Below are 72,089 nucleotides of genomic sequence, written 5' to 3'. Positions count from 1 at the left end.
CGGGCGTAGTCACACTCGGTTCAACTAAAGTGAGAGAGACAGACACCCGCCAGTCACCTTTAAGCAACGAGTGCTCGCAACGGTGAAACCAGTCTCGCATAAGCGTACGCGTAATGTCGGTCCGGGCCGCTTCATCTCACAATACCGCCGAACCAAAATATGACATGCTGGTAAGCAGTATGACTTATATCGCCCACAACTCACTTGTGTTCTACTCGTGCATATAACATCAACGCATAAAACCATGCTCGGATGCCACTGTTGGGAAACGTAGTAATTTCAAAAAAATTCCTACGCACACGCAAGATCATGTTGATGCATAGCAACGAGAGGGGAGAGTGTTGTCCACGTACCCTCGTAGACCGAAAGCGGAAGCGTTGACACAACGCGGTTGATGTAGTCGTACGTCTTCACGATTCGACCGATCAAGTATCGAACGCACGGCACCTCCGAGTTCAGCACACGTTCAGCTCGATGACGTCCCTCGAACTCCGATCCAGCCGAGTGTTGAGGGAGAGTTTCGTCAGCACGACGGCGTGGTGACGATGATGATGTTCTACCGACGCAGGGCTTCGCCTAAGCACCGCTACGATATTATCGAGGTGTAATATGGTGGAGGGGGGCACCGCACACGCTAAAAGATCGTTGATCAATTGTGTGTGTAGAGGTGCCCCCCTGCCCCCGTATATAAAGGAGCAAGGGGGGGGTTCGGCCGGCCTAGAGGAGAGGCGCGCCAGGAGGAGTCCTACTCCTACCGGGAGTAGGACTCCCCCCCTTTTCCATGTTGGACTAGGAGAGAAAGGGGGAAGAGGTGGAGGGGAGGAAGGAAGGGGGGGCGCCGCCCCCTTCTCCTTGTCCTATTTGGACTGGGGGGGAGGGGCGCGCGGCCCTGCCCTGGCCTCCTCTCCTCTCTTCCACCTAGGCCCACTAAGGCCCATTAAGTTACCGGGGGGTTCCGGTAACCTCCTGGTACTCCGGAAAAATCCCGATTTCACCCGGAACACTTCCGATGTCCAAACATAGGCTTCCAATATATCAATCTTTATGTATCGACCATTTCGAGACTCCTCGTCATGTCCGTGATCACATCCGGGACTCCAAACAACCTTCGGTACATCAAAACATATAAACTCATAATATAACTGTCATCGTAACGTTAAGCGTGCGGACCCTACGGGTTCGAGAACTATGTAGACATGACCGAGACACCTCTCCGGTCAATAACCAATAGCGGAACCTGGATGCTCATATTGGTTCCCACATATTCTACGAAGATCTTTATCGGTCAGACCGCATAACAACATACGTTGTTCCCTTTGTCATCGGTATGTTACTTGCCCGAGATTCGATCGTCGGTATCTCGATACCTAGTTCAATCTCGTTACTGGCAAGTCTCTTTACTCGTTCCGTAATACATCATCCCGCAACTAACTCATTAGTCACAATGCTGGCAAGGCTTATAGTGATGTGTATTACTGAGTGGGCCCAGAGTTACCTCTCCGACAATCGGAGTGACAAATCCTAATCTCGAAATACGCCAACCCAACAAGTACCTTTGGAGACACCTGTAGAGCACCTTTATAATCACCCAGTTACGTTGTGACGTTTGGTAGCACCCAAAGTGTTCCTCTGGTAAACGGGAGTTGCATAATCTCATAGTCATAGGAACATGTATAAGTCATGAAGAAAGCAATAGCAACATACTAAACGATCGAGTGCTAAGCTAACGGAATGGGTCAAGTCAATCACATCATTCTCCTAATGATGTAATCCCGTTAATCAAATGATAACTCATGTCTATGGCCAGGAAACACAACCATTTTTTATCAACGAGCTAGTCAAGTACAGGCATACTAGTGACACTCTGTTTGTCTATGTATTCACACATGTATTATGTTTCCGGTTAATACAATTCTAGCATGAATAATAAACATTTATCATGATATAAGGAAATAAATAATAACTTTATTATTGCCTCTAGGGCATATTTCCTTCAGGGATGGAGTGGCAGACCTAGGATCAAATTACTGGGGTTGCCAAACATCAATACATACATAAAAGTTTTAGTGAAATTACACTAAACTAATATGATTGTGCCTAAACGCCATAGTAAATCCAACGAATAGTAAAAAAAAGGTTAATATACTTATATAAATTATTTTTTAGTTTTTATAGGGGGTGCCATGACCCACGGCACCCCTAGATCCGACCCCAAAGGGAGGAATCAATTCTCTCCATATACACCACTTATTCAGCGTTCATCTCAATGGATTTGTCCACAAAACATTCAAGAGGACCACAAAGGAGAAATGGATCAGAGCTAGAAGCACATCATCAATCACCAAGCGACCAACCAGCCGGATGTTTCTCATAATTGAACAAATCATTAATAAAAGGGAGATGGAAGGGGATAAATCGACACGCATTTGACATTGATTGGTCACTAGCATGCCCTCAGGCCTCACATCCCAACTAACATAAACCCTGGCGTTAGTGTCATGTAAGCTACATAACCAATAGATCGATTGGTTGGTTACCTCCTCCAATCTCATGAATAAACCTCGTGATATATAGATCACCACTTCTGCGTACACATGCCAAACGACTTCCGCGGCGGCGTGGACTGCATGAACGCCATCTAGATTGGTTGGTATGTTTTCCCCCTTAAAGATGCCTCATGGGGTCGCTCGTTTTAGACATTCCATGAATAGATAAATCATAGAAAATGAGATAAAATGTATGTTTTAGACACCCAAAAGGACACGGACAAAACATACATCAAATATGTTTCCCCATTTTTTCGACATTTATATAAAATTATTTATACCAGTACTATATCCTCTTGGGAGTCGTTCTGCATTTCCTGAAACACTTACAAATATTTGAAAAGGCATTAAAAGAAACAGGGAATAAGAGCTAGTCCAGTCTCTTCCAAAAGTTTGTGAGAAAAGAATGATTCACGTCACCAAAAGTTTGTGACGAGCAAATTTTCCTTCACAACATAGTGCAAAAACTAGGCGAATAGAGATGCCATAACAGAAAACAAGTAAAACACAAATAATGAAGCAAGCCTACTGTGAGGACATGCGCGGCCCACATATTTCTCATACTAAAAAACATGATGCATAATTGTTGCCCCACATCATCGAGTAAATGACACATATCCACCACAACTGGGGCAAGGTTATGAGAAACCAACACCGATCGCTAAAACCATAAGGCCACCTTTGGTTCATAGGAATAGAAAGATCATATGAAACGAGATAACATGTATCTCAATCCCTGTAGAGAAAGAGATGTCATTTGATGCATAGGATATGATTTTTTTTTTCATTGGGTCTAAGCTTTTTTTTTTTGAAATGAGAAGGATTGATTCCTATAAACCAAAGGGCTTCAAAGAAAGTTTTCCTTTGAAAATCCTTTCCCATAGAATTCCTACAAATCAAAGAAGGCCTAAAAAGCCACCAAAATTGGAGCAGGCATGTGCCACATAACATTGATCTCGCGTTTTGCTCAATTTAGCATCGTTTTGACCGATGGGACCAGTTGTCCAGATGACATGCCATGTCGATGCGGATAACTTGCTTAGGTGGACAAGGTGGGGAGTGAGAAGGAGAAGAGATGGGAATAAGATGGTGGGCTGACAGGTGGTCCTCATCCTCTTTTACCTTTTGGACCCTCTTAACTGGCGAACTGTTCGCTGGGAGGGGTTGGCATTTGCGAACATTTAGATAACGGTTTTAGGTGTATAAGGGTTGGCAGTTTCTTCATAACAGCATGGCAGCTTCTCCCGAGAAAGACACGTTCCTTCTAAACTTGCCACCGTTTGATCCCGCGTCGCAACTAAAACTAGCAGGAAAATGCGTCCGTTCGTCACCCCCTTCCCCGCTGACTTTCGCCAAATAACATTACCGTTGTGTTTTTGGTCTTTATCGAAATCTTTACTGCATGTATAGCAGATTATCGCTACAGCGTTTCAGTGGCAATCTCTGTCCTTCAGCACAGGGACGGACGCACTTACTTCTTCTCAGTACCTACCTACCAAAGTTGCAGCAGAAATGAAAGAACAGTACTTGCGTCGCATCGCATGGACATTTGGATTTGGGTTTCTCCCTTTCTCTTCTCCTGGACAGATCATCCACCCATCCACGTGCTCATCACACCAACCAATCATGCTTCTGACTTCCGACATCATGGAGCAAGATGCTGTTCTTCGTTTTTGGTTGGCTTCATTCATTTCACCAAAAAGGAATTGCTGCAAATGCAAGAACAATCCAAATGCATGCCTCCATTTCGAGCTGCCGAACTCCAAGACTCTGGCACCAATGATTGATTCATTCATTTTTCTCAACGAGTTTGTTCACAAAGAATTTGGCCCAATGGGTGGGAGAGCAAAATTAACAGAGGAAAATCGCAGCTAGCAGCAACCAGAGCATCAAAACGGGGATAAATTAACAACGAATCTCTTGCGCATATTGATTCAATTGACTGTAATGTAGTAACATGGAGCTAGCTGGCTATCATGCATCTAGCCGCGCTGCTGTTGATCGGAGGCGGAGGGGGAGCCCGGCGACGGCGCGGCGTCCCAGGGCGTCATGTCCATGGGGTAGCTGCCGAGCACCCTGAGGAAGGAGGTGAACTCCTGGATCTCGGCGAGCGCGTTCTGGGCGCGCACGTCGGCCATGGACGCCTGGAAGTCGATGTAGAACATGTACTCGAAGTGCTTGGCGGTGCCGATGTTGGCGTCGTCCACCAGCCGGATGGGCCGGTGCCGGTGCGGCCGGCTCTCGATCTTGGTCAGGCTGATGTCCCGGAACGCGAACGCCGACAGCACCTTGAACAGCACCGAGGTGCCCTCCAGGTCGTGCGCCAGCACGATGCTCGTCTTGAACGGCCGGTCCGTCCGCGGGATGATGGGCTCCCGCGCCAGCATCACGAACCGGGTCACGTTCCCGGCGTCGTCCTGCACGCCGTCCGCCAGCACCTGGAGCCCGTACAGCTCCGCGGCGCGCGCCGAGGCGATGGCGGCCGTGTCGCGGAGCGCGTGCGCCGCGATGTGCTCCGCCGCGCCCGCCGTGTCGTCGAAGGCCTCGCGGGCCACGTTGAGGCCCATGCGCGTCAGCGTGTGCTCGCACTGCGCCAGCGCCTGCGGGTGCGAGATCACCCGGGCCAGCAGCTCCCGCCGGACCCCCGGGAGCGCCAGCAGGCAGTGGTGGACGGGGAGCTGCACCTCGCCCACGATGTGGAGCCGGTGCCGGAGGAGCAGGTCGTAGTTGCGGTGGATGCTGCCGCCCAGGGAGTTCTCCACGGGGAGCACCGCGCGGTCGGCGATCCACAGCTCCACCGCCTGGAACGCCACCTCGAACTGGTCGCACGGGATGGCCTCGCACCCCGGGTACGCCTTCCCGGCCGCCGCCTCGCTGTAGGCGCCCGGCACGCCCTGGTACGCCACCCGGAGCTGCGCGCCGTGCAGCGGCGCCGGGGACAGGTCGCTGATGCTGAGCGGGCGCGGCAGGTTCCCCGCGCCCGCGGCCGGCACCAGATCCAGGCCGGAGACGGCGTCCTCGGAGCCGGGGACGGCCGGCGCGGCTAGCTTGTTGTTGTTGTTCTGGCCGTTCACCTTCGGCGCCGGCGGGGCGGGGGTGTCGTTGGTGCTGGAGAGGATGGCGCAGGCCGTCTGCCAGTCGCTGCGGCTGGCCGGGATCGCGCGCGCCGCCGCGGTGCCGGATCCCCTGCTGCTCCTCCCCGCGAGGCGCATCCGCGGCGCGGCCGTGCCCCGGATGGCCGCGGCGGCCTCCATGGCCGGTAGCCTGGTACCTACCTACCGAGCTCGCCGCCGGCCGTCGATCTGCTTTCTCTGGGCGGTGGCGGTGGAGGGTGGGTGGTTGGTGGCGCTCGTGGGTGGGGCAGGCGGTGATGCTGGCCTCCAAGCTGACCGGCTGGCTGGTGAGAGAGAAAAAAGGCGCCGTTTTTATGGGGAAGGAGGGGTTGGTGGGGGCTCGCCGTCCGTCGTGGAGGGAGCCGTGCCCCGTTTCCATTTCCCGGGGTGAAAAAACACATGCGTTTTTCTTTTTTTTTTGGAACGTGTTTTTCTTCTTTTTGGTAAGAAAATAAGTATCATAAATATCTCTCCTGGATAACAATGCCTTATCTATACGTATCTAGACCCACATGTGACTAAATTCAAGGATAAGAAAAGGATGACAACATAGGAAAACCATTAACCAAAATTTCAAAATACTCAAACATAGGCCTTTTTCTACTTACTATATATGTCACGTTGTCATTCCAGGCCTTTTTGCATTTACATTTGTCATGTTGGCATTCTACGCCCCTTGGTTACGGCTGAGATGGTATTAGAATCGGGGTCAATTCAATCGTAGATGCTTACGTACGCGCACATAAAAATATCAGGGTCAGTTTGAGTTGAACCCAATTAACAAAATACTTGGTTAGCACCGTTCATTAGTGGAAGGCAATAATCTTTTGTAGCTTTGTTCATGATTTCAAGGATCTCGTGAATTAAAAAGCCTCTAAATCAAATGGCATCTGGTTCTGAAACGTCGGGTCATCTCATTTAGTGCCGAATCATTTAGACAACTCTAGGGCCTCGATAAAAGCTGGGAAGATCTTTAATTATATGGCTTATACTGTAGGATGATTGTCGGTGTGGAGCCGGCGATCTATGGGGCAGGGTTGCCCCTTTACTGGTTCGGCTAGGGTCATTGGCACGAAGAGCAAGCACAACAGGAGGTGCTATACGGTTTTACCCAGGATCGGGCCACTGAGAAGCGTAAAACCCTACTCCAGGGCCGATCCTGAGATTTCGGGGGCCCGAGGCGAAACTAAAACTCGGGGCCCTGACGTTTCAGAACCAGATGCCATTTGATTTAGAGGCTTTTTAATTCACGAGATCCTTGAAATCAGGAACAAAGCTACAGAAGATTACTGCTTTCCACCAAGAACGGTGCTAACCAAATATTTAGTGTCGAATCATTTAGACAACTCTAGGGTCTTGATAAAAAATGGAAAGATCTTAATTATATGGCTTACACTGTAGGATGATCCCTCAATTTCTGTTGATAACCACATACCATGTTAGTTTCATAACGGTAAAGTCACTTACGTTGAAGTAGCCCTTAACTTCTCAAGGAATTCTTAGAGTTTTGGGTGGAATGAGGATTGCTATTCTTTCTACTTCTCGAGGGATAATGACAGGTCGAGAAGCTCGACTAAACAGAATTGGGGGAGAAGTTTTATGTTATATATGGTAATCGTCCCGCCTATAGTGCTCGAATTCTATCTCGCCCTTCCTATTTTGAAAATAAAAATTCCTCTCATAAGGACTCCGAAAATACTAGGTCCCCGCCTACACAAGCAAATTGTTGATAAAACTCCAAAATAGCTTTTTCTTTTGACTCAATCCTCTTCTTCTCCTTAGCATTTCAGGGTAGGAAATATTACGACTCAAAAGAAATTGTCATGGAATGTTGGCCCATCTCATGTTTCGTACCAAATGTTGGCCCATCTCATGTTTCGTACCAAACGCTTACGTAGCTCTATGCCTCAAATAGAAAGAGAGAAAATGTTATAAGGATGATCTCATACTTTTTTCCCTTGACAACAACCCCATGCACTACTAGCTAGGTAACTGGATACTATTATTTTTTAACAATTGGATAATACTATGATATTGATGTCAACGATGAGTATTGGGCACCTGCGACGTGAAGTAAGAGAAAAACAACGACCACCATTCACTCAACCAATGTGCAATGTGCAAGAGTAAAATGCTTGTTAATTTACCATGTTAGACCTTGTATTATTCCTCTCGGATTCTTTCGTCTCTTAGGATAAATTTTTCCTTGTGCGCCCTCCACCTTGAATTCATTGTCAATATGTTAATTGAGAGGAATAGACGAATTAATCATTATGCTCATGCACATCATTTCTGGCCTTTTGGATGAAACTAATTGAAAGTCAAAACCAACATCTCCTTGTCTAAGATGCTTATCTGCAAGCACAAACATGAATAGATCATTGTATGAATGGAGTCGAGGTCGGTTGTTTCACCTTGGCCCAACCAATCATAGGTGTTCAGCCTGACCATGGGCAGTGGGTTCAGCCCGAAAGCCCGTTGTTCTGGCCTGGCTCGGGCCTCACTTTTAAGCCCACATATAGCTTGGATGAAAGCCCTCAGGGGCATATTTTGAGGATTTTATATGAAAATAGGTATAGTATCACCTGATTTAATTTCAAAAATAATTTATCTATTTTGTTCTAATAGGGAAGTAGTCATTTATTTTGAACCTGACTTCTTACATACTCCCTCCGTATAAAGTTGAGTCACTTATTTTGGGATGGATGGAGTATATTATGCAAGAATAAGGTTGTCTAGAAATTCCCTTCCCCATACCACACCTTCTTCTCTAGAAGCTTTTAGCACTGAGCACACCCACGTACTCCCTCTGTCCTTAAAAGAGTGTACTTTCAACTTTGTTGAAAAGTCAATTTTTTTATGTTTCATCATATTTATACAATAACACGTCAACAATTATGCCATCAAATTAGTAACATTAGATTCATGATAAAATATATTTTCATCATATGCATGTTTGGTTTCACAAACACTGGAATATTTTTGCACAAACTCGGTCAAACTTTGAGATAGTTTTACCCTCTAACAAAGTTGAAAGTGCATTCTTTCAAAGACGAAGGGAGTAAGTAGCCATTTATTTCGGGCCTCGGGCCAGGCCAGGGTTGGCATTTTGCAAGCCCGGCCATGACGACAATGTCAAGGTTTAGTGTGTGACGTGTGTAATTGTCTGTCTACGTTTCTCTTCTCCGTTGCAAATTTTTGCTAGGTAACGTGACGCAAGAACACAGGGTGGTACAAACAAAGTTGCAGTCAACTGCCACATGCACAACCGTTGCTCGTTTTCAGACACAACAACTGTATCTAATCTAATCTAAACTACTAATAAAAAAGCAAACATAAATTCCCCTAAAACCACACAGCAAACATAAACTCTTATCGAACGACTTCCATGCTTCCCCTTTCGATGGATGTACCGTTTTTTTGGATTGTACCTTATACCTTCCTTGTGCCACTTCATCATTTTGGCAGACTCCTTCGTGATGAAAAGGCGCTGCAGACTTTTTATAAAATCAAGATACCGAAGAACCTTAACGGGGATGGTTAGCTGCTTTTTCTCACCATCCTCACCGACCACCTCAATGTACCGAGACGAACCGTACTGCCTACAGTACTTGTCATCCGCATACTCGTGCCTAAACAAAAGGCAATTCTTCGGGCAAACATCTATTTTCTCATAATCCATAGAGAGTGCCTTCATTATTTTCTTTGTATCGTACATGCTTTTCGGCAGTTCATGACCCTCAGGGAGGCTGTTAGCCCATACTCCCAAGAATGCTTCGAAGCATTTCTGGCTACAATCGTACTCAGCCTTGACTGCAATCAGTTGCGAGATGGCATCCAGCTAAGATATTTTCGCACCCGCATAAAGAGGTTTCTTCGACGAGACCAAGACCTCCAAGAAGGCCTTTGCGGTTGCCTCCGGCTCCTCCGGTTCATTCTTTGAAGGTGTCGCATTCGCCATTTCTGCAACAATGACATCATCTAGCATGTCCCTGACCCCGTCGTCCTCATATCCATCGATGCGTTGTCGCATCACCTCCTCTCTACCACGGTCCTGCTCGACTATGTTTATCAGCGGCATGTCAAAGTTTGGCATATATCCGTGCGTGCGAAGGTGCTCACTCATGTCCGTCTGATTTCTACGGTGACGTCTGGCACATCTCGCACAGGGGCATGGTGGGATAATTCTCATTGGACGACGGAATATCTCCTTCAAATACACATCGGTTTTCGCGATCCACTCTGATGTTACTCGATTCCGACGGATAAAACCACTGTACATCCACTGATTATCTGCCATCATCTGCTTTTTTGCAAGCCACACAACATAATTAAGGATTCACTTAAATTAATCACATCAAATTTTCAGTTTCTACCGCGTTGAATCCACCTACATCTCTAATAGGTAAAGATGGGTCCTAATCCCACCCGAGGATGTGTAGATTGAGTACGTTCTCCATTCTACCCCGTTCCGAGACAAAATTTCGGCAGCACCTCCCCGCTGTTCTCCAGATACACGTCTCGGCAAATAGCCGAGAGAATGTGCTCCAGAGAACAATGGGGAGGCGCCGCCGAAATCCTGTCTCGGAACAGGGTAGAACATGGAGAACATAACCAATCTACACATCCTCGGGCTGTCCGTGGAAAACGCTGGACAATCCGAAAGAGCTGCGATGATAAATATGCAATTGAATTCATATTTATCGATGCAACCCTTTCGGACGGGAGATGCCTAGGTTACGCCAGGTGACTTGAGAATGAAATCTAGTGATATGAAAAAAGGGAGGAGATGGACTTGTAGCTCACCCTCGGCTGTAGAGGAAGTAGTCTAACAGCAGAGGGATGCTCAGGGGGACCAACGCGTCGGACAACGGTCACTCCGATGAAATGCGACACCACAAAGCCTGCAAATTCCATCGCGACAAAAAATTAGAACATCACAACTAATAGAACATCACAATATCATCATCATCGTCTAACAATCATCGAATCATAAAAAAACATCATCATCATCCAAAAATTATCGAAGCATAAAAAAACATCATCATCTATCATCAACATCATCATCTACCATCTGTCATCTATCATCATCATCATCATCTCAAAATCATCGAAGCATAAAAAATCATCATTATCACTTCTCATCTAACAATCATCATCATCATCATCTAAAAAAAATCTGTATGAACAAGTTATCTATCTAACTACCATCTATGTGTCTAACTATGCCCTCTTATCCTCTGCAAAATCATGAAAAAAACAGAAAAAGTGTTCTTGGGAGGGAAGGGGGCCGGACCTAACAGAGAGGAGGTCGAGGCGGCGGCTGCTCCGGGGAGGGAGCGCGGCGACTCCGGGCAGGAGGCCCTCGCCTCACCACCGAGCGGTGGCGGTGTTGGGTGGGGATGAGGTCGACTCGGGGCGGGGTGGCGGCGTTGGGCGGGGACGAGGTCGGGGCGGGGCGGCGGCCAGGGCGGGGACGAGGTCGAGCCGGGGCGACGGTGTTGGGCGGCGACGAGTTCGGGGCGGGGACGAGGTCGGGGCGGGGAGGGGCGTCGGCCGGGGCGTGGACGAGGTCGGGGCGGGGCGTCGGCCGGGGCGGGGACGAGGTCGGGGCGGGGCGGCGGCGTTGGGTGGCGGCGGCTATCGGGGTCGAGAGAGAGGTTGGGGTCGGGGTGAGACAGAGAGGGAATGGGTGGAGGAGGATGAATAGCGAGTGGATAAGGTCACCCCTATGCCGACGGCCTGGCCGTCGGCATAGGCTGGGTCCACAAGTCAGTGGAGTGGGAGGAGTGGATAAGGTGGCCCTATGCCGACAGCCAGGCCGTCGGCATAGGAGTGGTCCCACCTGACAGCGAGAGGGCCATCGAGTGGATAAGGGTGGCTCTATGCCGACGGCCAGGCCGTCGGCATAGATAGGAGGCCTATGCCGACGGCTATTGTTGGAAATATGCCCTAGAGGCAATAATAAATAGGTTATTATTATATTTCCTTGTTCATGATAATCTTTTATTATCCATGCTAGAATTGTATTGATAGGAAACTCAGATGCATGTGTGGATACATAGACAACACCATGTCCCTAGTAAGCCTCTAGGAGACTAGCTCGTTGATCAATAGATGGTTACGGTTTCCTGACCATGGACATTGGATGTCGTTGATAACGGGATCACATCATTAGGAGAATGATGTGATGGACAAGACCCAATCCTAAGCCTAGCACAAGATCGTGTAGTTCGTTTGCTCAGAGCTTTTCTAATGTCAAGTATCATTTCCTTAGACCATGAGATTGTGCAACTCCCGGATACCGTAGGAATGCTTTGGGTGTGCCAAACGTCACAACGTAACTGGGTGGCTATAAAGGTGCACTACGGGTATCTCCAAAAGTGTCTGTTGGGTTGGCACGAATCGAGACTGGGATTTGTCACTCCGTGTAAACGGAGAGGTATCTCTGGGCCCACTCGGTAGGACATCATCATAATGTGCACAATGTGACCAAGGAGTTGATCACGGGATGATGTGAGTTACGGAACGAGTAAAGAGACTTGCCGGTAACGAGATTGAACAAGGTATAGGGATACCGACGATCGAATCTCGGGCAAGTAACATACCGTTAGACAAAGGGAATTGCATACGGGATTGATTGAATCCCCGACATCGTGGTTCATCCGATGAGATCATCGTGGAACATGTGGAAGCCAACATGGGTATCCAGATCCCGCTGTTGGTTATTGACCGGAGAACGTCTCGGTCATGTCTGCATGGTTCCCGAACCCGTAGGGTCTACACGCTTAAGGTTCGATGACGCTAGGGTTATAGGGAAAGTATGTACGTGGTTACCGAATGTTGTTCGGAGTCCCGGATGAGATCCCGGACGTCACGAGGAGTTCCGGAATGGTCCGGAGGTAAAGATTTATATATGGGAAGTCCTGTTTTGGTCACCGGAAAAGTTTCGGGTGAAATCGGTAATGTACCGGGACCACCGGGAGGGTCCCGGGGGTCCACCAAGTGGGGCCACCAGCCCCAGAAGGCTGCGTGGGCCAAGTGTGGGAGGGGACCAGCCCCAGGTGGGCTGGTGCGCCCCCCCACCAAGGCCCAAGGCGCATGGGAGAGTGGGAGGGGGCAAACCCTAGGTCCAGATGGGCCTTAGGGCCCATCTAGTGGGGCGCCCCCCCTCTCCTCCCCTTGGCCGCCCCCCCTTGATGGGATCTAGGGCTGGCCGCCTCCTCTTGGGGGTGGAAACCCTAAAGGGGGCGCAGCCCCCTCCCCCCCTATATATAGTTGATGTTTGGGCTGCCCAAGACACACGAGAACGTCTCTCTTTCGGCGCAGCCCTTCCCCTCTCCCTCCTCCTCCTCTCCCGCGGTGCTTGGCGAAGCCCTGCGGGATTGCCACGCTCCTCCACCACCACCACGCCGTCGTGCTGCTGCTGGATGGAGTCTTCCCAACCTCTCCCTCTCTCCTTGCTGGATCAAGGCGTGGGAGACGTCACCGGGCTGCACGTGTGTTGAACACGGAGGCACCGTTCTTTCGGTGCTTAGATCGGAATCAACCGCGATCTGAATCGCTACGAGTACGACTCCCTCATCCGCGTTCTTGCAATGCTTCCGCATCACGATCTACAAGGGTATGTAGATGCACTCCCCTTCCCCTCGTTGCTAGATTACTCCATAGATTGATCTTGGTGATGCGTAGAAAATTTTGAATTTCTGCTACGTTCCCCAACAGTGGCATCATGAGCTAGGTCTATGCGTAGTTTCTATGCACGAGTAGAACACAAAGTAGTTGTGGGCGTCGATGTTGTCAATTTACTTGCCGTTACTAGTCTTATCTTGTTTCGGCGGCATTGTGGGATGAAGCGGCCCGGACCAACCTTACACGTACGCTTACGTGAGACAGGTTCCACCGACTGACATGCACTAGTTGCATAAGGTGGCTAGCGGGTGTCTGTCTCTCCCACTTTAGTCGGAACGGATTCGATGAAAAGGGTCCTTATGAAGGGTAAATAGAAATTGGCATATCACGTTGTGGTTTTACGTAGGTAAGAAACGTTCTTGCTAGAAACCTATACAAGCCACGTAAAAACTTGCAACAACAATTAGAGGACGTCTAACTTGTTTTTGCAGCATGTGCTATGTGATGTGATATGGCCAGAAGATATGATGAATGATATATGTGATGTATGAGATTGATCATATTCTTGTAATAGGGATCACGACTTGCATGTCGATGAGTATGACAACCGGCAGGAGCCATAGGAGTTGTCTTTATTTTTGTATGACCTGCGTGTCATTGAATAACGCCATGTAAGTTACTTTACTTTATTGCTAAGCGCGTTAGCCATAGAAGTAGAAGTAACCGTTGGCGTGACAACTTCAAGAAGACACAATGATGGAGATCATGGTGTCATGCCGGTGACAAAGATGATCATGGTGCCCCGAAGATGGAGATCAAAGGAGCAAAATGATATTGGCCATATCATGTCACTATTTGATTGCATGTGATGTTTATCATGTTATGCATCTTATTTGCTTAGAACGACGGTAGTAAGTAAGATGATCCCTTATAAAATTTCAAGAGAAGTGTTCCCCCTAACTGTGCACCGTTGCGAAGGTTCGTTGTTTCGAAGCACCACGTGATGATCGGGTGTGATAGATTCTAACGTTCGAATACAACGGGTGTTGACGAGCCTAGCATGTACAGACATGGCCTCGGAACACATGCAAAACACTTAGGTTGACTTGACGAGCCTAGCATGTACAGACATGGCCTCGGAACACGGAGGACCGAAAGGTCGAACATGAGTCTTATAGCAGATACGATCAACATGGAGATGTTCACCGATGATGACTAGTCCGTCTCACGTGATGATCGGACACGGCCTAGTTTGACTCGGATCATGTATCACTTAGATGACTAGAGGGATGTTTATCTGAGTGGGAGTTCAATAATCAGATGAACTTCATTATCATGAACATAGTCAAAAAGTCTTTGCAAATTATGTCATATCTTGCGCTTTAGTTCTACTGTTTAAGATATGTTCCTAGAGAAAATTTAGTTGAGAGTTGGTAGTGGCAATTATGCGGACTGGGTACGTAAACTGAGGATTGTCCTCATTGCTGCACAGAAGGCATATGTCCTTAATGCACCGCTCGGTGTGCTGAACCTCAACGTCGTCTGTAGATGTTGCGAAACATCTGACATACACGTTTTTGATGACTACGTGATAGTTTAGTGCGTAATGCTAACGGTTTAGAATTGTGGCACAAGAGACGTTTTTTGAAACGTCGCAGAACATATGAGATGTTCCGAAGACTGAAAGTGGGATTTCAGACTAGTGCCCACGTCAAGAGGTATGAGACCTCTGACAAGTTTCTTAAGCCAGCAAACTAAGGGAGAAAAGCTCAATCGTTGAGCATGTGCTCAGATTGTCTGAGTACTACAATCACTTGAATCGAGTGGGAGTTAATCTCCCAGATGAGATAGTGATAGTTCTCCATAGTCACTGCCACCAAGCTAGTAGAGCTTCGTGATGAACTATAACATATCAGGGATAGATATGATGATCCTTGAGCTATTCGCGATGTTTGACACCGCGAAAGTAGAAATCAAGAAGGAGCATCAATTGTTGATGGTTAGTAAAACCACTAGTTTCTAGAAGGGCAAGGGCAAAAGGGATACTTCATGAAACGGCAAATCAGTTGCTGCTCTAGTGAAGAAACCCAAGGTTGAACCCAAACTCGAGACCAAGTGCTTCTGTAATGAGGGGAACGGTCACTGAAGCGGAACTACCCTAGATACTTGGTAGATGAGAAGGCAGGCAAGGTCGACAGAAGTGTATTGGATATACATTATATGAATGTGTACTTTACTAGTACTCCTAGCAGCACCAGGGTATTAGATACCGGTTCGGTTGCTAAAGTGTTAGTAACTCGAAATAAAAGCTGCGGAATAAACGGAGACTAACTAAAGGTGAGATGACGATATGTGTTGGAAGTGTTTCCAAGGTTGATGTGATCAAGCATCGCATTCTCCCTCTACTATCGAGATTTGGTGTTTGCGTTGAACATGATTGGATTATGTTTATCGCAATACGGTTATTCATTTAAGGAGAATAATGGTTACTCTGTTTATTTGAATAATACCTTCAATGGTCTTGCGCCTAAAATGAATCTCGATCGTAGTGATACACATGTTCATGCCAAAAGATATAAAATAGTAATGATAGTACCACATAATTGTGGCACTGCCATTTGAGTCATATTGGTATAGAACGCATGAAGAAGCTCCATGTAGATGGATCTTTGGACTCACTCGTTTTTGAAAAGATTGAGACATGCGAACCATGTCTATTGGTATATATGCATGAAGAAACTCCATGCAGATGGATCGTTTGGACTCACTTGATTTTGAATCACTTGAGACATGCAAATCATACCACATGGGCAAGATGACTGAAAGTCCTCGTTTTCAATAAGATGGAACAAGAGAGCAACTTATTGGAAGTAATACATTTTGATGTATGCAGTCCAATGAGTGCTGAGGCATGCAGTGGATATCGTTATGTTCTTACTTCATAGATGATTTGAGTAGATGCTGAGTGTATTTACTTGATGAAACACAAGTCTGAATTATTGAAAGGTTCAAGTAATTTCAGAGTGAAGTTGAAGGTCGTCATGACAAGAGGATAAAATGTCTATGATATGATCATAGAGATATCTGAGTTACGAGTTTGGCACACAATTAAGACGTTGTGGAAAGTGTTTCACAATTAATACCGCCTGGAACACCATATTGTGATGGTGTGTCCGAACATCATAACTGCACCCTATTGGATATGGTGCATACCATGATGTTTCTTATCAAATTACCACTATCGTTTATGGGTTAGGCATTAGAGATAACCGCATTCACTTTAAAAGGGGCACCACGCAATTCCGTTGAGACGACACCGTTTAGAGAAACCTAAGTTGTCGTTTCTTAAAAGTTTGGGGCTGCGATGCTTATGTGAAAAAGTTTCAGGCTGATAAGCTCGAACCCAAAGCGGATATATGCATCTTCATAGAATACCCAAAACAGTTGGGTGTACCTCCTATTTCAGATCTGGAAGCAAAAGTAATTGCTTCTAGAGACGGGTCCTTTCTCGAGGAAAAGTTTCTCTCGAAAGAATTGAGTGGGAGGATTGTGGAGACTTGATAAGGTTATTGAACCGTCGCTTCAACTAGCGTGTAGCAGGGCACAGGAAGTTGTTCCTGTGGCACCTACACCAATTGAAGTGAAAGCTTATGATAGTAATCATGAAACTTCAGATCAAGTCACTACCAAACCTCGTAGGACGACGAGGATGCGTAATACTTCAGAGTAGTACGTAATCCTGTCTTGGAAGTCATGTTGTTGGACAACGATGAACCTATGAGCTATGGAGAAGCGATGGTGGGCCCATATTCCGACAAATGGTTAGTAGCCATGAAATCCGAGATAAATGGAGAAGAAGACGGACGTGGACGGTAATGTTACCGTCTATGAAGCTCGACTTGTGGCAAAGAGTATTTCCACAAGTTCAAGGAGTTGACTACGATGAGATTTTCTCATCCGTAGCGATGCTTAAGTTCGTCGGAATCGTGTTAGCATTAGCTGCATTTATGAAATCTGGTAGATGGATGTCAAAACAAGTTTCCTTACCAGTTTTCGTAAGGAAAGGTTGTATGTGATACAATCAGAAAGGTTTTGTCGATCCTAAGGATGCTAAAAGGTTTCTAGCTCCAGCGATCCTTCTAAGGACTGGAGTAAGCATCTCGGAGTTGGAATGTACGCTTTGATGAGATGATCAAAGATTTTGGATTTATACAAAGTTTATGAGAAACTTGTATTTCCAATAAAGTGAGTGGGAGCGCTACAACATTTCTGATAAGTATATGTGAATGACATATTGTTGATCCGAAATGATGTAAAATTTCTGGAAAGAATAAAGGGTTGTTTGAAAGAAGTTTTTCAAAGGAAGACCTGGATAAAGCTGCTTACATATTGGGCATCAAGATCTATAGAGATAGATCAAGACGCCTGATGATACTTTCAAAGAACGCACACCTTGACATGATTTTGAAAGAGTTCAAAATAGATCAGCAAAGAAGGAGTTCTTGGTTGTGTTACAAGATGTGAGTATTGAGTAAGACTCAAGACCTGACCACAGTAGAAGAGAGAGAAAGGACGAAGGTCGTCCCCTATGCTTTAGACGTAGGCTCTACAGTATGCTATGCTGTGTACCGCACATGAAGTGTGCCTTGCCATGAGTTGGTCAAGGGGTACAATAGTGATCCGGGAATGGATCACATGACAGCGGTCGAACTTATCCTTAGTATCTAGTGGACTAAGGAATTTTCTCGATTATGGAGGTGAAAAGAAGTTCGTCGTAAAGGGTTACGTCGATGCGAACTTTGACACTAATCCGGAAGACTCTGAGTAGTAAACCGGATTCGTATAGTAGAGCAATCATTTGAAATGGCTCCAAATAGCGCGTGGTAGCATCCACAAGATGACATAGATATTCATAAAGCACACACAGATCTGAAAGGTTCAGACCCGTTGAATAATAACCTCTCTCACAAGCATAACATGATCAAACCAGAACTCATTGAGTGTTGATCACATAGTGATGTGAACTAGATTGTTGACTCTTGTAAACTTTTTGGATGTTGGTCACATGGTGATGTGACCTATCAGTGTTAATCACATGGTGATGTGAACTAGATTATTGACTCTAGTGCAAGTGGGAGACTGTTGGAAATATGCCCTAGAGGCAATAATAAATAGGTTATTATTATATTTCCTTGTTCATGATAATCTTTTATTATCCAGGCTAGAATTGTATTGATAGGAAACTCAGATGCATGTGTGGATACATAGACAACACCATGTCCCTAGTAAGCCTCTAGGAGACTAGCTCGTTGATCAATAGATGGTTACGGTTTCCTGACCATGGACATTGGATGTCGTTGATAACGGGATCACATCATTAGGAGAATGATGTGATGGACAAGACCCAATCCTAAGCCTAGCACAAGATCGTGTAGTTCGTTTGCTCAGAGCTTTTCTAATGTCAAGTATCATTTCCTTAGACCATGAGATTGTGCAACTCCCGGATACCGTAGGAGTGCTTTGGGTGTGCCAAACGTCACAACGTAACTGGGTGGCTATAAAGGTGCACTACAGGTATCTCCAAAAGTGTCTGTTGGGTTGGCACGAATCGAGACTGGGATTTGTCACTCCGTGTAAACGGAGAGGTATCTCTGGGCCCACTCGGTAGGACATCATCATAATGTGCACAATGTGACCAAGGAGTTGATCACGGGATGATGTGAGTTACGGAACGAGTAAAGAGACTTGCCGGTAACGAGATTGAACAAGGTATAGGGATACCGACGATCGAATCTCGGGCAAGTAACATACCGTTAGACAAAGGGAATTGCATACGGGATTGATTGAATCCCCGACATCGTGGTTCATCCGATGAGATCATCGTGGAACATGTGGGAGCCAACATGGGTATCCAGATCCCGCTGTTGGTTATTGACCGGAGAACGTCTCGGTCATGTCTGCATGGTTCCCGAACCCGTAGGGTCTACACGCTTAAGGTTCGATGACGCTAGGGTTATAGGCAAAGTATGTACGTGGTTACCGAATGTTGTTCGGAGTCCCGGATGAGATCCCGGACGTCACGAGGAGTTCCGGAATGGTCCGGAGGTAAAGATTTATATATGGGAAGTCCTGTTTTGGTCACCGGAAAAGTTTCGGGTGAAATCGGTAATGTACCGGGACCACCGGGAGGGTCCCGGGGGTCCACCAAGTGGGGCCACCAGCCCCAGAAGGCTGCGTGGGCCAAGTGTGGGAGGGGACCAGCCCCAGGTGGGCTGGTGCGCCCCCCCACCAAGGCCCAAGGCGCATGGGAGAGTGGGAGGGGGCAAACCCTAGGTCCAGATGGGCCTTAGGGCCCATCTAGTGGGGCGCCCCCCCTCTCCTCCCCTTGGCCGCCCCCCCTTGATGGGATCTAGGGCTGGCCGCCTCCTCTTGGGGGTGGAAACCCTAAAGGGGGCGCAGCCCCCTCCCCCCCTATATATAGTTGAGGTTTGGGCTGCCCAAGACACACGAGAACGTCTCTCTTTCGGCGCAGCCCTTCCCCTCTCCCTCCTCCTCCTCTCCCGCGGTGCTTGGCGAAGCCCTGCGGGATTGCCACGCTCCTCCACCACCACCACGCCGTCGTGCTGCTGCTGGATGGAGTCTTCCCAACCTCTCCCTCTCTCCTTGCTGGATCAAGGCGTGGGAGACGTCACCGGGCTGCACGTGTGTTGAACGCGGAGGCACCGTTCTTTCGGTGCTTAGATCGGAATCAACCGCGATCTGAATCGCTACGAGTACGACTCCCTCATCCGCGTTCTTGCAACGCTTCCGCATCGCGATCTACAAGGGTATGTAGATGCACTCCCCTTCCCCTCGTTGCTAGATTACTCCATAGATTGATCTTGGTGATGCGTAGAAAATTTTGAATTTCTGCTACGTTCTAGCTGCTACCCTCTCTCTCCCCTCAGGCCCACTAAGGCCCAATACTTCCCCGGGGGGTTCCGGTAACCCCTCCGGCACTCCGGTTTTATCCGAAACTTCTCCGGAACACTTCCGGTGTCCGAATATAGTCGTCCAATATATCAATCTTTATGTCTCGACCATTTCGAGACTCCTCGTCATGCCCGTGATCACATCCGGGACTCCGAACAACCTTCGGTACATCAAAACATATAAACTCATAATATAACTGTCATCGTAACTTTAAGCGTGCGGACCCTACGGGTTCGAGAACTATGTAGACATGACCGAGACACCTCTCCGGTCAATAACCAATAGCGGAACCTGGATGCTCATATTGGTTCCTACATATTCTACAAAGATCTTTATCGGTCAGACCGCATAACAACATACGTTGTTCCCTTTGTCATCGGTATGTTACTTGCCCGAGATTCGATCGTCGGTATCTCGATACCTAGTTCAATCTCGTTACCGTCAAGTCTCTTTACTCGTTCCGTAATACATCATCCTGCAACTAACTCATTAGTCACAATGCTTGCAAGGCTTATAGTGATGTGCATTACCAAGTGGGCCCAGAGATACCTCTCCGACAATCGGAGTGACAAATCGTAATCTCGAAATAGGCCAACCCAACAAGTACCTTTGGAGACACCTGTAGAGCACCTTTATAATCACCCAGTTACGTTGTGACGTTTGGTAGCACACAAAGTGTTCCTCCGGTAAACGGGAGTTGCATAATCTCATAGTCATAGGAACATGTATAAGTCATGAAGAAAGCAATAGCAACATACTAAACGATCGAGTGCTAAGCTAACGGAATGGGTCAAGTCAATCACGTCATTCTCCTAATGAGGTGATCCCGTTAATCAAATGACAACTCATGTCTATGGCTAGGAAACATAACCATCTTTGATTAACGAGCTAGTCAAGTAGAGGCATACTAGTGACACTCTGTTTGTCTATGTATTCACACATGTATTATGTTTCCGGTTAATACAATTCTAGCATGAATAATAAACATTTATCATGATATAAGGAAATAAATAATACTTTATTATTGCCTCTAGGGCATATTTCCTTCAGTCTCCCACTTGCACTAGAGTCAATAATCTAGATTACACAGTAATGATTCTTACACCCATGGAGTCTTGGTGCTGATCATGTTTTGCTCGTGGAAGAGGCTTAGTCAACGGGTCTGCAACATTCAGATCCGTATGTATCTTGCAAATTTCTATGTCTCCCACCTGGACTAAATCCCGGATGGAATTGAAGCGTCTTTTGATGTGCTTGGTTCTCTTGTGAAATCTGGATTCCTTTGCTAAGGCAATTGCACCAGTATTGTCACAAAAGATTTTCATTGGTCCCGATGCACTAGGTATGACACCTAGATCGGATATGAACTCCTTCATCCAGACTCCATCATTTGCTGCTTCCGAAGCAGCTATGTACTCCGCTTCACACATAGATCCCGCCACGACACTTTGCTTAGAACTGCACCAACTGACGGCTCCACCGTTTAATGTAAATACGTATCCGGTTTGCGATTTAGAATCGTCCGGATCAGTGTCAAAGCTTGCATCAACGTAACCACTTACGATGAGCTCTTTGTCACCTCCATAAACGAGAAACATATCCTTAGTCCTTTTCAGGTATTTCAGGATGTTCTTGACCGCTGTCCAGTGATCCACTCCTGGATTACTTTGGTACCTCCCTGCTAAACTTATAGCAAGGCACACATCAGGTCTGGTACACAGCATTGCATACATGATAGAGCCTATGGCTGAAGCATAGGGAACATCTTTCATCTTCTCTCTATCTTCTGCAGTGGTCGGGCATTGAGTCTTACTCAATCTCACACCTTGTAGTACAGGCAAGAACCCTTTCTTTGCTTGATCCATTTTGAACTTCTTCAAAACTTTGTCAAGGTATGTGCTTTGTGAAAGTCCAATTAAGCGTCTTGATCTATCTCTATAGATCTTAATGCCTAATATATATGCAGCTTCACCGAGGTCTTTCATTGAAAAACTCTTATTCAAGTATCCCTTTATGCTATCCAGAAATTCTATATCATTTCCAATCAGCAATATGTCATCCACATATAATATCAGAAATGCTACTGAGCTCCCACTCACTTTCTTGTAAATACAGGCTTCTCCAGAAGTCTGTATAAAACCAAATGCTTTGATCACACTATCAAAGCGTTTATTCCAACTCCGAGAGGCTTGCACCAGTCCATAAATGGATCGGCTGAGCTTGCACACTTTGTTAGCTCCCTTTGGATCGACAAAACCTTCCGGTTGCATCATATACAACTCTTCTTCCAGAAAACCATTCAGGAATGCAGTTTTGACATCCATTTGCCAAATTTCATAATCATAAAATGCGGCAATTGCTAACATGATTCGGACAGACTTAAGCATCGCTACGGGTGGGAAGGTCTCATCGTAGTCAATCCCTTGAACTTGTCGAAAACCTTTCGCAACAAGTCGAGCTTTATAGACAGTAACATTACCATCAGCGTCAGTCTTCTTCTTGAAGATCCATTTATTTTCAATGGCTTGCCGACCATCGGGCAAGTCAATCAAAGTCCATACTTTGTTCTCATACATGGATCCCATCTCGGATTTCATGGCCCAAGCCATTTTGCGGAATCTGGGCTTACCATCGCTTCTTCATAGTTCGTAGGTTCGTCATAGTCTAGTAACATAACCTCCAGAACAGGATTACCGTACCACTCTGGTGCGGATCTTGATCTAGTTGACCTACGAGGTTCAGTAATAAGTTGATCTGAAGTTTCATGATCATTATCATTAACTTCCTCACTAATTGGTGTAGGTGTCGCAGAAACATAGCTCGATGCAGTCTACCTTATTCCTCAAGGCTTGAAGCTAAGCAACGTGAGCATTGCGCCTCTTCTTCATCGTCTCTGCACTCAGGGCTTATAAACCGCTCCTAGTGCCTCTCAGCTAGCGAGGTGGGACTAAAAAACTGCTTAGTAAGAAACTCTAGTACCGGTTCGTGCCACGAACAGGTACTAAAGGTGCTCGTGGGGCCACAGCCTCATTAGTACCCGTTCGTGGCACCAACAGGGACCAAAGGGTGGAATTGGTCCCGGTTCGTGCCACCAACCGGGACCAATGGCCTTGCACAGCGGCGTGGTGGTGAGTTTAGTCCCACCTCGCTAGCTAAGAGAGAGCCGCACCTGTTTATAAGGTGCGGTGCGCCTGAGCTGTCGAGCTCCTCTCTAAAGCAGGCTTACGGGCCTAACCTCTCTGTACATGCCTGTGGGCCTACTGGGCCTTCTGCGGGCCTGAATCCTGGCCCATGGATGGGTTTCTAATCGTATTCAGGCCGTGGTGGCCCAGTAGGTGGCATAATTTTTAATTTTTGGCCTGTTATTTTTCATGCATTTACTAATTATTTTGAGCTATAAGACCCTAAAATTGAAAAGCATTTCAAATGAACTCTGAAAAGGTTGAAAGTTGGCATGGTATCATCATTTCATCCACATAGCATGTGCAAGAAAGTTGAGAGGGTTATGGCAAAAACTAGATGCACTTCTTGTACAAAACGGACAATGGTATCATACTCGTCTATTACAAAGTTGGCATGGTATCATCATAATTGTTGCGGGAGAAAGTCTTCACTTTTTCTTCGCTTGTGTCATTTGCTTATTGCGCCGTAACCATGGATAATCCTCATCGTTTATCAGGATGCTTGGGTCAGCCTTGACTTTGAAGGGAGGAATTTCATGAAACTTTTCATAATCTTCAGACATGTCTGTCTTGCCCTCCACTCCCACAATGTCCCTTTTTCCTGAAAGAACTATGTGGCGCTTTGGCTCATCGTATGATGTATTCGCTTCCTTATCTTTTCTTTTCCTCGGTCTGGTAGACATGTCCTTCACATAGATAACCTGTGCCACATCATTGGCTAGGACGAACGGTTCGTCAGTGTACCCAAGATTGTTCAGATCCACTGTTGTCATTCCGTACTATGGGTCTACCTGTACCCCGCCTCCTGACAGATTGACCCATTTGCACTTAAACAAAGGGACCTTAAAATCATGTCCGTAGTCAAGTTCCATATGTCCATTATGGTAACATAATATGTGTCCTTTCCCCTCTCGGTTGCTGCATCAAAACGGACACCGCTGTTTTGGTTGGTGCTCTTTTGATCTTGGGCGATCGTGTAAAATATATTCCCATTTATCTCGTATCCTTTGTAAGTCAATACAGTCGAAGATGGTCCCCTGGACAACGAGTACAACTCATCACAAACAGTGGTGTCACCTCTGTGACGTGTTTCCAACCAACTGCTGAAAGTCCTGATGTGTTCACATGTAATCCAGTCGTCACACTGCTTCGAGTGTTTGGAGCGCAGACTGTTCTTGTGTTCATCGACATACGGGGTCACCAAGGTAGAGTTCTGTAGAACTGTGTAGTGTGCTTGAGACCAAGAATATCCGTCCCTGCATATTATTGAGTCCCCCTCCAAGCGTGCCTTTTCCAGTCAGTCTCCCCTCATACCGTGATTTAGGGAGACCTATCTTCTTAAGGCCAGGAATGAAGTCAACACAAAACCCAATGACATCCTCTGTTTGATGGCCCATGGAGATGCTTCCTTCTGGCATAGCGCGGTTACGGACATATTTCTTTAGGACTCCCATGAACCTCTCAAAGGGGAACATATTGTGTAGAAATACGGGCCCTAGAATGACAATCTCGTCGACTAGATGAACTAGGACGTGCGTCATGATATTAAAGAAGGATGGTGGGAACACCAGCTCGAAACTGACAAGACATTGCGCCACATCACTCCTTAGCCTTGGTATGATTTCTGGATCGATCACCTTCTGAGAGATTGCATTGAGGAATGCACATAGCTTCACAATGGCTAATCGGACGTTTTCCGGTAGAAGCCCCCTCAATGCAACCGGAAGCAGTTGCGTCATAATCACGTGGCAGTCATGAGACTTTAGGTTCTGGAACTTTTTCTCTGGCATATTTATTATTCCCTTTATATTCGACGAGAAGCCAGTCGGGACCTTCATACTGAGCAGGCATTCAAAGAAGATTTCTTTCTCTTCTTTCGTAAGAGCGTAGCTGGCAGGACCTTCATACTGCTTCGGAGGCATGCCGTCTTTTTCGTGCAAACGTTGCAGGTCCTCCCGTGCCTCAGGTGTATCTTTTGTCTTCCCATACACGCCCAAGAAGCCTAGCAGGTTCACGCAAAGGTTCTTCGTCACGTGCATCACGTCGATTGAAGAGCGGACCTCTAGCTCTTTCCAGTAGGGTAGGTCCCAAAATATAGATTTCTTCTTCCACATGGGTGCGTGTCCCTCAGCGTCATTCGGAACAGCTAGTCCGCCGGGACCCTTTCCAAAGATTACGTGTAAATCATTGACCATAGCAAGTACGTGATCACCGGTACGCATGGCGGGCTTCTTCCGGTGATCTGCCTCGCCTTTGAAATGCTTGCCTTTCTTTCGACATTGATGGTTGGTCGGAAGAAATCGACGATGGCCCAGGTACACATTCTTCCTGCTTTTGTCCAGGTATATACTTTCAGTGTCATCTAAACAGTGCGTGCATGCGTGGTATCCCTTGTTTGTCTGTCCTGAAAGGTTACTGAGAGCGGGCCAATCGTTGATGGTTACAAACAGCAACGCGTGCAGGTTAAATTCCTCCTGTTTGTGCTCATCCCACGTACGTACACCGTTTCCATTCCACAGCTGTAAAAGTTCTTCAACTAATGGCCTTAGGTACACATCAATGTCGTTGCCGGGTTGCTTAGGGCCTTGGATGAGAACTGGCATCATAATGAACTTCCGCTTCATGCACATCCAAGGAGGAAGGTTATACATACATAGAGTCACGGGCCAGGTGCTGTGATTGCTGCTCTGCTCCCCGAAAGGATTAATGCCATCCGCGCTTAAACCAAACCATACGTTCCTTGGGTCAGCTGCAAACTCAGCCCAGTACTTTCTCTCGATTTTTCTCCACTGCGACCCGTCAGCGGGTGCTCTCAACTTCCCGTCTTTCTTACGGTCCTCACTGTGCCATCGCATCAACTTGGCATGCTCTTCGTTTCTGAACAGACGTTTCAACCGTGGTATTATAGGAGCATACCACATCACCTTCGCAGGAACCCTCTTCCTGGGGGGCTCGCCGTCAACATCACCAGGGTCATCTCGTCTGATCTTATACCGCAATGCACCGCATACCGGGCATGCGTTCAGATCCTTGTACGCACCGCGGTAGAGGATGCAGTCATTAGGGCATGCATGTATCTTCTGCACCTCCAATCCTAGAGGGCATACGACCTTCTTTGCTGCGTATGTACTGTCGGGCAATTCGTTATCCTTTGGAAGCTTCTTCTTCAATATTTTCAATAGCTTCTCAAATCCTTTGTCAGGCACAGCATTCTCTGCCTTCCACTGCAGCAATTCCAGTACGGTACCGAGCTTTGTGTTGCCATCTTCGCAATTGGGGTACAACCCTTTTTTGTGATCCTCTAACATGCGATCGAACTTCAGCTTCTCCTTTTGACTTTCGCATTGCGTCCTTGCATCGACTATGACCCGGCGGAGATCATCATCATCGGGCACTGGTTCCTCTTGATCTTCAGCAGCTTCCCCCCTTGCAGCATCATTGGGCACATCGTCTGGTTCCTCTTGATCTTCAGCAGCTTCCCCCGTTGCAGCATCACCGTATTCAGGGGGCACATAGTTGTCATCGTCCTCTTCTTCTTCGCCGTCTTCCATCATAACCCCTATTTCTCCGTGCCTCGTCCAAACATTATAGTGTGGCATGAAACCCTTGTAAAGCAGGTGGGTGTGAAGGATTTTCCGGTCAGAGTAAGACTTCGTATTCCCACATATAGGGCATGGACAACACATAAAACCATTCTGCTTGTTTGCCTCAGCCACTTCGAGAAAATCATGCACGCCCTTAATGTACTCGGAGGTGTGTCTGTCACCGTACATCCATTGCCGGTTCATCTGCGTGCATTATATATAATTAAGTGTGTCAAAAACCATTACAGAACATCATGAATAGATAATTAAGTGACCAAATTAATAGAAGTTCATCATCACATTAGAACCAAAGTACATACATAGTTCTCATCTAACAACATATATATAGCTCTCCAGAGCATCTAATTAATTAAACCATACATTGAAACTATGTAAAACATTTCAATGCGAAAACAAATGCGATCATAATCGCAACCAAGGTAACAATTGATCCAACGGCATAATGATACCAAGCCTCGGTATGAATGGCATATTTTCTAATCTTTCTAATCTTCAAGCGCATTGCATCCATCTTGATCTTGTGATCATCGACGACATCCGCAACATGCAACTCCAATATCATCTTCTCCTCCTCAATTTTTTTATTTTTTCCTTCAAGTAATTGTTTTCTTCTTCAACTAAATTTAACCTCTCGACAATAGGGTCGGTTAGAATTTCCGGTTCAACCACCTCCTAGATAAATAAAATCTATGTCACGTTGGTCGGTATATTTGTCATAAACAATAAATGAACCAAATAGTTATAAAAAGATAATATATACCACATCCGAATCATAGACAGGACGAGGGCCGACGGGGGCGGATACCAAAACCATCGCACTATGTAATAAGAAGGAATAATAAAAGTAACAAAATTAGACAAGTAACTATCTAAAGTAAGAATTTTTTTCCTTTCAGAAAGAAGATAAGAACAAGAGGCTCACCACGGTGGTGCTGGCGACGAGATCGGCGCGGGCGATCGACGGCGGTGAAGACGGGGACGGGACGTGACGGACCGCTAAACCTAGACAAATCTCGGGGAAAATGGAGCTCGGAGGTCGAGTTTCGAGAGGACAAAGATTAACTAGTGTGGCTCAGACATTTCATCGAACACCTCATGTGCATAGGAGGTGAGCTAGAGCACCCAAATGCCCTCCCCTCGCCGGCCAGAAAAAACAGAGCACTCTGGAGTGCTCTGCTGTGGCGATGGGGTATATATAGGGAACTCATTGGTCCCGGTTGGTGGCACCAACCGGGACTAAAGGCCTTTGGTCCCGGTTGGTGCCACGAACCGGGACCAATGCCCCCTTTAGTCCCGGTTGGTGGCACCAACCGGGACCAAAGGCCTTGTGCTGCCCCGCGTCAAAAGTTTAGTCCCACCTCGCTAGTTGAGAGAGCTCGAGAGTGGTTTATAAGCGCTGCTGCGCCCACCCTCTCGAACTCCTCTCAACTGCAGGCTTTCGGGCCTAACTGTTCTCTTTGCCTGTGGGGCCTACTGGGCCTTCTGCGGGCCTGAATCCTGGCCCATGGATGGGTTTCTAGTCGTATTCAGGCCGTGGTGGCCCAGTAGGTGGCATAATTTTTTTCCTCTGTTTTTTTCTCTTTTGCTTTATTTGTTTTGTTTTGTTTCTACTTACAACAAAAAACTTATTTATTTTATTTCTAATTACTTATGTATTTTACTTTAATTATTTTATTTTTATTTATTTTACTGCTGCTATTTTTATTTATTTTACTGCTGCTATTTTTACTTAATTTATTAAGGTTTATTTATTGTAGTTACTATAGTTTATTTTATTTTATTTTATTAAGGTTTACGAGCTGTGGGAGGGACGAGGGGTGGCGACGTGCTGTGGGACACGATGCAGGGGCCGAGGAGGGAATTTAGGGTTAAGTTTTTATACGGGAACGGTTAGACGGGCTTTAGCGGGCTTTCACCGGGCTTGTGGGGTTTTACCAGGTCATCGATGAGAGTTTCCAAAAATGTCATTAGAAATCCGTCATGGATTAACAGGTTTCTTGTAGTGATATGTCGAGCACAATGAGTGGTGATCCTCCGGCCTCCCACTCGCACGCAGCCGCCGCCACCCTCCCGCTCGCTCGCCGCCGCCGTCGTCACCAGTCCCGGCCATGGCGCCGCCGCTGCCGTCGTGCCCCTGAAGACCTATTCATCTTGCCTGAAGGTGATCCTGTGTCAGATCCTGCACGATACCTCATCACTACAACACGTCGGCGGCGGTGTATGAGGCGTCCATGGCCCTGGTGGCGCCTTCAAGGGAGGACGCATGATCTTCAAGGGAGGACAGGCCATCAGATTCATCCACTTGGTAGCGTCTTTGTTCATCCAGGTTTGACGATTCATCTTTTCATTATCTAGTCTCTCAGGGATGTCAAACGTACCCTCAACAACTAACGTCAGCATTTATTTTGTTCTGTAGTGAACCCCCTCGATGAATGCATGTCTGTTGCCGTGGCTAGAGAAAATTCTACATATCCACATCCTGATAACCAACAAGATAAGTAGCAGCTTTGATATGGAGGTATTTTCCTTCACTGCGTGCTTTTTCTTTGTGCCCTTTACTGTACTGTAGTAGCATTTGCTAAATTGCATTGAGAGAATAGGACGGCACAACAAGCTAGGGCTTCAAGAAAACCAACCAAATTCCTTTTTTTTGGGATCAACCAACCAAATTGCTGTAATAGCACGATCCGCAAGACCTAGAAGGGATCTACACATGACATCGGTGGCTTCTCCTCCGCCTGCTATTTGCCGCTTTGACACTGTTGACAGATCCGAGTTCCACCTGCTAGGCTCGAATGGTAGATGTTACGGGCAACTGTATGTGAATCCCACTCCAAGGGATCGCCCTTCTCTATCCCAGATATGGCGGTTATGGAGTTGATGGCTCGTGTTTTTTTTCTCTTTTGCTTTATTTGTTTTGTTTTGTTTCTACTTACAACAAAAAACTTATTTATTTTATTTCTAATTACTTATGTATTTTACTTTAATTATTTTATTTTTATTTATTTTACTGCTGCTATTTTTATTTATTTTACTGCTGCTATTTTTACTTAATTTATTAAGGTTTATTTATTGTAGTTACTATAGTTTATTTTATTTTATTTTATTAAGGTTTATTTAGTTTTATTTATTTTATTAAGGTTTATTTATTTTATAAATATAAAAAAATGAACATAGATGCGCTTATAGAGAAAATTAAACCTAAATTCACAGTAAATTTCAATTTACTGTGAATTTAGGTGAAATTCCCTGTATAAGGGCATCTATTTTCATTTTAAGAGAAGCTCAACAAGGCATAGAGGGACGGGCTTATAAACTGGTGTGAGCGCCCTTCGGTTGGCGAGGTGGGACTAAACATTGGCCGCAACTAGGACCAGCCCTTTAGTCCCGGTTAAAGGGTGGTGGGGCAGGAGCGTGGCCCATTGGTCCCGGTTTGTCCCACCAACCGGGACCAATGCCCCCACGAGGCCCGGCAGGCCCCTGGCCGCACGAACCGGGACCAATGCTCACATTAGTCCCGATTCGTGACTGAACCGGGACTAATGTGAATATTGCCCTGTGACCAAAGCCCAGTTTTCTACTAGTGATCCGGGCCAGAACCACAGCAAGATCCCCTCCGTGTAGACCCGACGCGTCCGTTTCCCCCCTCCAGGTGCCGGCGGCGCCGCCGTCCGTGAGCGGGGGCACACACCGGAGATGCGCGCCTCCTCTTTGGACATGGCACCACACCACCCCGCATGTATGAGGGCCTGGTGCGACGCTCCGGTGGTATTGCTATCCCCCCAGGGCCCCCGTCCCGCCTCTTCAGACATGGCACCACACCGCCCCACATGTATGAGGGCCCGGTTAGACGAGACGGTGTACCTGGGGGGGGGGGGTAGCAATGCCGCTAGGTGTTGCTTTGGGCCCTCCTACGGTTGTGGAAGCGTGGTGGCTGGCGCAGGCACCCGGCACGCAGCTCCGGGGTGTGCCCCCCTCACCGGCGTCGCTGTGGGGCACGGCGGCAGCAACGTCCATGAGGGGGGCAATCGATATACCATCGGGGTATGTTTTTTTTAGATAAGGCACATTTATGTTGTGAAAAAAAACAGGAAAAAGTAAATAATATAAAAAAAATTTTGAGGTATGCCGACGGCCACGGCAAGGCCGTCGGCATACCTGCGCACACGGCCACGGATCGATGACGTGGCAAAGGGCGGGGATCGATGACGTGGTAACATCCATGGGTCATCAACCGGCGCGAGCACTTCTTTACAAGCCAGGGCTTTGAAAGTTACCATCGATGATCCGAGGTAAACACCATTTCCATCATGGCAAACGTGATATGTTTACGGTTTTTTTAGACAATTTTACGTTCAATACGTGAAATTGCCGAGGAAATAACGTGTGCACGTTCGTGGGCCGGCCCATTTCATATTTTCTACTGTACCGAACTTTTTTTAATTTTTTTTAGCATGAATTCGATTGGCAAGAAGATAAAATCAAAATGTAAATAGGTAGATTGGTAGCCACGTCGCGTGTGGCCGACACAGAGCAATTTCCTTGTAAGCATGCGTTGCATTCAGCAATTGCCTTGTAATTTGGAAAGCAATCGATCTGAGCGATGATATTTTTTGTTTTTTAGGGCCGATCTGAGCGATTCATATGTACGCCATGCATATGTACATCTACCCTAGCTACGAACAAACTGAACAAAAAATAAGAACTTCCATTGACTTCTCTAGATCGAGGAGACACAGGCTATCCATGCCGTGGCGGCATCCCTGCGTTTACGTCTGCACCTCCGTGGTGCTCATCGCCATGGTGGCCGTCGTCGCCGGCACCGTGTGGCTGCTAGACGAGAGCCACCACCGGCCGCCGCCGAGGTACTACGCAGCGGTCCTTGCCGCCGACATCAGCGAGACGTCGGCATCGTTCGCCCTCTCCCTCGGCGTGGCACTGCCGGGCCCGCTCCTCACGAGCGGCGGGAGGTGCCTGGAAAGCGGCACATCCGTGGCGGTAGGATACCGTGGCGTGCCGCTCGGGCGCGCGCTGGTCGCCGGCCGGGAGGAGGTCTGCGTCGAGTGGTGGCGGCCGCCGCGGATGCCGCGATGGACGAGGGTCACCGCGCGGGGGAGCAATGTCACCGGCGAGGCCGTCGCGCGAGGCGTACGAGTGTTCGACGTGTCGCTCTGGACGGCGGACGGGAGGGCGGTGTGGTGCGGGGCGCGGCGGGTCGGCGACGACAGCAAGGCGGCGGCCGCCTGCGATGTGCACTAGCTGGGAGCGTAGTACGTACGTTCGTTGTCTGATTGTGCATGCTGACATGTTATGTACCACACGGATCGATCGAATATGGAGTTAGGTTCTCTAGCTAGCAGCTGATTTTTCCTGCATTTGTTTATGCTTGGTACTCCTACTTGTTTTCTTTTCTTGGTTTTGCTATTCATTTTTTTATGTATATGGTGGAGAAATGCTACAATAGTAATCTCAAGCGTCGTCTATTTTACCTTTTCTCTTTATAACGAAGCTATCTCTTTTAGTACGTGCTTTGATCTATATATGACCGTTCCTCTAATTCTTGGCCTCTTTACCTTCGGTCGTGTTAGATAATAACGAGAAATAAACGAGACAGAGAGACACGAAGATTTTTACGTGGAAACCCTTGCGGGAGAAAACCACGAACGCACGAAGGCGCAATTACTATGATGAGGAGTATTACAAGCACGAGACGACAGACCGTCTGAGGTGCGACTACATGGGGTATATATGAGGGGCAACACATAAGAGTCCTTGTAGGACAAGTAAACGAGTTGTACTCGTACGCGTCGGTACCAACGCAAAGGCACCACACCGTATGTACTACGTCTAGTCCAATACGGTATAATTTGGATCACAATTTAACAATCTCCACCTTGATCCAAATTCCCTCCAGTAGTCGAAGAAAGTGAATAACTCCATCCAAATCAGCATAAACACCTTGTGCGTCAAAGTCCATAGGACTAGTGAGAAATACCAACTAAGCCTGAGCAAAGCTCAAACTTATTGGTAGGAACTGGCTTTGTCATCATATCAGCAGGATTATCATGAGTACTTATCTTGCATACCTTCAAATCGCCTTCAGCAACAACATCTCGAATATAATGAAATCTGACATCAATGTGCTTTGTCCTCTCATGATACATTGGATTCTTTGTAAGATATATGGCACTTTGACTGTCACTAAATACGGTAGGGCAAGATGAGTCTCCACAAAGCTCAGTGTACAAACCTCTCAACCAGATAGCTTCTTTGCATGCCTCAGAAATAGCCATATACTCGGCATCAGTAGTGGAACAAGCCACAATAGACTGCAAAGTTGCTCTCCAACTCACAGCACAACCACCAATGGTGAAAACATAACCTGTGAGCGATCTTCTCTTATCCAAATCACCAGCAAAATCAGAATCAACAAAACCAACAAGTCCATCTCTAGTTTTCCCAAACTGTAAATAAGCATTAGAAGTACCTCGCAGGTATCTGAAAATCCACTGAACTGCTTTCCAATGCTCTTTTCCAGGATTAGCCATGTATCTACTGACAACACTCAATGCATATGATAAATCCGGACGAGAACAAATCATGGCATACATAAGTGAACCAACTGCACTTGAATAGGGAACTCTAGACATGTACTCAATATCTGCATCTGACTTAGGACATAAAGTTGATGATAATTTGAAGTGTGCAGATAACGGAGTACTCACCGGCTTGGCATTATGCATATTAAAACGATGAAGAACTTTATCAATATATCCCTTCTGACTTAGATATACTTTTCCAGACGGTCTATCTCTGGATATTTCCATGCCAAGATTTTTCTTTGCTGCACCCAAATCCTTCATCTCAAATTCATTACTCAATTGCTTCTTTAGTTCATTAATCTCTGACATACTCTTTGCAGCAATAAGCATATCATCAACATAAAGGAGCAAATAAATAGTTGAACCATTGACAGTTTTCAAATAAACACAACTATCATAATTAGACCTTTTGAAACCTTGAGAGAGCATAAAGGTGTCAAATCTCTTGTACCACTGTCTAGGGGATTGCTTCAATCCATAAAGAGATTTCTTTAACTTACAGACAAGCTTTTCTTTTCCAGGAATAACAAAACCTTCAGGTTGTTCCATATAAATATCCTCTTCTAATTCTCCATGTAAAAATGCAGTTTTAACATCCAATTGTTCAAGCTCAAGATCATGCATGGCAACAATACTGAGTAAAGTGCGAATAGAGCTATGCTTCACAACAGGAGAAAAGACTTCGTTATAGTCAATACCTGGAATCTGACTGTAACCTTTAGCAACTAACCTTGCTTTATATCTTGTCTCATCATTAGGAGAAACACCTTCTTTCCTCTTGAAAACCCACTTGCAACGAATAGGTTTCTTCTCTCTAGGAAATTTTACTAAATCCCAAGTGCCATTCTTTTCAAGTGATTCCATCTCATCATGCATAGCGGTCATCCACTTATTACTATCACCAGAAATAATAGCCTCGGAATATGAAGAAGGTTCAGCATTACCTTCAATTTCTTCTACAACAGACAAAGCAAAAGAAACAATATTGCACTCTTCAATTAACCTGTCAGGTTTATTAATACCCCGCCTAACTCTGTCACGTGCAAGATTCCAACTGGGTGGAACAATAGGCTGATTTGGAGTGGGAGTGACATGATCATCATCAACGACGGGTTCATCATGTGCATCAACAATTTCATTACCAGATGTATCACCTGAATCAATAACATGCTCCACCTGAACAGTAGGCTCCTGAACAATAGGCTGTTGTTCACTCTCAACGGGAACATTAGTAGATGAAACATCATGTAACATAGCAGATTCATTAAAGATAACATTTCTGCTAATAACAACCTTCTGGGTTTCAGGATTCCACAATTTAAAACCTTTAACACCAGACTTATAACCAAGAAAGATGCACTTAACAGCCCTAGGCTCCAACTTTCCATTATCAACATGAGCATAAGCAGTGCAACCAAAAACTCTCAACTGTGAATAATCAGCAGGTGAACCAGACCATACCTCAATTGGAGTTTTCTTATTAAGAGCAATAGATGGTGAACGGTTAATGAGATAACAAGCAGTGGAAGCGGCCTCAGCCCAAAAACGCCTATGCAAACCTGCATTGGACAACATGCAACGGGCTCTGAAAATAATGGTCCTGTTCATACGCTCAGCAACACCGTTTTGTTGAGGAGTATAAGGAACGGTGTAATGTCTGACAATGCCTTCAGACTTGCAATAATTCTTAAATTGCTTAGAACAGAATTCCATACCATTATCAGTGCGAAGTATTTTTACCTTCTTTTCAGTTTGTCTCTCAATCATAATCTTCCACTCCTTAAATGCTGAGAATGCTTCATATTTATGCTTCAAGAAATAAGGCCATACTTTTCTCGAATAATCATCAATAATAGTCAGCATGTAACTAGCACCACCTAGTGACTTCTTGCGAGATGGTCCCCATAAATCAGAATGGACATAATCAAGAATACCTTCAGTTGTATGAGTCGAAGTGTTGAACTTCACCCTCTTATGCTTGCCGAAGATACAATGCTCACAAAATTTCAATTTACCAGGTTCATATCCATCAAGAAGACCTCTCTTATTTAACTCTGCCAAACCAAGTTCACTCATATGTCCAAGACGCATATGCCAAAGGTTAGCAGCATCACAATCAGAATTCTTTGAAATAACTGGAGTAGCGTTACCTGAAACGGTAGAACCTCGAAGGTAATAAAGACCATTGGTTGAACTTAAGTCACCTTTCATCACAATAAGGGAGCCTTTGGTGACCTTCGAAACACTATCTCCACCTGAATACTTGTACCCCTTTGCATCAAGGGCACTAACAGAGATAAGATTTCTCTTCATCTTCGGAATATACCGAACATCTGTCAAAGTTCTGATTATGCCATCAAACATCTTGATTCGAATAGAACCTATGCCTTCAATCTTGCATGGTGAATTATCAAAACCCAAAACGGAACCAGCAGAAGTAGTGGAATCAAAAGTATTAAACCAATCTCTATGTGGACACATATGAAAAGTGCATGCAGTGTCAAGTGCCCACTCATCATTGGTCTCAGCACATCCAGCAATAACGACAAGAGCATCATCGGAACTATCATCACGAGCAACGTTAGCAGAATTTTCACCTTGTTTGTTACCTTTCCTCTTTTCTTTATTCTGCAACTTGAAACACTCTGAGATGTCATGCCCGTCTCTCTTGCAATACCTGCAATACTTCTTGTCTCTGGATTGCGACCGGCCCCTGTAGCCGTTCTTACTTTTGCCTCTGTTTCCATTATTGGAGTTCTTCTCCTTTGTCCTGCCACGAACAGATAATCCCTCGGCTTGGGATGAACTCGAACCATCATGAGGCACCATTAATTTCATCTTCTCCTTAGAGTTCAAAGCTTCATAAACTTCATTAAGTGTGAGAGTATCACGACTGTATAATATGGTGTCTCTAAAATTGGTATAAGAACTTGGCAGTGAACAAAGTAACATTAAAGCAGTATCTTCCTCTTCATACTTAACCTCCATTGCAGCTAGATCAGATATGATCTCTTTAAATTCAGAAATATGATTCAAAACATTACCTCCCTCGGGTAACCTATGCAGGAATAATTTTTGCTTCAAATGCATCTTGCTGGTGAGATCTTTAGTCATGCAAATCCCTTCCAGCTTTAACCATAGAGCGGCGGCAGTTTTCTCGCTCAAAACTTCCTGCAAAATATTATTATGCAAATGGAGTTGAATCTGTGACAAAGCCTTACAATCAATTCTTTTCTCCTCATCAGTCCAGTCCTGAATTCTGTTCTTCCCAAAACTATCCAGTGCTTCGTCATAGTCGGACTGTGCCAACAACGCCCGCATCTTGACTTGCCATAGGGTAAACCTTGTGTCACGGTCCAGCAACGGAAGATCGTACTTCATGGATGCCATGAGTCGATAAATTTATGTACACAAAATAGTACAAGCCGGTAAAAAATTCTTGACAGAATTTAATATGCAGAGCAAAAACTGAAACAATAGCACCTAGTAGTATCCTTTGTGTAGATGTAGAAGTACTAATGAACTAGTACTAGTGCTAGGTACTGTAGCCTCACAATCTCCCGTGAACAGCACCAACAGCAGCTTCGGTGCGCTTGACGTGGAGCAGCAGAAAAAGTAAATTGATCTTGTACCTCTGGTCTTGTAGCCTGTACGTGGGTAGCATCCACAACTTGGCGGAATCGGACAAAAAAACGACTGCAGCTTAGGTGATTTGCACGTCGTGGGAACTCCTGTCGATCTCGGTGTCAACGGCGGCAGCAGAAATCGATCTGCCCTCGGATTGACAGATCGCGTGCAGGGGCAGCGGCGACACGCAACCCTAATTCTCTCGTCTCAAAAATCTCGTATCTGTAACTTGGCTCCGTATACCACCTGTTAAATAATAACGAGAAATAAACGAGACAGAGAGACACGGAGATTTTTACGTGAAAACCCTTGCGGGAGAAAACCACGGACGCATGAAGGCGCAATTACTATGAGGAGGAGTATTACAAGCACGAGACGACAGACCGTCTGAGGTGCGACTACATGGGGTATATATGAGGGCAATACATAGGAGTCCTTGGAGGACAAGTAAACGAGTTGTACTCGTACGCGTCGGTACCAACGCAAAAGGCCCACACCGTATGTACTACGTCTAGTCCAATACGGTATAATTTGGATCACAATTTAACAGGTCGATGTATCACTATTTTCTTATTTCTAGATCAACGGTGTATCATTTTAGAAAGAGAAAAGTATGTTTTTGGTCCCTCAAGTTCCCATAAAGTATAGAATTGGTCCCTCAAGATTTTTTCGCATATATTTGGTCCCTCAAGTCTTAAAACCGGATAAATTTGGTCCTAAACCAGATTGTGAGCACGTTGACCGGTTTTGACCGCCACAAAACCGCCCGATGAACAGTAAATTTGAAAAAAAAACTTCAAAAAAATCTGATCTTTTTTGGGATCCAATATGCTTACATGCGCAAGGTGCGACCAACTTTTCATGCTCTTTCGACACTCTAGGAGCTGGTGAAAAATAAAACAAAATTTTGCTCACAAAAAAAAGCCAAAATTGTTTCTTTTTGCTAGAGCCCGTCCGATGTCATTTCATGACAAAATTTTGGTCGGACCTTGCGCATGTAAGCATATTGGACCCCAAACAATTTCAGATTTTTTTGATTTTTTTTTGTTTTTTTGAATTTACTATTCATCAGGCAGATATTTTTGTTTTTTACCACGAGCTCCTTGAGTGCCGAAAGAGAACGAAATTTTGTTCACATCTTGCGTAGGCAAGCATATTCGACCCCAAAAAATTTCAGATTTTCTTGAAATTTGTTTATTTTTTTTGTCGAATTTACTGTTCATCGGGCGGTTTTGTTGCGGTCAAAACCGGTCAACGTGCTCAAAATCTGGTTTAGGACCAAACTTATCCGGTTTTGAGACTTGAGGGACCAAATGTATACCAAAAAAATTTGAGGGACCAAGTTTATACTTTGTGAGAACTTGAGGGACCAAAAACATACTTTTCTCTTTTAGAAACAAAGATGGTTAGAGCTTTTGCATAACTAATGGACCGTGTTATAAATCTGATGTCAAACTTTTAAGCATGGCAAATCAAACGTTTTATGAAAATATTATGTGTCGCGAGCCTGGCAATTCTCTTCAGCAAGCATGGCAAATCCTGACATATTTTTTTCTCAAGATTTGTCAATGCTTGCTGAAGGGAATTCTCATGCTCACAACACGAAAATTGTCATAAAAACATTTGATTTGCCATGCTTAAAAATCTGACTTAAGATTTTAGCATTTCTGAATTGTTGTCACTGCCAACGGATCCCCTTGCATGTGGATGCCTACGCATGTTAGGTGGGGGCAACCCCGATTTGGATTTGGTTGAAGCTTGGTTAACCATGTTGTTCGATTCATGCAATGGTCTATCGTCCTCACCGCAGAAGCAAATTATAAGTTTATACAGCTCCGGTCAATAAATAAACAAATATATAAGTTCATAAAGCTTGAGATATCCATTGGTTGAATTTGACTCTGTCGGTTTTTGTCCTAACGTGAACACACGTCAATACTTGTTGAAAATTTATTCTTGATTTAAGATATTTTTTTTCAAGATAGTGACCTAGCGATGTCTATACTCCACGATTGTTGTTGAAAAATAGCATGCTTTGTCACGAGTGAGGACGTCCTGAACCCGGGAATATATGAACCCATTTTAAAAAATGCATTTTAAACGTGTTTTAAAATGTTAAAAAAATCCAAAACAAAATTCCACACATACATCTTCGCAAAATGTGTGCATGGCATAAAGTTTTTTAGTTTGCCTCCATGAAAAAGACAAATTTCAGTGGTTCTAAATAGCATTCCACAATAATATTTTTGTCATTTTTGCACAAGCCAAAGAAAAAGTTGTTTTCCGTGAAACTTTGTGCCCGCACATAGAATATGAAGATGTACACATGCACCTTTTTTTCAAAATTTTCTGGCATTTAGAAATGTGTTTTTCAAGGTGGGTTTATACAGCGATAGGACAAGTATATACATATCTAACACACAGCATGCAAGAAAGATAAAAATGTCCTGGTGTGCGCTAACACATTAATGGCTTCTCGACCAAATTAAGCAGGTTTCATAGTACTCCTCCATCCGGAAATACTTGTCATGAAAATGGATAAAAAGGGGTGTATCTAAAACTAAAATACATCTAGATACATCTCCTTTTATTCATCTTGATGACAAGTATTTCCGGACGGAGGGAGTAAGATAAAACAGGGCTGGGTGGTGCTTAGGAGAGGTGGAAGAGACACTCCATTTACATACAGAGCTCCCAGGCTCTTACAATTACAAAACTATTACAAAGAGGAACTGCCATCGGCTGAATGATCTCTCTAGCTCTATAGCTCTCAGCAAAAACAGAACCAACCATTGCTCGTACAGATGCCGCCACGACTTGAAAATTGACAGCGTAGTATCGACAATACACGGATTTTACAGTACAGGGATTACAGGGCTACCCGTCTAAATCATACACTAGGGGGGAAACACAGCAGAAGCGACTCTACTGCCCAGTTTACATGCGCTCAGTACGTATTTTGAGGGTTGAATCGCCTCCTCGCGTCACGCTTGTAGTAAGGCGTGTCGTCGACAGTCTTCCTCACGTACTCCATGAAAGGCTGGGGCGTGCGAGGAGAGAACTCGCCGATAGCCGGGGAGGCAGGGTCAGGCGCAGTGGCAGGCCCCGCTGCTGGTGCCGGCGCGTGCCGTGGTGGTGCCTGTCGGGCCGGTTTCTCCAGCAGCTTCATGATGACCCAGAGTGTACCTGCTGGCACGATGATGCATGTGAGGATAAGACCAAATGTGGTTAAGCCTGACGACGACGATGACTCTGTTCTGTCTCCTGTAACATAATTAACTTCTAATTCTTCAGTCTGGCCTGCACAAAGGGAAAACAATTTAATCGAGTTAATCATCACGGAGCGATTCCTGTTGGTCAGCGAAAACTCAACTCAAATCATAAAAATATACTATTAGGGGGAGTTTTTCATCCAAATATTAGGTGGACTTGGTATGGAAATAAGTTTTACCAATCGACAAGGTTCAAGAATCAGAACGATGTTTTTTTTAGGTCAGGAATGATGCTCATCAGACCACGAGATGCTATTTCCAGATAGCCAGTCAGCTTGTTACAAGGATATGGCCAAGAAGATGCGAAGAAGATAGAATGGCATACCAGTGGCTGGAAGAATTATAGTGACCTTGTCAGCAAAAGGTTGCCTTTTGAGTGCTTCAACCTGGAAAAGGGTGGCAATCAGAATTTGTTTACAGCATTAAGCATTGATACAAAAATGATGATTTGTCATCTGTGGCTCACCCGGTAAACAATTTGACTAGGACCACCAATGTTCTCATTTGTGTCAACAAGACTGACCGACATTAAATCTTTAGCACTCCAAAATAACTCAACATCTGGGGAGGAATACAACTCGAGCTTTAGAAACAAACACAGCCAAATGAAAGTTTGCAGAAATAATAGGCTATGTAATACCAGTGTTCCCGCCAATAATGATGACGCTATGGTTGCAGCTTGGAGTCAAGTTTAACTGCATGAGATAGACAACTAAGAGTCAGTTGGAATAAACAGACGAGCTTGTGTGAGAGGTTGGGAGAGGGCGGCTACCATTCCAGGTTCTTTAATGTAAAACCCTTTGACAAACAGTGCATGTGCAGATCCGGTCACCATTGAATCTTCTTTTAGATTTGCACGAACTGAAATGTGTAAAATGCCGTCTTTTGGGTTCGACTTAACAGGCAACAGCTGTGCAGGCGAGTACGGATGAAATACACAGTATGATTTCTTCACAGCACGGTCACTCCATGGCTCAACAAACCTAAGGAGAGAAAACACTGAGACTTCCATGTATCCCTGAACAGAATAACGAGGCACAGGTGGTCGAATGGCCATTATGGGAAACTTACCCAACAAAAGAAGGTTCGACCTTGCAGTCAAATGGGGCATTTATCTGATTCACAGAGGACTCTGTGCTATGCCCGGCTGAATCACTACTTTCAACAAGGGAATAAAAGGTTAATCTCCATGGACCACAAGTAAATCCAAGAGTATCAAAATGTAAACAGCAAAAAAATTAGTTTACTGCATTCCTTTTAGACTGGAGGTACTAACAGTGATTATATTGTTTATAAAGACTATTATATAACACAGGAGTACTGGCCTAGTTTTCATTACAACTATATGCTTCTCTGCCCTCTCACTCTTATGTAGCGATAATTATATTTGCTGAGTATGACCTAATGCATATCTTATGCTGCCTATTTTATACATATTATGTCTGAAACCTTTAGTCTCAGATCATATTAGCAGGCAGTATCAAAAGCAGCGATGACATCAGGGCCCATTTTTGTAACATTAAAATTCTGGAATACAGAATGTCAGTTTGATATGCTTATGCTGCACCACAAACCTATGATAACCTATTGTTATGTTATTCTCACATAAGATCATATCTAATTTACGATGCAAGTATAAACACCAGGACAATCTACCCAGTAGTGACTTTGAATTTGATTACATATTAATCAACACGTGTGGAAGGAGTATGATGATATGAGCACTACAGACCTTAATTTCACAGAGAACTTGTACCCATCAGGTGGGGCAGCAACATTCGTCAGAATCTCCGCAGGAGCATCAACAACTATCTGGTTCACCTTGAGCACATTGACAGTTGTTCGCAACTTCAGATTTGGGCCTTTAAAAATCACTGTACAAGGAAAGAGCTTATCAAAACCCAAAGCACTAGGAATGAACTGTGTCGAAGTTCAACAATTCATTCTACTCCCTCCATTCCATAATGTAGTGCATATAGATTTTTTGAATTTGCAAACTTTGACCAAATTTATAGATAAAACTATTTATATCTACAATATCAAATATATAAAATATGAAACTACATCTTATGATGAATCTAATGTTTGTGAGGTTTGACTTTTTCGAAAAATATATATGCACTACATTATGGAACCGAGGGAGTACTAAGCAAATATAGGTTTTTACTTCCATACCTTCTGCTATACCTTCACCACGTGCATGTGCTTCACCAGTTATTTGATTAACATGCATAACTTTTTCATTGGTACTTAACCACTGGCCAGGTCCATGCGCATCCATGCCTACAACAACAATAGGCCATGGTTATGAAAACAAGAAAAATTGACAAACTCAGGACATTGCACCAACTGTCTACTTCGTGCAGGATATTAAACTAAACATATTTTGCTCCCTTTCTCTAGCAACGCCTTTTGCTTTATGAATCATGTATTAACTACCAACTTCTGTGCATTTATAAAGTATTCAAAAGATCACTGCATAGTGCTAACTAGAATGCAATCACTGCATGGTGCTAACTTGGAATGCAACAGGCAAAGTGCACAAATAAGGTTAAGCACACCGAAATGATGTGACCAGAGATAATATCTGATACAATATTAAAAGATAATCGCAACAACTACTAGTAAGAAAATGGCTTCAGTGAACATACGGTCCCCGATAATAGTAAAGTTCAGGTGTTGACCAGAATGAATCACCACATCTCTAGGATACATTCGCGCACCAACAGATACCTGAGAGTTAAAAAACAAGTGTTAGTCAGTACATGTCAGCACTTCAATACGTACATCCGATCAAAAGAAACCATCAAAAACTGCATCTTTGTTTAGTAGGAGTATTTGTTTTGCCAGTTCAATGGCACTGCCAATTACTCCATCTGTTTCACCCCACCATGCACACAAATGCATTAAAGTAAGGGCAGATATTGCATATTTGCATTAATTCTCTTGATTCCTCAAAGGGCACTTATCCTGAAACGCACTATTTTAAGAGCTTGGGAGATACAAGTAAACGGTCCTACATAATTATGCCTTGTAAGTTATAGCAGAATAACCCACCTTTTGTACAAGTTTAAATAGCTGTGCATCCGTAACATATCAAACATAGGAAGAACAGATTCTAGAATGGCAAAAAGAATCATACCATTATGAAATCTGATTTTCTGGAAGGATGGTTTATGTGCAACCTTACAAGAGCTGTCCCATGGCTTCTCGCCTTCAAAAAAGAACAAAATATGTAGCAGTTTGCACAGAAGACTAATGAGAAATATGATCAACCAACTCATATGCTTGTCACAACTGACTATTAGCAGAACCAAGCTTCCAAGTAATAAACCCTTATAGATTGTGCAGGTTTTTTCTTCCTCTTTTGTGATGTTGAAGGGTAAGATGTAAAAGTGGTATTCCCAACCTAAAACTTCAATCTGGATGTGTTGCCTTGTGTCTACAGGAAATCCTTAACCCCCTTGCACACACACAACACACCCACACCCACACACGCGCACGCACACAAAATATAAGAAAAAGTTAAAGCTTGGGTTTCGGGAAGCAACGCATACCTGTAGCACAAAACGTTGATGTGCGCCATATGTACCATTGACATCTCTGGGCATGACAATTGACAAAACATCAGGATAGTTTGTCTCAATCTTCACAGGTGCTACTCCAAGTGCTTCACTAAAGGTATAACCTGGTGAAAGGCAGGAAGATTAGAAATGAGTCAAAGAATTGATTAAGCATTCAATACTGGTAAATGTGTTACCTAATTCATCAGCATATTTTACATCCAGTTCAACTTTATCATTTACAGAAAGATAGGCTGTCTGGATTGATGATTCTGCAGCAGCTACCCGTACTTGTGCAACCTGAACAATAGATCACAGCATCAGCACGAATAATGCATAGAGATGTAGAAAAGGGCAATTGTTAATCACATGGTATCAGCAGTAGTTAGAACACCTAGCACATAATAATAGTTACAAACTACTCCCTCCGTTCCTAAATATAAGTCTTTTTAGAGATTCCAACATGGACTACATACGGATGTATATAGACATATTTTAGAGTGTAGATTAACTCATTTTGCTCCATATGTAGTTCATATTGAAATCTCTAAAAGGACTTATATTTAGGAACGAAGTGATATAAAGGAGAACTCCTTGGGTGTGATCTAGCTATGGGTTTCCTTCGGCATTGCACTAGCTTTCAGGAAGCTCTTTTGTTTTGACATGTCCAGATAGACTAATCCATGGATGAGGGAAGCACAACACAGCAATATGAATTGACAAACTAGCCCCTAATCTCATAACAGGGCAAGTAGGAATTTCCTGTTTCTCAATCATAAGAGGTGGCATCTATGGCTTCAATCGTACCAAGGAAGGTATCGAATAAGTGATGGTTCAAACGAATAATGAAAACAGCAATAATTCCAAAATAGACATCTTGGTAGGAATATCTAGTCGTACATAACTTAAAGACTAAACAAACCAATACAAGTCTTTCTGACCTCAGCAACTCGTAGGCATGATGCTATTTCTGTTCTGCCAGTTGAGTGATCTTTTGCCTGAATACAATCAATTGCATTGCTTTCTCCAGTCCTAATTTTACTTCCATCAATAGCGTTAGCATTCTGCATAGCAGGATCACTTCTACCACTGCTCCTTAACAGAGAATATCCAATAGTAGTATCCAGGCCATTTGAGTCTTGTTCTCCAAATGAATTAACGGATCTAGGTAAAAGGTCTCTGGTGGTATAAAAGGGTGGTAATAGCCATGTTATAGGAAGTCCACGTGCAAGGGGAGGATCTGGTACGACCAGGATTGTCTTGGAGGCATCATAAGATACAGATCCAGAACTGCCATGTAGCGAGAAATCACAAGTAACTGAAATGGATATCTTGGTTTTCCCTGCAGATCTGTAACAACAAAAACCAGACATTAGGGCTCATCTGTTATTCGATATAATATGTGAGAGCATTCTTTTATGTGTTCCAATCAAGACATTTGAATTATAAAAATGAAGCGTAAATAGAAACACTTGTACAATATGTTTTAAAAGAGTTGTTGACAATCTACAACTTTGAAAATTGGCATGATATCTTTTTTCTAGAAGGATGACTAATTTCCTTTGATATGATATAAAGCCACAGAACCAAAAGAAGTCCATCAGGTTTAGGAAGGTTAGAGCATTCAACGCACTCCACATAAGCAGTCCAGGGACCAAGGTATATTATTATCCAATCAGTACCTTCCAATCACATGATTGATAAAAGCATTGCTACTTCCATTGGATAACCATGGATAGGTTTTTCCTTCTGAATAAAGACCTTGATCAAGTCCGTTTTGCCAAGATCTAGCCGATTGGAATGTCACAACCTAAGGTACAATAGTTTGTTAGTGCATGGATACAATGGGAATACAGAGTAGAGAGTATTCTGACCTTCTGATCTGCTATCATCCAAGTGTAACTTTGACAAGTTTCATAGAAGGAAAATGGATCCCCCTGGGCAGCATATGTGGCGTAAGATAAAAGTAAAAACATTTGTGTGAAAACAAACAGGGACTAAACATACCTTAGGCACGGAAGGGTAGATTGGCATGCTACAGCCAATACAAAGACGGTCACTTTGAGTACTCAATGCCATAGCCACTGGGATACCCACTTCAACTCTTCCAAAAGCTTCACAAATGACGGTGCCACCATTTGCCAAAACAGCTGCACGTACAGTCTAATGGTGCACTAGGTCAGTAACTAATATAAACCCAGAACTTAATGAAAATTGCATGCTTCAAGCTTCAAATAGAATAGATACTTCAAAAGCAAGGTGCTAAATATGTATGACCAAAATATTATAATGTAAGTTTTTGCAATGACAAAATAAAGGCACATGCATGTAATGCACTAAAAGATGACTCAGGCTATGACTTACAGAGTTTCCTACAGTCTTTGCAGACAGCTTTCCAGTAGCACTTTGAACTTCCAACGTTCCCACGTTCAGACTTGTGTACTCAATGGAAACTCCAATCTTCGGACCACCTTTAACAGAGAGCTAGAGGAAAGAAGAAGTACTCAGAAGCCATTTGTTCTTTACATAAATACAACCAAATGGTAGTGATGACAACTAGAAATGCTAGCAGTATACGGCCTGTATTGAAAACAAAACTTGCACAGGGAACATGGAACAGTTTGATTCTCAGTTTTTCAAGGGGGGATGCAATGCCTCCCCAAGAACATTAAAGTCTTGAGGAAATGCAATAACCACATATAGGCGACATTAATTTTAGGGGTCAAGGTAATGATTACCACAAAAGAGGCACCCGGTGTGAGGTAGATGTACTCAGGATGTATACGCAGTGGTTTGTACACTTCCACATTTATAACCTGACTCAAAACTCTTTGCCCAGAGCGTTGCTTAGTACTAACCTGAAGATTGGAGACATCATGAGGGCTGCCAGACAATAAGCATCTCAAACCAACAATATATTGATTGTCAACTTACATAAAGAGATGTTGTCCCAGTTTTTGCAGCTTTAACTGAAAATTTTGGTCCATCCAGCGACTCGCTTGGATTAACATGATCCAGAATTTCATCACCAAGATGTACCTCAATTCCCATGTACTTGTACTGCAAAGAAAGAAATTGGTAAATGGAAAGAGGTGACAGTAATAAATACCAAGAGATCATTTTCTACCCCCAGAGGGTACCTAGCAACCCTAGATCCAGCATTAGTTCTTACTCTGAGATTCACATATTTTGTGTCCCTATACTGTGCAGCACTGTACTCTGTGATGAACTTAATAACTTATACATATACAGCTTGTACTGACCGATTTTCATGCATGCTGGGCATTGAAAATGAATGCACAGTTAAGTGATATTTGAATCCAGACCACATTGACCAGTCCTAGAAACAGCAACAGTGTACATTTGGCTTTATTAAGGTGAAACGAGGAGGTGGTATTACTCCCAGATGATAGCAGCATATTTCTGTAACAATCAAACGCATAGAGGGCCAACAGGGAGCAGAAAAATGCATTCAGTTGAGATGCTACAAAGTTTTGGAAAGAGAGAAGGATTATAAAAACATGGATTGGACCGAAAAAACTACTTGAGATTTGAAGATATTAGATCTGGTATAGTTGATTGAACAGAAGCTTGCCAGTGCAACGAGAGTAACACCAACAAATACAATCAATGGGGGGAAATTGTGCATAGTGGCACTAGCAGACCTGAGAACCTCTGAAGACTTGTCCATCTTGGGTCCCAGCTGAAATTTGAAAATCTTTTGTGGTTCCTTCCTAGAAACAAAGCAATGTGTCAATGGAAATAAACCCCAAAGGTTTAGCATCTGGAGAAAATAAATTTGCAACAATGAAAGCATATCACTGTACCATAATGCTGATGTGCTCTTCTGACAATATCTGAATCCAGTCAACATTTGCAACTCTAACCTGCAATAGCATATACAACATGCAAGTTGTTGTCATTTTGACAAATAGTGGGCAGAAACGAAGATTAATACGCCTGTATTGCTGCGAAATAATTTGACGAGAGTTAGCGTGGCCATTAATGATGGCAGGTGTATACTACAAGTTTTATCATCTCAAGAAATATGCTAAATGGCTAAATGGGAGTGCGATAGGCATAACAGGTCAAACATGGCAAGCAATAAAATACACTTGGTTGATATAACTCATAACTCATAAGCAAAACGAAATACTGAGAAAATCAGGGGCACAGTGGCAACGGAATATACCAGAGAACTAGTCGATACTCTAGGAGAAAGGCCAATGTCCTGAATTGTCACGACAGCACTGCCTAAGCCTCTAGCACCAAGAATCAACTGGGAACATAGGGCCTTCCCTGGATGTTGAACTATTTGGACCACATGTGTGTCATTGGTAGAGGCATCTAGAAAGCATGTGCCACCACTGACAGCTAAGGTTTCCTGTAGCACAAATACATCAGAGCACAAATAGAAGAAGAAAAATGATAAATTATTCTATGATGCAGAGAATTTAGAATTGCCATTACATACCTGTGCTTCACGATGGGAAACTAACAAGACATACGCTGGAGTGACTCTTAACGAAGAAACAATCTGGGTAAACCAAAAATGAGTAGATAAACATGTTAGCAAAATCAAGGAAATAATCAACCCCAAAAGAAATCTAGTATGATTTACCTGCAACTGAATAGCATCTGTGAGATTGTCATGTTCGCTTGGAAGAAACATGTGTTCTTCACGGGTTTTGCTAGCAATTCTAGAAGAAAAGCCAATGACTGTAGCACGGGCAGTGCACTGGAAGTTCAAATATTGAAAAAGGTTAAATTATGCATCAGAACTTTAAACCACAGGACATACTATTCTTAATTAGATCCTCAACATTCTGCAAACTACTGTACCATTGCTCATATATAGAAGTGGATTCATCAACAAAATATGAGTGCTAAGGACAAGTATCTACTTGATGTTAAACTCAACATTCAGAGCAGTTGGTGTGGACTGCAAGCCATACTAACCATTCCCGTCGAATTCTGTAGGACAAGAAACCTCTCCCAAGATGACTGTTCTAACATTTCAGCATCTTCATCTTGATCCAAGTAAGCAAGTCCCTCACATTCAGTGACTTCCCATCTCAAGCAAAGAGAGGACGAGTTGGCAAAAAATCTTCCATTTTGATGTACACCAGCAGCAGCTAGACGGATGCTTCTTCCATTTGAGATTACAACAGGAGATACTTGCAGCCTATTGGGGCTACGGTCAGCTTTACTTGCCGCTTCCAAAATATCAAGCCGGTTTTCTGTCGAAGTGTCAAAAATGGATAAGTGCCACATCTAAGCTTTACAGAATGAGACTGTAAAAGGTACTTATCAAAGGCATAAAGTAATTTATGAATCATACTGGATTATCAATGAAAAAGAGCATGATCATACCATTTTCATTTGCAATCAATGTTACTGCTGATGGCAAGTCACAAACAATCGATAGCTCTGATTTGGCAACAGCAGGCACAGGATGATCCTTCCCAATCATGTTTCCGCGCGAAAACAACAGTTTCTACAGAAAAAAAATGATAAATTGAATGTATTCAGCAAGGAAGCAATGCATTAGAATTGAATCAACTGATAGCAGTATTGAAAGTGCTTACAAAGATCCCTTTGCTTTGGCAAGAAACTCGGTATAGTCCACTAGATATTTTTTGCACAGCAGTAGAGCCAATGATATAATTTTCTAGTGCGCCAACAACATCAACAGTTTCGACAAAATCAACCACTTTGTCCCACTGTTCAGGCCCTCCAAAGAGAAACACATCCATGGTTGATCCAGGAACCAAGTACAGCTCCATGGGAGAGTTGTTACCCATATTCTGAATTCCACTCTGTAATCTAGATAAGTCAACCCAGTAACCACCAAACTGGTTTCCATTTCCTGCTTGGAGTACCAGAAGAGGATAATATGCAGATACTTTTGATGTGGCCTTCAGAAAAATAGGCTCATTAAAAGTCTCAAAATAGGAATCAGACTCGGAGGAAAACGTCGCAACTATTGTGGCTCGACCAGCAGCAGATGCATTTAGAGATATCCAGGCACAAGGATTGCCATATTGTGCCGAAGAACCACTATGATGCTTTAAGGCCTCAACAGTCAAAGCCTCGGATGCATCAACAACTTCAAAAGTTTGATTCTCAGATAGTAGACTCCACCTTATAAAAGCACTAAAATAATCACATCTCGAGTATGGGTGTCCTGCAAAGAGAAACATTATGCAGCTATTAGAAATAAATAACAGTGTTTCAGATCACAAAATAGCCAGCCTATATCATGTTAATCACCATTAGATGTTTTAAATGCCACAGCAGCATGAAGTTGTGTTCCAACAGCCACCTCCACAGGAAAGATTGGCAATATAGCCAGTGCTGAAGGAGAGGATACTTCAATAATGATCTGCGTTATGAAGCAAACATAATGAGCTGAAAAAACTGACTTGGCAACTTGCTTAAATGAAAGATGAATGAAAACATGTAGGTGGAGTACTAAGGCCGTACAGAAGAAAGTTCACTCATAAAAGAAAAGAAAGAAACAGACCCTACGCAATCAAGTTACAACACAGTTAAAAGTACAGACCAGAGGACATGCCTATTAAGTGATTGGACCACATGACTGCATGCATAGTTGCATACACAAATAGCATATGCGAGCGTGGTGTGCTTGTGCATGAGCTAGTGCAAATAGGTATTAGATGGAAAAGATACATCAGGCAGCCGGTTAGTACGTTTTTGCATCTTTAAGAAGATGCATAGACTACTAAATAATTTGGTTCGCTGGATTCTAAAAACGCAGGAATAGGAAAAACACAGAATATGATAGGAATGCATGTGCAAAGCAGAGGACTGGTAAACAAAGGAATTCTATCAACTTTGGTGTTTGGTTCATAGAAATTGGAAAAACACGGGAATCCTAATAAACACGGTCAAATCAAAGTCAAACCACATGAAAATATATAGTTAGAATGTTATTATGCCACTAAGGATCTTAGTCTCGTTCTTCGTGCATTAGGTATTTGAGAAGGACCTCCTACGTTTTTCCTTTGAAACTGAGATCAGAGGGAAATTTCCTTAACTATTTCCTTTATCCCATTCCTTCGAACCAAAGGCATGAATAGTATCACCATAGGAATATTTCCTATTCCTACGTTTTTCCTCCATTTTTCCTTTGAACCAAAGGAGCCCTTATTAGGTGTGCCCTCTAATTTGAAGATTTTTTCTACACAAAAGGAAAAGTCTAGAAGAGAAAATAGTGGAAGAGAAACAATGCATATATTATTTGACTACTAAAGTATTATTAAACAGCAGGAACAATACACATTCTCTACATAATGTTTTTACAGTAACTATACACAGCAGTAAGATTTTAGTTTATGGCTTTTGCTGGCTACAGGTGTTTGTTTGCACAGAAGCAACAGGACAACAATTCCCATTCTATTAATAAGTCATTATTTTAATGTATTTTTGCTACTAAGATGGCATTTCAATCAAAAAAAGGCACACACAAGCAGGTGTGTTATATAGATCTCGCAGATCTATATAGAAAGTTCAAAGTAGGCAAAGCAGTCTTTCTTAAGTTCAAAGTACAATACTTCAACACAAAATATAGATCTCGCAGATCCCAAGCTTAGTACTAGTGCAGAATGAAATAATTAGATTTCCTAGCGAGTGACCTTTACATGTTCAAAGTAGATAAGAGTAAAAACCGGTAGTTTAGGAGAGATCAGAATAACAATATACGAAGGAGATTATATATTCACATACCTCATCAAAATTCAGGAAATCAAAGGTAGAAACTACTTTGATGACAGCTTGACCAGGCTTTTTAGCACGCACAGTACGGGAATCAGACACAGAAACAACACTTTCATCAGACGAAAATAACTTGTAGTCCTCCGGCGTCTTACCACAACCTTCAGTTGAGTACAAAAAGAATACCAGTCAAATCCATTTACAAACCAAAAGTGGGTTAAGACTGAAGATATCACGACAAACATACCTCCAACTGCCATCAGTTCGACTTCCTGATAAACTCCAGGAACCCAGGGTAGATAAATAATATTGGAGTTATCCGTTCCCTCATCCCAGGTTGCCTTCACTTTACTGCATACATTAACTTTTTGCAGCAGCTTGAGAACCTAGAATGGAATGTGTCAATCCAGCAATAAGAAACCTTTGTTGCTTAATTATGAACTGCCAACACCAATTTAATGTTCTTTGCATACAATACAAGTTAGATCCACCCCAAGAAGAAAGCTAGAAATAACATGAATATGCATGAAATGTACCTTTGCTGATCCAGATGCCTCTGCTTGGTAGGTTAAGGCAGCAACTAAATATCCTTCTCCCTGAGAAATGGGGAATAGCAATCTAGAAGTTTGCACTTCATAGGAACCTAAAGAGTTATCTGGAACCTGCGATAAGTTCCAAAGTTCCACTGTGCTGCTCTCCAATCTAAGATTGTTTTCCTGCCAACAAAAAACAAGGGTATTAAATGAACAAAATAAGATTCCATGTAGTATATGGCCAGAACAACGAATCCATAACCAAAGTGCTCAAATGGTAAAATCACTATAGCTGTTCAGGTTCATTTTCTCAACATAAAGGACGTGGTGTTCCTTCTCCATACATTCATCTATTATGCATAACATTGCGCAGAAGCGTGTACTAAAGAATGCATGAGTACATGTATAAAGATGAGATGAACAGGATTTACAGGCATGAATACTGAAGATTGTTTGCTAACTTCATGTACAAGGGCGGATAGAAGCATGCACATGCATGCAAAATATTTGATGTGAATATTCAGTTCTGCTGACACAAGCATGCATGACTGCATTTATCTGCACGAAGCACAGGAGTGAACTTATTATGGAAAATACATCTAGAATTCAGAGGCTGGCACTTGTGGCTTGCTGATGTACTGATAAATTCATATTCATATTAATAAGTAAAACAGAGTACTTCACGCATAATTTTGAATTTTGGTTCATGTTAATTTCTGTGCATGGCCGGTCACCCAATTACTTCATAGAACAGAATCATGTAAATACAGCTTTGCAGAACCAAGCTCACTTGGTTAAATAGAGGTGCTGGTGCCCACAGGTGTTCAAGGCCTGCCAACAGGTGCTAGTGCCTGTTGGTCAATGTTATATTTTTTTGCTAAATATTTTGGCCATAGTAAACTAAACATTGCAAGTATTACGCAAGACCTTTTATTTAGATCTAATGATTGTCTGTGCATTAATCGTGTGTCCAATAGTAAGTAACCAACAAAGAGACCAAGTAATAAAATGCATAAGATCAGATGAATAGTACCTCTGTAATAAATATCTCTCTAGCATCAAATCCCTCTGCGAAAGCTTTCGCAAGAACCATGTACTTTTGACCAGGAAAAACGTACCACACTTCTGAGGATGGAATACTTGTTATCCCATGAAAATGACCAGAATCATCCATGACAGGAACTAGATAGAGGAAGAGTGTCCGTGGAATAACAACACGTAGAGATGATACTTGTTGGTGGCCAGAAACTCTAGTGTCTTCAACAACGACATCAGTAAATCCCAGACTCAAAGTATGTACAACACCCAAGGAACTATCCACTTGGGCCACCGAAGAGTTCTTCACATGCCAAAGATGGTATTGTGATGGTAGATTAACCACTAACAAAAAGGGAGAAGACCTGTTAGCTTTCATTAGCAGATATTCAATAAAAAAAAGTTTTAGCAGAAATTTTCTTAAAATTATAATAAAGGAGCATGCCACTAAACCAAAGTGCAGCATTTAAAAATGGGGATTTCAGTGCAAGCATCTAAACCAGTTTCTTTGTTTTCCATTGAATAAACATTCTGTTGTACGTAAATCGTTTATCTGCCATGGTAGTGTAACTTTTAAGTGTGGTCCTCTTCTGATGTGCTTTCATATGACATGGCACCACAGTTTACTTTCTGATTAAACTGAAATTGGTTAAGGTACAGTTAATATATGACATGACACCACACTCCACTTTCTGAATAAAATCAAACTGGTTGGTATGCTTCAATAGATAATTAGATGTCTTGTGGCAACGAAATCAACATTTAGAGAGTACCTTGGGCAATCTTTTGTCGAAAAATCTTGAGTTTGAAATTCACCGAGACACCAAGAGTTACAAGGACGGGTGATGGGGGCTCTAGCGACATAGCTTCAGCGACAGTTAAAGTGATCGTGTCACTCACATGCTCAAACTGTGGTTCAAATAACTGAGCACTAACGACCTCTTGGCCAATCCCAACACCCTTCACGACAAAGAAATCAGAACCAAGATCCTGCCAGAAGTATTACAACAGAATTCAGAACATATATTTTTATATGAAACTGAATGTTTGCTAGAGCTAAAGTGAAAACAAGATAGTGTGTAAATATATTATCATACCCTATCTTCAAGCTCAAACCGCGCATTCATCTCAACACAAAAACCACTGCAGTCACTTAAATGTGTTTCTTTCAGTGGAATATGAGCAAGATGATGGTTACTGTTATCAAGCGTCGTCGGGGTAAGCTGCCACATAAACTGCAATCCCACCAATGTCGAGAACACGTTTTCTGAATCAAAATGAAAAAATTAAGCCATACAACCCAGCATTGAAATACTATTATAAAAAGTAACCGGATGGAGAAAATGGCTAATGGAACTATGCAATTAATTATTCCACTAGCATGTTTTTAGACCAAGGAAAAGAAGCAGTAACAGTCAAGAACCAGTGTCAGGAGAAACTCAACCACAGAGGGGCCTCATCAGTCTAAAGAATTCTAGGTTGTGCTTACCAAAACTAAATAACCAAAAACTCATATACTATAATATACAATGGTGCTTATTAATCGCATGGAACAGACTTCATGAATATTTGGAATTTGGAATGATCCAGCAACGTGCAAGGCTAATGCAAAACAGCAATAGCAGTATCACAGTTTATAAAGTACTTTCAGTGAGGCATAATCAGGACACATGACTATTGTTCTGTTAAAGTATGGAAAGAGTATACGAAGAATAACCTTCATCATCAAAGGCATGAACACGCAATGTGGCGATTTCATCCAGGTCGATTTTAACAGAATGATGGAAAATCCTGATCCGAGAGATTTTGTCGACGAAAACTTTGCAGTGTATTGTGATTCCACTAATAATATCAGTGGCATAGACAGAGGTCTCCTTGCGGCCGCTGTAAGGGGCGATTGATGCCAAACGAGCGCTCGTTGAGCATCTGCTGCTGTCGTTGTACTCTGGCTTAACTGATATAATATCATGATGATCCAGTGACCTGTAGTTTTAACCTCATCAAAATGTACACTGAAACACTACCCCAATGTCCATCTAAGGGATTGGAGCATGGTCCAAAAACAGTCTCAAATCATGAAGTATCATTCTACAACTGGCTACAGAATCTAAAAACAAGTAGCAAACGACCACATTGATGCGTAATCCAGATTCAAGTGCACAAGATACAGGAGCATCAAACGGTGTAGACCACCTCAAATTTGAGCAACTTCGATGGATCAATGGTGTATGACAGAAGACAGCTACTAAATTGGGAATTAAGGTACACATGGCATTTTTCCCAGTCTGCAGTCACTAAATAAATCAAAGGTGTGCGACGGAAATATAGCAAAATAGTCCAGTTAACTTGTCGATTAAGAGACTAACGAAACCATTCACTCGAAGCATACTAGAGCTTCAAACCTCAAGCTAAACCGAGCAATGCTGCTGCTACTGCATCACCACCAGGACCGGCATCCATACACCCCCCAACATGCAACCGAGCGCACTAAACAAATCACGCAACATGAACCACCCTAATCGCAGGCCGCGGCACGGCCAGTAACCACACAGCGCCACGGATTCGCGCCGCGTAAGAGAGGCAGCGGCGAGGGCGCGCCGCCCCACGGACAAGAGCGAGGAGAAGAAGTAACCGAAGCGTGTGAGCGCGCGCGCGCGTACCAGGTGAAGCAGCCGCCCCCGCCGACGAGTCGGTACTCGACGGGCCTGGTCATGCGCGGGGGCAGGAGCACGCTGAGGTCCGCCAAGTGGGGCCCGCCCGCCGCTGCCGCCGCCGCCGAGGCGCACAGCAGCGCGGAGGCGGCCACCACCAGCGCCACCGCCGCCGCCGCCGCGACGGCCGGCCGCGCGGCCATAGCCCGCCCGAAGCCGCTGCCGGAGTAGCAAGTAAGCGAGCTCGGCCGCTAAACCCTAGAGAAGAGAGAGGGGAGAAGTGGGGGTTCAAGGTTGGGAGGGAGAGCAAACCGAAGCGAAGGCAGCGGAGGGGAACGAAAGTGAGAGGAGGGGGGTGGTGGGTTCTGCGGCCGCTGGTCCCGGAGGTGGTGGGTCGTGTCGTCTCGGTCGCCTCGTCGTCGTCCTGGGCCGGACCATTCCATTCCAGGGCCAGGCCTACTGCCCAAAGTGGGCTTCTTCTCTCTCTCTCTCTCTCTTTTATTTTACCTTCTCCTTTTTCTATTTCCATTTTTCAGAGAGAACAGGTAGAACAGTCAACGGGCACAGCAGCCGCCTTCCATCCTTCGTCCTCACAAGAAAGAAAATACAGGACCTGTTACAAGACATGCATGGTTTGGTTCAGATTAAGCATGAGGAGCATTCTACACCAAAAAAGTGGAATGTTTCACCCCATTAAGCATGAGGACTGAGGAGCATTTACATAGAAAATCATATGGCTAAACAAAAAAATCCAGCATCTTCATGAAATACCCCAGGGATAACTTTGTTATCGAGAGTGAGGAAACAAATTATAGCTCAGCTCCATCGCGAAAATCGAAGAGCTGGTGGCATACAAGTGGCCGTAGGCTTCACTGTGTCACAATAGATTATTATTTTTTATTTATATCTGCTATCTCTATGCTTTTTTTTAGTGACATTGAACTCAATTATCTCTTACCACAAGCACAGAAGAACGTTTCCTTCACATTATATTCACAGCCGAGTTTTCTAAACGCATACAGGACCAATAAGCATTTTTGTTACATTACATCTCTAGTTGGTATTTACATTCAGTGGGGAAATAATATTATCTGGGCTATGCCAGTACACAGGGGAATATGTATAGCTTTCCTCTTGTCTTTGTTTTTTCTGAAGGAAATGTATAGCTTCCCTGGATAGCACACCTAAAATAACAAATGCAATTCGCCTTCGCCCTCGGCGGTGCCGATGCAGGCTCAGGACATCCCTTGCTGCAATCTCCCTGTTATCCGCGCGCGCGACCATGGAGGATGAGAGTGTCAGTGGTCTCTTCAGGACTTGCAGGAGTTCATCTCTGCAGATAGAATGCTGTCCCGATCAGCACAGCCCACAGGGTGACGATCGCCCAGGCGCTCTTCTTCCACTCGCCCGGCGGCCGCAGGAGGAATAGGTTGCCGAAGACGTTCGTCGAAGGCTCCGGTTGGCTCGCGGCGGCCACCATCTTTCTTTTCTTGTCCTCTTGCTCTGGGATCTTGTCACTCCATGTCCCAGCGTACCTGATTAATGCAGCAACACGCGGCAAGTTAGAATGTTTAATCCAGAAGAACGAATTGACAGATAGTTTCCCTTGCATGAAATGCAAGAGTGTGATATTTTCTATATAAGCTGTAACTAGCAGTATATGAGGGTAGACTTTTTGTTCCCTCCCCGTTCCCTCGCGTCGCCCTCTCGAGGGCGACTCGGGGGCGACCAACCTCCCCCTCCGCCTCCTCCCCTTCTCGATCTATCCTCGCCGCCGCCGGAGACGGGCGCTGGGTCCCCCGCGCGGCCGCCGATGAGGGTGGCGGCGAGGCCCTCGGCCGCGACGCCGCTCGGGCTCGGGCCTAGGGTTTGAGGCGGCGGCCTCTTCTGGTGAGGGCGGCGTCGTCCTGGCGGCGGGCGGCGCTCGCCGGAGTTGAGGGCTGCGTCTACTCGGCCGCGCGGGCGGCGAGTTGGCGGTGGATGCGGGCGTCGCGTGGAGGGATCCCCTGCTGCTCTCCTTCGCCAGATCTGAAGACGGCGCCCCCGTGCTGCTGCTTCCTCCTCGTCAGTCCGTCCGGATCCGGTGGCGGACTGCGCGGATGTGGGGTTGGGAGCTCTGGATCGGAGTAATTTCTTGGCCGGCTGCGGCGGCCACGACGCCGGCGGCGCTCCAGGCGATGTTTCCTTCTTGAAGGCGGCTTCGAGATCCAGCTCCCTCCCCCTCGTCCTCCCCCTGCACCCGGGTGAAAACCCACAACTTTGGTTGGGCGGCGGCGGTGCCCGGCTCCGTCACCTTCTTGAAGGCGCCGCTTTGGGTCCGCGGGGAGGTGGGACAGCTGCAGCGCGCTCTTGGCGTTCCTGATGGCGGCGGTTCTCTCTTTAGTGGTGTCGCTTCGCCATGGCGGTCGGCTGGTACGGCTCTCGTGGTGTTTGTGGTGCCCAACTCTTCGCCGTGTCTTCCTGGGGTGCTCCCGTCCCGTTCAGTGAGGCTGGAGGTGGAGCGGCTTCATCTTGCACGGAGCTTCGGTGGAGATGTCAAGTCATGCCTGACCGACAGGTGCTACGCTTTGTCATGCCTGGTCGGCAGGTGCTACGCACGACAGATCTTCCAAAGACTTCAAGCTGTGTCGGCTGGTGGTACTTGGCAGCATGGTGCTGAGGGGTATCAGTGGCGACCGCGACGTGCTCAGCTGTTTGCGCGCAGGGAGGAGGTGCCGTTGGGCGCCGTGGTGGCGTCGACGATAGCTGGACCGAGCAAGGTTGATGCATCAGTACAATTCTGAAGATGGAGCGGTGGCAGTTGGTGGCGGCGGCCTCTGAGTGCACGCCGGACCGGTGAGACCCATGCCCGGCAGGCGTCCTGGATGGGACCTCAGGTCTTAGATGTTAGGTTTGGCTGCGATGTCTGTTTGGTATTAGGCCCAGGCTATCTGCGCCCCTTCATCAACTGGATAGAGTTGCTTAGACGGCAGCTTTAGTCTTACTGTTGTATTACTTTGTAAGGTCTTGTGAGAATAATTAATAAAGTGGCCGTATGCATCGCCCAGATGCAGAGGCCGGGAGTCATCCTCCTTTTCTAAAAAAAAAACTAGCAGTATATGAACATGGAAAATCTCTTGCAGAGTGCAGACGATGTTGCCTACTCACATGGTGTTGTATGTCATAGTTCTGACTTCAGTTAAAGTGTTCAAACCAAGAGTAGAAAAGGAAACTAAATCCAGGATGTATAATTAGCTAGAAAATGAGGTCAATCAAAATCAACAGTCATTTGCTTATGCTCAGTAGCCAAAATTATCTTGTTGTGGAAAGAAGAATTTAAAAAAATGCTATACTTGCAACCAAAAAACTATTTAGTTACACAATGTCATATGCGGTAGCATAGCAACAAACAACCAGTTTACAGCATAAAATAAGTACAGTTCAGCAGCGTTTAATACTTCATATACTAGCCGCTAAAGCAGATATGTTGACAGCCAAGAAAAGTCCATTTTATTTATTTAACGTTTTGCTTGAAGGTGCCACTTAACTCAAACAACGCTCACATGCAGAGAGAAACCAAAGTAGCTGTCAGGCACAGAGATGGTGAGAGAACAAATAGTACGGTGTCAGAAAGATAACTAACCAGTCCCAGCTAGATCCAATTTGCGGTATCGTGACCACCTCATCGTTGGAGATCTTCAACTTGGGCGCCTCAGCAATGTACCGGAATTCAGCTGCTTGTCTCCTGATGCTAATCATTGGATGTGTATTCTCCAATTCTTTGTACAATGCTATGGATTCCTTGTGCCGCCTATTGGCATCATATGCCATTGCAAGCCAAATTTGAATCTGGAAGTGAGGGCAGGCAGTAGATGTCACTAAGGCACCTATACAGGATCTTTCATCATAGTTTACAGCCATGATCAAGGTTCATTGAAATCAGTGAACTGGACCGGGTGACACAGGCTGCTCATATGTTGATCATACAGGATGATGCTAGCTTGATCTAATATATGCACATGAAGAACAATTTCAATTCTCAATGCAAAATGCCAGTCTTTCTCGTAGGTTGAGATGCAGCTAAGGTTGTGACAACAAGCTAACAATGACATGTGCCAACTGCCACTAAGTCCATTTATTGCATTCTTACCTGCAGTGCATTCGAACTGCCTGTAAACTATACCGAGCACCAGGAGCATTTGCTTTCAGCATCCATGCCCACAAAACAAAAAAGGAACTAAACATAATTCCAATTGTGTGAAGCTTTCTAGTTCCCAGTCTCCCACCAAGTAAATAACTTCTATGATCAGTCTTAATTTAGTCATTCTCATCGATTTAAATGTTTACTCCCATCACTTTACTCTTGTAAATACCAGTATGGAAAAGTTAGCAATCAGATCATGCAGACTTTTGTCCATGGTTTTGAAGGATTCATATAAGGGATAGCTATATGTAGTGGCTTGTCAAAATTTCTAAGAATCAATGAGGGAGCCATGAACCTCTGGGCGAGTGCTCTGGAAGAAATATTTTGGTTCTCCCTGGCTCTGGCTATCCTTCTTGTTCTGCATATGTGGTGTTGGTTTCATCCTTCATTAACTCACTTAAACGACCATTTAGCAGGATTCAGCTAAGGCTGACTGACGCCACATACATCTGATGTCACTCCACTATGTACTACTATAACATAGGTGACACAGGACACCGGCATAGCTAATAAGTAGTGAGTCACTTGGCACTAGCATCAATATTCTTTCTAGCACGGGCTTATATGCACAGTCCCTCGGCATACCAGTGAGCAGACTACAGGTAATCCCATACGCATGGATCTCATAGCAATGTTATGACATGTCCAATATAGATACTACCTCACCGCCGAGGAGCGAGGAGGGGCGTATGATAGTGAGTGCAGCCTCCAAGAACTCGATGGAGCGGCCATACATCCCTTTCCCATACGCCCTTTGCCCCAGATCGAACATCTGCTTCCCCGTCGCCCTCCTCTCGGCCTGCTCCTTGGCCACCTGCAAACACACCCCCACTATGATCAGCCTCCTTCCCCATGTTCTGCAAGTATCCAATTCCAGAACAATGTAGGTGCAAATGGGTTGATAACAAATTGTAAGCAGTAAACTAGCTAGTGGTGTGTAGCTTGGTTCAATCTAATTCTAATCTCCCCTCTTCTTGCTAATTTGGTTCTGCAGCGTCACTATGTCAGTGTGGCTGTGTACATGTGCTGCGCAGTAGCAATCTGCAATCAACAACGCGGCGGTGGTATGGTAGTATGAAGTTGTGGCTGTGAGGTAGAGGGGTTGGGGACCTTCTGAAGCTCGCGGCGGACGCGCTCGCGCTTCTCCTCCTCGGACTCGTCGTCGGGGGCGGCGCGGCTCTGCAGCTCCTCGGCGGTGCGCTCCAGCTCGTCCATCTCCTCCGCCTCCTTGAGCCGCCGCGCCATCTCCGCCTCTCTCTCCCGCCGCTTCTCCTCCTCCGACGGCTCGTCCCATCCGCTCCGCCCGCCGCCCGACGCGGACGCGGCGAACCTGGCCGGCGCGCGCCCCCGGCCGCGGGAGAGGCGGCAGCCGTGGTGGGGCCTCGGGGCCCAGCCACAGAGGTGCAGGCGCGGCCGGCAGACGGCTATGCGGGCCCGCGGTGCCGCGGCGGCGTCGCCGAGTAGGAGACCGGCGGCCATCGCCGGAGGAGGGGGGGAGGAGAAGAATGTAAATTTCTTGCTCGCTTTTTCTACACGTCAGTTAAATAGCCCTCGCACGGAACTGCTGCGGATGACAGTGGGCCCGGGCGCTGATATTTCTCGAGGAGGAAGAAAGGATGGGTGGCGCTGGCTAATTCGAAAGGTGTGTAGCCATCGCCCACCATGTTTCTCACCAGAAGAGCACGGAAAACAGGCGAATAGTACTCCTTCTACAACACTACGACTGAAGAAAAATTGTGCTTTTTTGGTTTTCTCTGATAATTCCAATGGGTTTCTCTCCATCCTCTTGCCCAGTTGCTCCGGAGAATTTGGGCTATTTCTTGTGACTGTTCAAAACCATTTGTTATGGGTTTTCAATACTCGGTGGTGTAAAATGGTCATCGAAGGCGAGGGGTGAAGAACGGAAAATATGTTTTTCTTTGATATGAAGATATAAAATATTGAAAAAATGGCAATTAGGGTCCAATTAACATTTTGGTGCGTGCCAGTTAACATTTATATTTTGAAAAATGCCATCAACAAAAAAAGGACTCTAATTGCCATAGTCTGAATTATGAAAAATGTCATGCTACTTTATAAAACTATCCTTTATCTAATTTATAAATTTACAACGAGTATGATCAAAAGAAAAGAAGGTCGTGTGATCTAGAAAAAAAAATTGACATGCTAAAATTTAAAAATTGCCATCCTCTAGATAAAAAATATTTTATCTCAATAAGCCCAAATTAGATTCTATATTTTTTAGAAAATATAAAAAACACAGGAATTGCCATGGTCAAAACAAAACAAAATTGCCATGCCATAAAAAATAAAAATGACATCCTCTTAATAATAAAAATGGCATGTTCTTAATAATAAGAATGCCATCCTCTTAACAATAAAAATGGCATCTTATTAACTATTAAAATTCCATGCTCTTAATAATAAGACGACCATCCTCTTATTAATAAAATGGCATATTTTTTGGAGGGGTAATAAAATTTCATGTTATTAATTATTAAAATGGCATGTTCTTAATAATAAAACTACTATCCATTTATTAAAAAAATGTGATGTTATTAAATATCAAACTGGCATGCTCTTAATAATAAAAATACCATGTGAAATAAAAATGCCATGTTTTGGAAGACAAAAAATGTCATGGTTTTAATAGAAAAAAGAAACAAGTTTTTGTTCTTTCGAAAATGAAAAATAAATCAAGATTTTTGGTTATTTTAATTGAAACAGAATTTAAAACAACCTTCAAAGTATATATAGCAACTTTTACTGCATTGTTCACAAGACATTTTTCAGGGGAAAAAGTCCATTTTAAACCCTGAACTCGTAGAGGTTCGGCGAAATGAACCCTCAAGTCAAAATCCCGGTCGATTGCACCCTGAACCATGCAATCCCGGTCTAAATCGAACCTTCGGGTCGTTTAGATGGCCGGGATTGGTGGCATTTCGCAGAGGCGCTAACCCTGCACCCGGTTGGGCCGGCCCGCTTCATTTTTTTGGGTTAAAAAACAAAAGATAAGCTCACGGTGTGGCGCTGGTGTTGTTTGATCGATGCAACAGCAATCCCTGTGTGACGCTCGTTTTTTTTGTGGGGTCCCTGTGTGACGCTCATGTGCGTCAAGACGGCGTGGCTTCGCCGAAGCTTCGCCTCGCAACAGCCCCGTTTGGGCCGGCCCAGACTTGTTTCGCTGCTGCCTCTCTGTTTCTTCTGTTTTTTGTTTCTTTTCTTTTTCTTTTCCTTTTTCTCTTTCTTTTCTTTTTTCTGTTTCTGTTTATATTTCTTTTCCTATAATTTTATATTCTTTATTTCTATTGTTTCATTTTTATCATAATATAGAAAGTTCATTGCATGTTACAAAAATGTTCATCGGTATATTAAGGAAATGTTCATGGTTCTTTACAAAAGTTCATCATCCATTACAAAACTGTTCAGCATTTATTAAAATTGTTCAATGAATATATAATCACAGTGTTTTTGAAATTTGTTAAGTGTATATTACACAAATGTTCAATGTGTATTCAAAAATTGTTCAATGTATATTACATAATGTTCAATGCGTATTCAAAATTTGTTCAGAGGATGTATTCGTATGTTTTAAAAAATATTCATGGTTAAAAAAATTTGTTCAAAATGTTTTTGTTCCATTTTTGTTAACTTTTTAGAGAAATGTTTGGGATATTAAAAAAATGGTTCCGCTTAAAAAAATTCAATTTTAAAAATGTCGTGTGCTCTAATTTTAAAAATGTTTGTGTTTTCATAAAAATCAGGAGTTTAAAAGTTGTTCCCGGTCAAAATTATTTGCAAATTTTCAAAAACGTTTAAGTTTTCAAATTTTGTTTGGGAGTTCTAAAAAATGTGCATGTCACAAAAGTTTATTTGAATTTTCAAAATTTATTATGGTAAATTTGTTCACGAATTTGAAAAGTGGTTGCTTTTCATAAAACACTCAAGTTTTTTAAAAATGTTTTGCGTTCGAAATTTTAAAAAATATCTGAATCTTTTTTACTTAAAAAATATTCGAATCTGGTGTTGATTCTTATTGTTTTGTGCTTCTAGAAAAACAAGTTTGCTCACCCGCAAAAAAAAAGAAAAACAAATTTGCTCGCTAGCTCAACTGGTTGTACAACCGCACCTGTAGCTGCAAGCTCGCACGAGTTCCGCCTTTGTGTACTTTTTCTTTTGTGCAAAACAGTAAGCCCGTATTTTTTGCATCTGATACAACCGCAACTGGTACTACTTAATCTGGTGTTGGTTCGTAACTTGTCAAGCTCGTATTTTGTTAGCATTACAAGCTCGCGCGAGTTCCGCCTGTGCGTACATTTTTCTGAGCAAACAAAAAAAATAAATGGGCTGGCTCCCTGGTAAACATTGGCGCTCCTTGGCCCACCAGTCAGACAAATCCCGGTTGACACTTGCCAGGGTTTTAATTTAGACCGGGATTGCATAGTTCAAGGTGCAATCGACCAGGATTTTGACTTGAGGGTTCATTTCGCCGAACTTTTACGAGTTAGGGTTTAAAATGGACTTTTTTCTTTTTCGGGCCAAGTGGTAAACACCATGTCATTCCTTAAGGAGGTCGTGGGTGGCACCATCCTTGCATCGTGATTCGTGCCAGAAGATCGAACGATAGCCGATGCGTTTGCTGGGAAATGCCAGATATCTGACGTTTGCCGGACAGCATTTTTGAAAAAATAAAAAGTCTGATTTGAATATTTTCATTATCTCAATAAATTCTTTTCAACTGTTTTTGATATATTTCAATTATTTTAGAAAGATTTCTGTAAGTGCATCTAGTGCCACCCCTAGTTGGTTTTGGAGTATTGACGACAAACCTGGTTGAGGGACTAATGTGTTTGTGAGAATTGCAGGATAACACAGGTAGTAGTCCCTCATTGATTCGGTTTAACTACCGGAGATGACCCCTAAAAATGTGTGAAGACATTGAAGATAATGTGGTCTGTGAAGATATTCACATTGAAGACTATGACATAAGAAGACATCGCATGAAGACTATGGAGAGCGAAGACATAGTTGTTTCGTAGTTTCCTTTTCTTCTTTGTTGAGTCATAGGAACCACCGTACTGTTAAGTGGGGTCCAAGTGAACAAGGTCAGAGTGACTGAAGTGATGCTCAACCAAATCCTATGTCTTTGAGCGAAGACAATGAGAGCAAATCTTATCCAGAGCCGGATAAGTCAGCTTTACTTGTAGCCCAAGTCAAGCTGCTGCGTGTGTTTGAAATCTGACCGTTGCACACGTGTCAGTTCCTTAGTGACCCAGGGTCATTTCGAACAAATCAGGTCGGGTTGCCTCCTGGCTATAAATAGCCCACCCCTACACCATGAATTGATGGTTGCTCAGAGTTAGTGCACGGCTTTTGTCGTTTGAGAGCAACCCACTCCGAAGCATTTGAGAGAGAGATCCTTGCGAGGACAAAGCCCAAAACACCCAGAGCCCAAAGAGTGTTTGGCATCACTGAAGTCTTTCTGTCCGCGTGACCTGAAGACTTGTCACACTTGAGGACTGTGAAACTGATGTCTACTACGCAACCTTCTTCTTATAGACGTTGTTGGGCCTCCAAGTGCAGAGGTTTGTAGGACAGTAGCAAATTTCCCTCAAGTGGATGACCTAAGGTTTATCAATCCGTGGGAGGCGTAGGATGAAGATGGTCTCTCTCAAACAACCCTGCAACCAAATAACAAAGAGTCTCTTGTGTCCCCAACACACCCAATACAATGGTAAATTGTATAGGTGCACTAGTTCGGCGAAGAGATGGTGATACAAGTGCAATATGGGTGATAGATATAGGTTTTTGTAATCTGAAAACAGCAAGGTAACTAATAATAAAAGTGAGCACGAACGGAATTGCAATGCTAGGAAACAAGGCCTAGGGTTCATACTTTCACTAGTGCAAGTTCTCTCAACAATAATAACATAATTGGATCATATAACTATCCCTCAACATGCAACAAAGAGTCACTCCAAGGTCACTAATAAAGGAGAACAAATGAAGAGATTATTGTAGGGTACGAAACCACCTCAAAGTTATCCTTTTTGATCAATCTATTCAAGAGTTCGTAGTAAAATAACACGAAGCTATTCTTTCCGTTCGATCTATCATAGAGTTCGTACTAGAATAACACCTTAAGACACAAATCAACCAAAACCCTAATGTCACCTAGATACTCCAATGTCACCTCAAGTATCCGTGGGTATGATTATATGATATGCATCACACAATCTCAGATTCATCTATTCAACCAACACAAAGAACTTCAAAGAGTGCCCCAAAGTTTCTACCGGAGAGTCAAGACGAAAATGTGTGCCAGCCCCTATCACTATAAAAAAAGACACTTCCGTGATGATACGTGTTTGTCACAGAAGGTCGCGTTTTTTGTCATGCATGTACATCCATGACAAATTTAGGACAGAATCAAGATAGTCATACCTGTGCTGTCGTAGAAGTGTTCCATGACATTACCAAAATTATCATCACGGAAGTGTCCACTTCCATGACGATAAATCACGCGTCACAGAAGTGCTTTCGTCAAGGGTGACCGACACGTGGCATCCACCGTAACGGAACGCCGTTAAGCTATCGGGTCCGATTTTGGATCCGATAACCTATTAACAGCCCCGACTAATGGGGATTTTCCACGTGTAAAATCATCATTGGCTGGAGGAAACACGTGTCGGCTCACCGTTGGGACAGATGTCATCCACTCATTGGACACAAAGCGCCTATGATACGTCGACACGTGGCACGGCCCAACAGAGGCCCATTCCTGTGAAAAGGCCGGCCCGTTTGACTTGGTCAAAAGGTGGCGGGCCGGCCCACGGCAAGCCTGTTAACGGCCTGTTCGCATATAGCCCATTTACAGCCTGCTAACCCAGGGTCCGTTTACGGCCTAACCGAATAAGGCCCAGTAGCGTCATCTGGGCCGTCCAATATAATTCCAGCCCGTTTTAACTTCCGGCCCATGTATGGCCCATGACGTCTTTCGGCCCATATGAGGCCCTTATTACTCTTGGCCCATTAACGGCCCGTGGTAAAACTGGCACGTAATGAACAGTGTACCATTTTATACCCATTACGGCCCGTGGTGAAACTGGCCCGTAATGAACAGTGTATCACTTTATACCCATTAACGACCCATTATTCCTTTGGGCCGTTTCCAGCCCATGTTATCTTTCGGCCTTCTCGGGGCCCATTTATTCTTGGGCTCATTTCCACATTCGTTTACTTACGGCCCGTTACTGTCATTTTCTGCTTGTGGGCCAAATTCAGCCCGTGGTTACAGTCGGCCTGTTTGTGGCCCGTTAATACGTTGGGCCGTTTTCATGTCGAAGAAAACCCGTTGGGCTGCTTTCATAGAGTTATCAAATACGGCCAATAAACGGCCGGTTATTGTCCACGAATAGTATGGCCCATGATTGGCGAAATGATGATACGCACCGTAGAAGGCCCATGGATCCTACGGCCCGTAAAAGGCCCATGGATCGTACGGCCCGTAGAAGGCCCATGGATCTTACGGCCCGTATAGAAGGCCAATGGATCCTATGGCCCGTAGAAGGCCCATGGATCATACGGCCCGCAGGAGGCCCATGGTTACAATAGTCCGTGTGTTGCCATGATTATTTTGGCCTAGTTTCCAAAAATAGGTTATTGTGGCCACTAGAAAAACACAGAAAAAGAACCGCAGTGACTACAAGCAAACAACTAAACAAGACAATAAGGAAATAAATAAGCAAGCAATTAACGCTAGCCTATTACCTCTTTTACACATATTACATCCACTGGGCATCAAAGTTCGCCACCAGTGCAAATATAGGGAACAAAGCAGCATATTACATACACTGGCCGTCAAAATTGGCCACCAGTGCAAATAAACGCGGCAGCAAAACAAGAGCATAACTGAAACAACTTCATAAGAGCTCAAGAAACGTGGTATCCACCATGCTGGCAATAAGCTTAGCAAGCTTATTAGCTTTGTCCTGTTTGGCGCTAAAATCCTCCAACGCTTGCTGTTGCGCCAGAAAGTATGCATCTGAATGCTCCAGGGACTTCCGCAGTCCTTCCGCTTCTTGTCGCAGCACAGCTGATCGATGTCTTTCAGCTTGTAGTTGAGACTCAAGAAACCGAACTGATTCAGACAGTGAGTTTGAATAGCTTGTGCAAGCGGTAGTGGCCAGTAACTCCAACACTAAACCAAGACAGGACTTTGGGGTTGTCTCATTGTCTTCGAGATAGTCTTCCTTAGCTGTTTTATCAGCTTTGTTGGAGACCAACAAGGATGTATCACTATCCTGAACCTTATCTGCATTACTTCCTTTACCATTGCTTAATAAGACACTCTTCCCCAATATTCTGTCAGCATTCTAAAGGAAGAAACAAGCAGACACATAACAGTTTAGCATGTACTAGTATATGAAACTCATTTCGGTGAACCAGTTCATTAGTAAGGTGGACAGGATTAAACTACCAAGTCTTCTATTGCCAAGTACTAGTACATAATAAAAGCATCAAACAAACATATATCTATGTCCTATGGTCACTGCATTGTCTTGCCAAATCAAAATAGAGACACGGTTCAAATCATATCAGTTCAAGACAAAGCAGCAGTGAAAGAATACAAAGCGTGGGAAACTACACGACACAACAAGATTTCAGATGGGCACCACGGGTCTACATGTACAACAACACTATTGGCTCTGTTGTGATGCTAGTAATGTGCATGATATGAGAAGTCAACTATATACACAATTGAAATTGAAATCAACAGAGCTATTGATAAGAGCAAGCCTGTTAAAGAAACATGCGTGAACATACTTGTTGTGCCATTGAAGTTTCGATTGGATCCTTCAATTTAAAAATAAGTTTGTATGAGTAAATACAGTGATACAAGAGCAAAGCAGTATGCACGATAGCAATCATAGTTAAAAAAGGCGCGCCTAAGCGAGCGCTTAAGCGCGCCTAGGTTCTAGGCGTTGGCGAAACGCATTGTGCATAACTACGCTTAATCTGTGCATAACTGCGCATAAGCATGCGCTTTGGTCAGTAAAGCGCAAGGCAGTGGCAAAACGCACAATTAACGCCTAGTGCTTTTTTGAACTATGATAGCAATGGAATCTTAAATTAGAATAGTTGTTTTTCAAGTTTAGGCACTTGTTCTACATGAACAGAGTACAGTAAGACGCAAGAATATAGTACTTAAAATAGAAAATGAGCTCATAGACCTTACCACATTCTTGGTTTGGGACCAGTACAGAACAAGGCGTTCCCAGTCATCGTCCAGTAAATGTGTCTCAGGAGAACGTAAGGGAATTTGATGAGTTTCTTTGCCGGTGAAGTACGTTTTCTTCAGGTAATTCCGATACTGCCACCAAGCATTCTTGAAGATAGCAGAGGTATTAGCACAGGTTACCTCATCCTGAGTTTCCAAATCGTCTTTCTCTATAGAGAAAAATGGGAAAATTTGTTGTATTATAAACATCATGGAGGTAGGATGTATGGGACAAAGCAAAGTAATTGCCATGAATAACATTACTTACACATAACTCCTGGACAAACACCTGCAACTGGCATTTTCCTTCATCTTCAGTATAATATTTCCAAGATGGGAAGATACGCACATATGATTTAACAACATCAAATGCGATAGATGCTAAACTACGACTAGCTGGTTGTGCTTCCTCCACAGGAATAGGCGTACTAACTGGTGGAGTTGGGGTTCACCGTGGTAGTACTGGCCCTTTGGACACTGGAGCTGCCTTACTAACTGCTCTTGTTTGGGAGCTCTATGGTGGAGATGGTGCTGTGTCAACGGGAACTGGGTTACTATCTGCTGGGGTTGGGGTTAGATTGGGTGAAGCTGGTTCTTTGTCCATCGCAGTAGGGGTACAATCTGCGAGAGTTTGGGTTATGTGTGGTAGGGCTGGTTCTCGTGCATGTACAACCGGGGTGCTATCTCCACCAAGAGGTAGCACTGTTTTATTTGAAGACCGTGTATTTAGTCCGCTAGATGCTGGCATCACCCGCTCCAATTCAAATGGCTGATAAACAGGAAACATAGTTGAATGTACAGACATTGTATGAGAGACAGATGCAATAGATAGTGTGGAAAAAAGAGGGCATGAAATAGTTGACATGTATATTGTTTAACTAAAATGGATAGCATGACATAATTTCACATATATGATGTCTATCTAAACTGGATAGCATAGCATAACATAATTCAAAGATATGATGAATAACTAAACAGGATCGCATGACATAATTCACCTACATGTTATCTAAGTAATCAGGATCGCATCATTTAATTCACATATGTGATTTATATGCTAAACAGAGGGCATTAGATATGATGTCTGAACTAAGAACATGGTGTTGAATATTGTGTATATGATGTCTAATCTATGCAATGCAAGACACCATATGCATGATATGAGCAGTATAACCGTGCCAAGTTAGAGCATACACCTCGGTGGGGGAATAGGACTGGTCATCTGTCTCTGAATCCATCTCTGAGGAGCTATCAGACCCAACAAGAGATCTGCTTCGACAGGTAGCACTGTCTGCGCTGAAGGCCTTGTTTTCACTCCAGATTTTTCAATCTCCCACCCAAATGGCCGATTCACAGGAAGAGTAGTTTAATGTACAAACATTGTCGACAAATGGAAATGTAATGAAGAAAAGGATGGGCAAGATATCATTCAAATATATGATGCCTGGTTAAACAGGATGGCATTGCACATTTCACGTATGTTATGGCTGGCTAAAAGACATGAGACTGCACAATTCCCACATATGATATAGAAACTAAACAGGTGGCATTACATAACATGTCTAAACTAAGCAGATGACATATATGATGTCAAAAGTAGGCACTGCAAGGCAACATATGCATGATATGACTAACATCATCATGCCAAGGTAGAGCAAACACCTTGGGGGGTAAATAGGAGTGGTCAGCGGCGTCTGAATCCGCCTCAGAACAGATATCTTCCTCTGGATTACAATCTGGAGAGGGGTGGGGAGGGTTTGCCATTGAACCCACCATGGAGCGATGTCTGCATGACATTGTATTGCCGCGCAAAACTCTTCTCTTTTTCTCTACATGTTCAGCATGACTGTGTACAATATCTGACATGCATACGAAAAAAATATGGTGAGATTATGTAAGGAGAGCATGTAGAAATTTAGAGTGATGGTAACAACCAGTGGATGGATCCAAAAATAATGATAGCAGGCTGATGATTGCTTTAATTTAATAAAAAGACAGATGATGATTGCTTTACTATTTGGTTTACAGGAATTGGAAGAGCAGAGGAATGCAAAGAAACACGGCCAAAATAAAGTGAAACCATATGAAAGCGTGTACAATTAGTATGTTATTCTGCCACTAATGCACTTGGTCTTGTTTTCATGCATAGGATTTTGAAAAGTAGGTCCAGGTGGATGTTTTGCTTCATTCCTGTCAACAAAATGCATGAATAATTGAATAGTCGAGTGCCATTGGAAAATTCCCTATTGCTATGTTTTTCCGTCGAACCAAAATAGCCCTAATGGATCGACATGAATGTATAGTAATAAGTGATGCAACAAGTGTACAACCTCTTTGCCGTAGCCGTGTCGACCTCAGCATCATTGGGTTGGTCGCTGAAGCAGTTGAGGCAGAGGTGGCTATCGGAGGCGTGGAGGAAGATCTGAGGAATCTGTAGACAGCGTCCAGGGCACTGCTCTGTTGTGATGGATCGTTCTGTCGTTGGAGCAGCCCCGGTGAGCCATAAGACGTCAAGGCTGAAGCAGCACAAGACAGACATCGTCAATCTCAAGTGGG

The 72,089-nt window shown here is 44.1% G+C and overlaps 3 protein-coding genes across 4 annotated transcripts; all 3 read right to left on the bottom strand.

Moving 5' to 3' along the window:
- Positions 1-4,317: 4,317 nt before the first annotated feature.
- Positions 4,318-5,956, bottom strand: LOC123122682 (arogenate dehydratase/prephenate dehydratase 6, chloroplastic). Its single transcript, XM_044542998.1, has one exon. It carries the CDS (start codon positions 5,798-5,800, stop codon positions 4,529-4,531), a length of 1,272 nt encoding a protein of 423 aa, XP_044398933.1. The 5' UTR covers positions 5,801-5,956; the 3' UTR covers positions 4,318-4,528.
- Positions 5,957-39,939: 33,983 nt separating this feature from the next.
- LOC123122681 (nuclear pore complex protein GP210) lies at positions 39,940-56,398 on the bottom strand. Of its 2 annotated transcripts, none has more exons than XM_044542997.1 (36): positions 56,080-56,398; positions 55,137-55,402; positions 54,517-54,686; positions 54,193-54,409; positions 53,418-53,764; positions 52,388-52,567; positions 52,099-52,237; positions 51,864-52,012; positions 50,388-50,499; positions 49,703-50,301; positions 49,488-49,611; positions 49,074-49,354; positions 48,736-48,852; positions 48,589-48,651; positions 48,307-48,498; positions 47,942-48,001; positions 47,780-47,848; positions 47,049-47,174; positions 46,853-46,972; positions 46,479-46,598; positions 46,122-46,277; positions 45,989-46,051; positions 45,797-45,924; positions 45,056-45,464; positions 44,312-44,414; positions 44,109-44,239; positions 43,694-43,765; positions 43,236-43,284; positions 42,727-42,834; positions 42,284-42,425; positions 41,623-41,706; positions 41,324-41,534; positions 41,192-41,246; positions 41,018-41,112; positions 40,877-40,937; positions 39,940-40,579 (listed from the first exon to the last, which is right to left on the bottom strand). In XM_044542997.1, exons 1-36 carry the CDS (start codon positions 56,271-56,273, stop codon positions 40,227-40,229), a joined length of 5,865 nt encoding a protein of 1,954 aa, XP_044398932.1. In that variant the 5' UTR covers positions 56,274-56,398; the 3' UTR covers positions 39,940-40,226. The 2 variants fall into 2 exon arrangements, with proteins under 2 accessions (XP_044398932.1, XP_044398931.1); XM_044542996.1 differs by having other exon boundaries at positions 43,203-43,284; positions 56,080-56,397.
- A 626-nt stretch (positions 56,399-57,024) lies between these two features.
- On the bottom strand, positions 57,025-61,825 carry LOC123122680 (uncharacterized). The gene is made up of 4 exons (XM_044542995.1): positions 61,364-61,825; positions 60,915-61,067; positions 59,693-59,898; positions 57,025-57,605 (listed from the first exon to the last, which is right to left on the bottom strand). Exons 1-4 carry the CDS (start codon positions 61,730-61,732, stop codon positions 57,398-57,400), a joined length of 936 nt encoding a protein of 311 aa, XP_044398930.1. The 5' UTR covers positions 61,733-61,825; the 3' UTR covers positions 57,025-57,397.
- Positions 61,826-72,089: the final 10,264 nt, after the last annotated feature.

Source organism: Triticum aestivum, chromosome 5D, assembly GCF_018294505.1.
Source record: "Triticum aestivum cultivar Chinese Spring chromosome 5D, IWGSC CS RefSeq v2.1, whole genome shotgun sequence".
Lineage (NCBI taxonomy): Eukaryota > Viridiplantae > Streptophyta > Magnoliopsida > Poales > Poaceae > Triticum > Triticum aestivum.
Note: the sequence above shows the minus strand (reverse complement) of the source record. Positions and strands in the feature narration are given on the sequence as shown.

Excerpts from the sequence above, each read along its gene's own strand:
- LOC123122680 (XM_044542995.1), bottom strand. The coding sequence starts at position 61,732 with ATGGCCGCCGGTCTCCTACTCGGCGACGCCGCCGCGGCACCGCGGGCC. Across the intron at positions 61,068-61,363 it reads TCCGCCGCGAGCTTCAGAAG|GTGGCCAAGGAGCAGGCCGA; the intron begins GTCCCCAACCCC and ends GTGTGTTTGCAG. Across the intron at positions 59,899-60,914 it reads CCTCGCTCCTCGGCGGTGAG|ATTCAAATTTGGCTTGCAAT; the intron begins GTAGTATCTATA and ends CCTCACTTCCAG.
- LOC123122681 (XM_044542996.1), bottom strand. The coding sequence starts at position 56,273 with ATGGCCGCGCGGCCGGCCGTCGCGGCGGCGGCGGCGGTGGCGCTGGTG. Across the intron at positions 53,765-54,192 it reads TCGACAAAAGATTGCCCAAG|TGGTTAATCTACCATCACAA; the intron begins GTACTCTCTAAA and ends CCTTTTTGTTAG. Across the intron at positions 46,973-47,048 it reads CTGGGACAACATCTCTTTAT|GTTAGTACTAAGCAACGCTC; the intron begins GTAAGTTGACAA and ends TCCAATCTTCAG.
- LOC123122682 (XM_044542998.1), bottom strand. The coding sequence starts at position 5,800 with ATGGAGGCCGCCGCGGCCATCCGGGGCACGGCCGCGCCGCGGATGCGC.